At 35.9% G+C, this 72,089-nt stretch overlaps 1 long non-coding RNA gene across 2 annotated transcripts; it reads right to left on the bottom strand.

Moving 5' to 3' along the window:
* Positions 1 to 11,365: 11,365 nt before the first annotated feature.
* On the bottom strand, positions 11,366 to 58,654 carry LOC134761872 (uncharacterized). Of its 2 annotated transcripts, none has more exons than XR_010141029.1 (4): positions 58,521 to 58,654; positions 35,033 to 35,144; positions 32,506 to 32,550; positions 11,366 to 11,528 (listed from the first exon to the last, which is right to left on the bottom strand). It is a non-coding gene; the product is annotated as an uncharacterized LOC134761872 (long non-coding RNA). The 2 variants fall into 2 exon arrangements; XR_010141028.1 differs by lacking the exon at positions 11,366 to 11,528 and adding an exon at positions 32,309 to 32,410.
* Positions 58,655 to 72,089: the final 13,435 nt, after the last annotated feature.

The raw sequence follows: 72,089 nt of genomic DNA on the forward strand, positions 1-72,089 counted from the left end.
GAATACTATTCTGAATACAATTTTAATTACCCTGTTCTTTGAGATGCATTACCAGAGCCTCCCTTACTCCTCCCTCCTCCCAGATAAAATTGATTGCCACATTCTTTCTTTCTTTTTTTTTTTTTTTTTTTTTTTTTTTTTTTTGTGAGACAGTCTTGCTCTGTCATGCAGGCTGGATTGCAGTGGCCCCATCTTGGCTCACTGCAACCTCCGCCTCCTGGGTTGAAGCGATTCTCCTGCCTCAGCCTCCTGAATAGCTGGGACTACAAGCATGCATCACCATGAGTGGGTTTCTCCACGTTGGTCAGGCTGGTCTCAAACTCCTGATATCAGGCAATCCTCCTGCCTCGGCCTCCCAAAGTGCTGGGATTACAGGTGTGAGTCACCATGCCCGTCCGCCACATTCTTTTTGACATTACTTTTTTTTCTCAGAATTTAGCTCCATGCTGGCACATTTGTCTTTAACACAATTAGTTATTTCCATGCTTTGATGCTCACTTCATGAATTACCTCTCTAAGACCTCCTCTCTTCTTTTTCTTCCACTGAGCCTTGAACATTATTTTCTTCATTGTGCCATAATTTTTTCCAGGTCTTTTTCAGTAGCTAATTGTGTTTATAAGGTCCTCTCTTGAGGGTCCTTCCTCAGGAGAGCGTAAACTTCGTCATTCTTCTTTGTACTCTCATTTCTCGCCTAATGCAAAGAACATCAGAATCCGTAAATAAGGGTTAAATAAATTCTCTCAAGTTTTCACAAATCACCTCTAATAAGAGGACTTAAAAACCACATCTACAATATTTTAAAGTTGTATTTAGGTATTTCTATCTGGATGTCATTTTATCTCCAAAAATCCAATATCTTGAAAACTGAATTCATCATCTTTTCTCACCATTATCCTTCTCCCCTGCCAACTTCCTTTATTGAATTTTTATAATATTTAACCATCATTGTTTTGAGTTAGTCCAACTCATTGACTCTGTTTTCTCTTACCTGATATCCTGTCAGTTATCAAGATCTGTTGATGATTTTTTGTCCTAATATTTTCTAAAACCATCCCTTTCTTTCTTCTCTGAAATGGAAAGCCAAATCATAGTTATGCATGTTCTCAAACCTGGCCTATTGCTATAGTTGCCTAACATGGTGACTTATAGACACTCAAAAGATGATTATTAGTGGGGTGACCAGATGTCCACATTTGTAAACTATGTGGTCCCCATACTTTTGGAAATAATGGGAAGTTGTCACAAAGGTGTACATGAAGAGATCCATGGTCCTCATGTGTCAGCTGTGGCATCTGTCAAAAGCTGAAGAACCAGAGCCAGGTGGATTCCCTGGCAATGTTTTTGCCACCAAGCTGGTCTTAAAGGAAATTATATAAGTTCACTGAAAGGGACATTATTAGTAAATCTGGAGATTGTGGTAGTCCTTTTGACCTCATTTATTTACTTGTTTTGCCTTTTCAGGAGCCTCTCTCACCCTTTCCATGTTTGCAGAGTCTTCCCTCTTCTTACGTGCTTCCCTTAAGTTCTCACTATCCTGGAGTATGGTTCAAAGCTCAGAACTTCCCACGTTTCCACTGAGTTCCATCTTCTTAAGTTTGTGATCTTTGTATAAGACAATAACTAGTCAGATTCGTTCATCCATTCATTCTATAAATATTTAATGAGCACCTACTATTACCAGGATTGTTTTAGGCACTGAAAATGAAAAGTAGCCTTGCAAAGACGAAACTAACTACTCTCCCCTACCCCCACAATACTTCAAATTCTTAGAAAGACAGTATATCATAGTTAAGAGCATAATTGGAAGACAGATTGTCTGGGTTCAGATCTTACCTGTACCCCTCTCAGTATGAGAAGTAGTGCAATTACTTAAACTCTCTCTGTTTCATTGCATCATCTATAATAATAATAATAGTATTTACCTCACTCAAAAAGCATAGTGTAAGCATTGCATCAGAAAATATCTCAAACTCTTAAAATAATTCTGGTACTTATTAAGCACTCAATAAATATTGACTATTAAGAGTATGCCATAAATACTCTGTGCATTTCAGGTCTGGAGAGCTGAAGACCATGCTGAAAATATGGTAGTCACAGAAATGTGTGCTGTGACAGTTATAACTTTTTCGCTGCCTATGTATCAAGTAAGCTTGATGAATATTGATTGTTTGATTGATCAGTTAATGGCTTTGGGATTTTGAGAGGGTTTCAGTCATTAATTGATACAGAGGTTGAGCACAACTGACCTTTGGTGTCAGACAAAACTGGGTTCAAATCTTTCTTTGCTGCATATGTGCTATATGATCTTGCAAGAAATTGGGTTAATGATTCTCCTGACCATTTATTCATTTAAGTGATGTTTACTTACTCCCTGCTAGACACTATTTTAGTCCCTAGGGATACAGCAGCGAACCAAATAGATGTGATCTCGGCACCGTGTTGCCTACAGTTTAGTGAGGTAAGGGGGAGAAAATATGCAAACAAATAAGTGAAAGAAATAGTTTTAGACACCTCCTATGGTAATTGTGAGGAGTTGTAAATTCTCCAGGAATGTAATTGCCAGGATAAAAGGAATTCATAGTTTAATGTAAGAACCAATCATACAAATAGATATTTGTCATTCTATAAGGAAAAAACAACAGAAGCATGACTATGGGGACTGAAAGAAAGTGTGATCTAGAGAGTGGAAGATTCTGGACCACAGGCAAGAGTTGTAGAATGGTGATTGGCTTCAGGGAGGAACTGCAGTAAGCTTCTTGAGACCAGTTTTGCTGTCAAAGGCCATTCTTCATTTCCTTTTGGCTTAACATTGCTGCCTGAATTGTTTTCCAAGTGAGTTTGTTTCACCATATTAGACCTCTCCTAAAATATTTCATTTTCATAGCTCACTTTTTCTCAAATGCCCAAGGAAACATTTTTGTAGGTGCATGCTCTTTTCTTTTTCTTTCTGTGTTTCCTTTTCCTTTTTCCTTTCTTTTCATTTCTTTCTTTTGGAGACAGGGTCTTAATCACCCAGGCTGAAATGCAGTGGCACAATCATTGCTCACCGCAGCCTCAAACTCCTAGGCTCAAGCAATTCTCCCACTTCAGCATCCTGAGAAGCTGGGACTACAGGTGTCTGCAACCATGCCAGGCTAGTTTTAAAAAATCTTTCATAGAGACAGGGTCTCACTATGTTGCCCAGGCTGGTCTTGAACTTCTGGGTTCGAGTGGCCCTCCTGCCTTGGCCTCCCAAAGTGCTGAGATTACAGGCTAGATGTTCTTTTCAATCTTTCTGAAATGGTTATTGAATTTGAAAGCCCAAGCCAAAGGAGTTAAGAAGTGCTAATCTGCAGCAAAATTCCATTTTAGTTCTGTCCTCTCATCAGGATAAATCTTTTTGAGGGATGCTGCCTTTTCTTCACATCTTTGTATCTCTTGCATTTTCTGATATCAAGTTCACCTTCGGGAAATTCCACCTGGTGAGAAATTACAGCAATTCCTGACCTAACACTTATGGCAAGAGTCCAATCTCCTAGCAATTGACTGATCACTCTGATCTCTAAGCTGGACAGTGCAGAGGCACCTCAAAGAGCTCTTACAGGAACCCCTGGTGGATATAAACAAAATGAGATCATTGAAATGAGTGGAATGCAAACACCAAAACCCGTATCTGGACTTTAAAAACATGCACTATCAAGTTTTGTGCAAAGCCTCCAGGCCCACATAAAAATTTGAAATGATTTACAGGAAAGGCCTAGAAAATCTATGTGGACGAAAACCTGTGACATTAAGGCTCTTCTTTCTTCTTTAGGATAGGTTGAAGCGTTAAGAGTCTATTTCATGTAGAATTGTAACAATTTGTAATTTGGTAATTAACAAATGGTAAAACTAGCAAGATTTCTTCCAGATATAGATGCCAGGAGACTTTCTCCCATTTTGACCCTCTCATGTTGATTTCAAGGCCTGCATGAATCTGTGGTTGGTTTTTCACCTTTTAACTCCACCCACAACATCAGATGTCAAATTGAACACTGTAGTCAAAGAGTGAGACAAAATTTAGATTGGAATATCTTCAGCTTGCTGAAAAGTTGGTAGTCTGTATGATTGCTTGCATTTTCCATCAACATTTCATATTAACATTATGCAAAGTGCTGCTTTAAGGTTGCAATTATTGTAGACACATGGTCTGGAAAAGTGATGTCAACCAATTCCCATTTAGTTGAGTTTCTTGATTGTGTGCTCATGACACTGATGAGAAAAACAAGTAGATTGAAAGGAATACTTTTGTCTTCTCTCTGTCTTCCCTATCCCTGGGGGATTCTTACTATTGGCTAATGACTCTCAAATCTATGTCATCTGTATCACTGACAGCTCTCTCCCTTGAACTCCAGTCTACACCTGTAGCTGCCACCAGAGGTCCCTAAAACTCATCACATTCAGAACTTGAATCCATTATTTTTCTTACTAAACCTTGCCCATACCCCTTCATGTCTTAGATTAATGCCATGCTATTCAGACAGTTATACTAAACTGAAATCTCTTATTGCTTTCCAGGAATTCTTGAATATGTAACAATGTCCATATTCCAGCATTCATGTAAATAGACAATTGTAGAGGAGTAAAAGTGCATACAGTAGAGAAGACCTAAATATCTAACTTTAAATAAAGTCCTTTGATTTGAGTAGCATTGACACAATTCTCTGCAGGGTTTTGATAGTTTGCTAAAGGGTGTAAATAATTAAGTACAATTATCACCACAATTGAAAAATCAACCTCAAGCACGTTGTCCATTCTCATGGGTTCAGAAATGCATTTTTTAAACAATTAAAAATTTTAACAATTAAATCCAGATTCATTTGAATTTCACTGGCTTTCCCCTTAATAACCTCTGTCTGTTCCAGGAGCCAATCCAGGGACCACATTGCATTTAGTTGTCATGTCATGCTATGTCTTCTGTTCTGTGAGAGTTTATCGGCCTTTTCTTATCTTTAATGACCTTGGTAGCTTGAAAAATACTGGTCAGGCACTTGTACACTGTCTCCCAATTTGGGTTTATCTGCTATTTTTCTCATGCTTATACTGGGGCTTTTCATTTTTGGAAAGAATGTCATGAGGTGAAGTTCCTTCCTCATTATATATTATCAGGGGATACATGCTATCACTTGCTATGTAATATCACCTGGTGAAAGTGGTATTTGCCAGCTTTCTCCACTGGAAATTTACTATTAATATTTTTCCCTTCCCTTACTTTATCAGGAATGTACTTTCATGCTTAAAAGATTCAAGTTTTCTAACAATCTTTTATTTACTTACCTTTCTCTTTGTAATTCTCTAACACATAGCACTGTCTTTCAGATAAAAAGGAAAAAACAAAATTTGAATTTCTTTCTGGACTCTAACATAATTCAAAGTAATCTTTGCAGCAAATATTTTTCAAATATAAAAATTTAACTCAACCTAGTGCTGACTGTTTCATACATAGCATTTACATCAATATCATGACTCATGGTTATAGTGCATTTGAGCTACTCTTGTCATTTATTGACTAGGTTTCCTAGAATTTATAAAAGCTCACTTATATGAATAGTCTTTATGACATTAATCAATCAAGAAAGCACTCAGAATAGCCCACTTTTTATATAGAAAAGCATATGTAATACATTTATGTAAAGTTTTTTAAAGATCTAACAAAAAGATACATATCTGAAATATGAATGATAAATTCGGATTTAATTCAGATGAAAATGTTAATTTAAAAGTATAATTTTATTTAAAACTATGTATAATCCCCAAAACTTCCTCTTGTCAGTGAAAAGATGCTTATACAATAAAACATTTATATCCACCCCCTTCTCCCTAATGGTTGTCTGGCTCAAGGTTTGTCAGCCATGTTCAACTGAGCTATATCTGTGCACTTTCTGAACCTCTAAAGCTGAATAAAATATTTGCAGACATGGCTCACACCTGATAGAAACAAGGTCAAATAACTGGAACATTAAATTTATCCTCATAATACTACACTTGTCACTGACCTAACATTTTGATAAGCTCCTCTGGAAATATATGGACATGTCTTCTTGTATCTGTAGAATATTTGTGTAATTGCTGCAACAACAGATTACATTTTGAAACCTAGAGTACATGTGAAAAGTGTGGAAGATACACCAGCTTAAGACTAAGTGGTATTTACTGCTGGAATTTAAACATGTTGATGATGGACTTCCAGGAATCAATTTCCTTTAAAGTTCTGTTAGACACTGGGGAGCAAGGCAGTGCTTTGATGCGCATGAGACAGTGTTGTATAAAAAAGAACAAGAACATCCTTCCAGCTTTTGTGGGTAATAAAGCATAGCTTCCATCAGATGCGTAGTTCAAGAACAGCGGGTCCACTGGCGCAAAGAAGGTTTCAAGGCATTAGCTGTGGTTGAGGAAGCATTGATAATGCCCAGCCTTGGGAACATCAGCTAGTGGCCAAGATTTTAGCAGTGATGTCCTATATATGCTGCTTTGGGATAAGTGCTGGACTGTCTGTGGATAAAAGAGGCCTCAGCAGTACACAGGAGTTGAAGAAGATGGAGGGAACCAAGTTCATCTGATGCTAAAACTAGTTTTTCTTAATTGCCGTACTATAATGTTGGTTAGTTTGCTCAAAAGGGATCATATAAAACACTTGGCTCACTGTCAAGAAATTGAAAATTGATTATGTCTTTCTAAAAGTACATGCTGACACCAGTAACAAAACTGGGAATAAAGGTAACGTATAGATATGAAGAACTTGATAATCACCCACTGGTAACTTTTATAATAATCTTCAATTTTTAAATAGATAAATGGCATTAAATGATAACTTGCATCTCACAGTATGCATTTATTTTATTGGACTTTTTCCTGTGGCAGGATCATTAGTCTTCAAAAACGTTAAAAGCAGTACATAAAGTGGCCACATGGTGTCAGGAGCGACATACTGTTCTTACCAAGGAACCAGCTTTTCAATCTGGGAAACAACGATATTTTAAAAATGATTTGCCTTACTAATTTTCTCCAATTTTGATGCTTCAATTAATCAACATTTTAATACAATTTCCAAAAATTTGGCTCAAGATGTTTATAATTAAAGCTGTTCTGATTTTATTAACTTTAAGATGACCAATAAATTTCGGTTGCAATTTAATTTTAAAGTTGTGTTGATCTTTTATTGGAGTCTAGCTGCACTAAGTAACCACTCTAGAGATACCTGAGTGTATTTTCTCCTCTTCACTATTATAGGGCTAACTTATAAGGAGCAGGGTATAGTAGAAAGAGAACTAGTTTGGAGTTAAGCATCCTGCCTTAATAGTCCAGCTATTTTCTACATCTATGATCTTAATTATGTAACTTGAGTTTCTGTCTTCTCATTTGCAAAAATTTCTGACTACTGTCCTAGTATATGGGTATAGGGGGATTTGCTGTGATTGGAATTTATTTAGTGATTCCTGTAACAGTTCATTAGTGATGGATTGAGCCAAGCTTGCCCTTCAGTTTCTGACTAGGACAATCTGCCCAGTTAAATTTGAATTTTGGATAAATCATGAGTTTTTGTTAACATAAGTATGTCCCAATTATTGCATGGGACATGCTTATACTAAAAGATTCTTTGCTCTTTATCTGAAATTCAAATTTAATTGGATGTATTGTACCTGGCAACCATACTTAAACATTATATTAATTGTGTTTATATGTTAGTAAGAAATAACTATAGTGGGGTGTATCTGGCTCTTCCTAGAAGCTCCTCTAGCACCTAAGAAGAGGTATATTCATTCACATCAAACAAAGTTACTGGAGATTTGTCTGCCAACAGATTAAGTATCTGGGCAAAGCAAATATGAAATAATGAAAACCTCTTTTATGAGGTTTTACAACAACATTGAGGGAAAATGTCATAAGACATAAATGAAAAATCTAGAGAATTTTTCTTTCTTGGCTTATGATCAATAAACAGAATGTTAAAGCTACCAAAGAAGTATAGCAATAGAATTAATAGGATTGGCTGTTGCCACTAATGTAATGAAGGGTAGGGAAATAGAAGAAAAGTTTGGAATGTTTCTTAAGTTTCTGATTTGGCTGGACAAATAGTACAAAGAACAAGAAGAGAAAGGGGCTGATTTTGAAGGAAATATTGAATTCCAGTTTTAAAATGTCGACGTTGAGAGACGTCCTTTGGTGAACATATGCATATGGAGCCCCGATGAGAATCTACATTAGAGATATAATTGGCAATTGAAGCTGTAGAAATGGGAATAATCATGGAGGTAGAATGATAGACAATGAATAGCAATGGGCCAGTGACAAAGCCCTAGGGAACACACACATTTAAGGGGAAGAAAAAGGAAAAAGAACACACAAAGTAGATCAGAAAGAAAACGTAGACAGAAAACTAAGAGAAATAGTGTCATGAGAAAAAGAGATAAGAGCTTTACAAAGGTGTTCAATAGTGCCAAATCCTGATGAGGTCAAAAAGATGTAACAAAAAAGAAGGTCATTGAATTTGACAAATGAGATGCCATTGAGGATGTGTGCCAAAGTATTTTTATTGAAGCAGTGGGAGCCAAAGCCAGATTGTGGGGAACTGGTGAGTCACAAAAGTAAAGAAGTAGAATAGTGAATGGAAGTCAATCTGTCAAGCAGGTTGGCTGTGGGTTGGAGGAGGCATGGCAGTACTTAAAAGAGACATAGGAATGAAGGAGGGCTTCCTGTTCTTTTTTAAAGGGAACATGGAATTGTGGCCTTTTTTTCTTTAATGGTAAATATTTGATCAATCTTATGAGTTGGTAAAGTCGAAGTTGAAAGTGCAGAAGAGAGGATACACCACCAACAGTGGTCACAGTACTGAAAGTAAAAGAAGGGGTGGGAGACAAAAGCACAGAGTGGGGAGGTTTTAGTCTCAAGATAGAGGTTCCATGTTTCTTGAACTGTGACTAAAAAGAAGCAGATGAAAGTCAGCAAACAGTACAGGTGAAAGGGAGGTCGGAAGAGACAAGTAACTTGGAGAAACTAATCAGGTCGCCCTTTTCAGACTCAACCATAAATGAAGGCATCTTCTCAGGAAAAGATAGTCATGTTAGGAAGTCTTTACTGAAATCTAAAGACAGGGTAGGTCAACCAGAAAGATTCAAGAGGGTGAGAGATACAGAAACAGGCCATGCCCATTCATAGGCCAAGGGAGAGAGTGCTCAGTTAGGTCTACTTGGCAGATATATCACTAGTGAAGTACAACACATGAGATACTAGAGTCTTTAAACATTTCAATATTTTTATGAATTTCCCTCGTTCTTATTTTATTCTAAGAACCTTTTTTGAATATCATTTTCCTGGTATAGATGTTTATTCCGTCTTCAATTAACTTTCTCTTTGCGAATGAGTCAATAGGCATTCTGGTTTTAGTAGTTTAGTCATTTATAAATTAGTGTGAGTCAAGTTTCTTATGCTAAATTAACAACAGCAGCGTGAGCGGATCTGAATTTTGGGCATGCATATCTGACAGCTAGATGCTTGATTATGGTGAATACATTCATCTTGTGAGGCTTCCTAACAATCGGTGCAGCTCTGCTGGAGACATTCTAATCCAGGTGCATAACTTTCCTTCTTCCAATTCTGTTTGGAAAATGGCTTTTAACTCATATATATATATGAATTATATATAACTCTTCCTCTGTGTGGTGTGGCCAGTCTTGCATCAATTAAACTCTTTCTTTACTGCAATGCTATGGTCTCAGTAAAATGATTTTGTCTGCGCAGCAGGTAGGAAGAACCTGATGAGTGATTACGTTAGTGTTAGCTCCACACTTCCCACTATCACAGTGTTATAATATAGTAGACGGTATATATATCCACATATATGTATATATGGATAATATATAGTATATAATATATAGAGTATATAATATATAGTACATATCTATATCTATATATCTATATCTATATCTATATCTATATCTATATCTATATATATGTATAGTAGAGGATAATGGTTAAGTGCATAGGCTTTGAAACCAGACCAACTGAATTAGAATCCAAGCTCTTCTACTTAAGCTGTGTAATCTCAAGCAAGTTAATGCGCTTCTTGCCTCAATCTCCTTATCTTAAAAATGGATATAATGCCGATACTACCTATTAATCTTTTGTTTTTGAAATTAAATGAATTAATGTGTGTAAAGCTCTTAGTACAATTTGTGGCACAAGGCATATACTTAGATAGTATTAACTACTAGTGAAACAGCCTTTGCAAAATTATGATAATAAGAGAAGTCTGACATAGTTGACTCCATCTTGCTTTTAACCTCCAAGCTATCCTTGATCATTCCCACCATACACCAAACTAACTTTGGGAGAAATTTAGTTTGTAGGCTAGACTTAAAGCAAGGATGATAATAGCCCTTCCCAAAACTAAACAACCTTTGTAAAATTTATGAAATTCCATAAGGTTTGAATTATGAGAGGGGCCTGGTTTCTGCTAAGATGTAAGTATAGTTACATGATTATCAGCCTTTGTTCTGGAGGTCACGAGATTTGTAACTTCCTCATTACTCCTGTAGATAACATGACTATTGTAGAATCTAAGATTAGCCCTTTGAGATTTCTTTTCAGACTTTTGCATTTCTGACCACCACTGACTCCACCTGGACTCTTGACTCATGAATCAACCAGTCCTGTGGTCCCCACCCCCAACCCAGTGGTGGACTCAGTACACAAGGACCATGTTCCACTCTCCTGTGATGGCTTCCCCAACCAATCAGCAGCACCTATTTCCTAGTCCCCTGCTCACCAAACTGTCCTTGAAAACCCCTAACCTCCAAGTCTTTAGGGCAACTGATTTTAGTAATAACTCTCTTCTGTATGGCATGGCCAGACTTGAATCAATTAAACTTTCTTTACTGCAATGCTGTGGTCTCAGTAAAATGATTTTGTCTGTGGGGCAGGTAGGAAGAACCTGATGGGTGATTACATTAGTGTTAGTTCCACACTTCCCATTATCACAGCCATGAAAAACTGTGTCCTAAATTATACTTACTATCTTTTTTCTATTTTTTAATGTAACAAATATTTATTGAGTACCTTTTTTTGGTGCTTAACCTCATAGTGCTGGATATAAGCGAAACAACAGTGACTACACAGAAAAAGGCCCTTGCCCCAATACGCTTACTACCTGATAGGATAGAAGGTTGTAAGTAAATAATCAAACACAATAATATATGGTGCCTGTGCCTTAAGGCCATAACAAGCAGCCAACTCAAATAAGAAAACCACATTTTGTGAGTTCCATTCTCTCCCTCATCATCTGTACCCAAATCACTCAATTGCTTTAATTGTGAATGCAGAAGAATGTGACTTAGCATTTTGTTTATATTTGAATCTCTGAGGTATTTTTTATTAACCTGTAGTGTCATCAGGCAGCCAGGATCTTTTCATGTTTTTATCTGCAATCTGCAATGTGTAGACTTTTACCCTTATCCCTATTGCTTCATGGTCACAAGATGGATGCTGCATCTCCAGGTCACATGTCTAGAGTCTGGGAAAAAAGAAGAAAGAAAGAGAAAGGGATGAAAGTTTAAGTGGGCTTTGTTCTTGTGAACAAGAAAGGAAAGTCTTCCACAGCAACTCTATCTGTATTTCTTTGGCCAGTATACTATCACATGATTGCCTGCAGTTAGAAGGAGGCTGAAATATTAACCATGTAACTAACAGTCATGCTGCTGTCTTAAATAAAAAGGGATTCTATTAGGAAGACAGAAGTTTGTGAAAATGTCATGAGGTGACTAGCAATTAATTAGAAAAATTAAAATTGCCTTTTATGTTAATTTTTTGATAAACACTGAATCTTTAAAAGTAATTAACATCTTTGTGTTAAAATTGAAATTTCCACAAAAAACAAAATTAGGGAAATGGGATATTTTAACTAAAAAAGTTTACATTATAACTAAATTAGTTAAAACCTTATAATGCTGTAATTTTCTGAATTCTTATTTTTTTATATAAAGTTTTAAAGTTTTATTTTTTTGAGTTTCTATTGGAGACCATGTAAATCTCATACCAGTACTTTAACAAATTGGTCTTTATAAAATCTACACAGTATTCTGACAACCAAGCTAATGGGACAGACTTGAGTGACTACACATTACAAAATTAGTTTTTAAAGCCACTAAACAGATAACTACAATCCACAATAAGAACCAACAGCAAGCTCTGGGGAAGGGAAATAATCTGTATTTCGGAAGTACTAGATATAATAATCAGAATGCCAGTTTTTAACAAAGAATTATAAGGCATGCAAGAAGAAATGGTAGCATGGCAAACTCAAAGGGAAAAAAATTAATTGACAGGAATCCCACACGTTGGAATTTCTAGACAAATAGTTACATCAAGTGTCTTAACTATGCTCAAAGAGCTAAAGGATAACATGGACAAAGAAAGAAAATCAAGAGAAGGATGCATGAGCAAAAGTACAATAACTGAAAATCAAAAAGTCAAAAAGTCACTGGAGGGATTCTATAGCAAATTTGAGCAGGCAGAAGAAAGAATAACAACACATAAATATAGGTCAGTTGAAATTATGCAGTTTGAGGAACAGAAAAAAAGAATGAAGAAAAATGAACACAGCCTAAGAAATCATGGAACAACATTAAACATAACAACATATGCATAGAGAAAATCACAGAGGCAAAGAGAGAGAAACAGGCATGTTATAGTTTGGATATTTGTTCCCCAAAACCCCATGTTAAAATTTGGTAGCGAGGCTTAATTGGAATTTTGAAGGCGAAGCTTAATTGGAAGTGCTTGGGTCATGGAGGCAGTTTCCTCATTAATGACCTAGTGCAGTCTTCATGGTAATGAGTAGGTTTTCACTCTATCAGTTCCTGTGAGAGCTGATTGTTAAGAATAGCCTGGTACCTCCTTCATCTCTTTCTTGCTTCCTTTCTATATAGTCTGGATACTTGTCCCCACCCAATTCTCGTACTGAAATGTAATCCACAATGTTGGAGGTGGGCCTTTGTGGGAGGTGATTAGATCATGGGGGTGGTTTCTGATGGTTTAGCACCATTCCCTGAGTGGTGTCTCATGATAGAGTTATCACGAGATCTGTTTGTTTGAAGATGTGTGGCACCTCCTCTCTCTCCTGTTCTGCCGTGTGGGGATGGTGCTTGCTTCCCCTTCACTTTCCGCCATGATTGTGTTTATTGAGTCCTCCCATAATGCCTCCTGTACAGCCTGTGTGGCTGTGAGTCAATTAAACCTCTTTTATTCATAAATTACCCAGTCTCAGGTAGTTGTTTATAGCAGTGTGAGAACAGACTAATTCAAATGGTTTATCACCATTCCCTTGGTGTTATCCTTATGATAGTGAGTGAATTCTTGCAAGAAATGGTTGTTTAAAAGTGTATGGCACCTCCCCTCTCTCACTCTCTCTCTCTTGCTCCCATTCTCACCATGTGAGATACCTGCTCCCCCTTCATGTTCTGTCATGATTGTAAGCTTCCTGGGGCCTCCCGAGAAACTGAGAAGATGCCAGTTCTATACTTCCTGTAAAGCCTGCAGAAATGTGAACCAATTAAATTTCTTTCCTTTGTAAATTATCCAGTCTCAAGTATTTCTTTATAGCAATGTAGAAATGGCCTAATACACTTTCTCACCATGTCATCTCTGCACACACCATCTCCACTCCACTTTCCACTATGAGTGGAAGCAGTCTGAGGCCCTCACCAGAAGCAGATGCTGGTAACATGCTTCTTGTACAACCTGGAGAATTGTGAGCCAAATAAACCTCTTTTCTTTATAAATTACCCTACCTCGGGTATTCTTTTATAGCAAATGGACTAAGATGGGACAGAAAATATATTTGAAGAAACAATGGCTAAAAATACATTTAATGAAAGGCATGAATCTACATATTCAAGAAGCTCAACAAATTCCAAATAGGATAAACTCAAAGATAACCAAACTTAGTCCATTTAGGCTGCTAACACAATTTACCATAAACTGGTTGGTTTATATGCAAAAGAAACTTATTTACAGTTCTAGAGATGGAGGAGTTCAATCAAGATTGTCTGATGAGGGCTTGCTCTCTGGTTCATAGATGGTGCCTTCTTGTTGCATCCTCACAAGGTAGAAAAGGACAAATAAAGTCCCTTGGTCCTACTTTATAGCACTAATCCCATTCATGAGGGCTCCACTTTCATATCCTAATCACCTCCCAAAAGTCCCACCATTTAATACCATCACACCGAGGATCAGGTTTTAACACATAAATTTTGGGGGCAGACAAACAATTAGACCATAGCACACACCAAGATACATTATAATTAAACCATCCAAAGCCAAAAGCAGATAAAATCTTGAAAGCAGAAAGAGAGAATGACTTTTCATGCACAAGGGATCCTCAATAAGATAAATAGCTAATTTCTCTTCAGAAATCATGGAGATCAAAAGACAATAAGATGGCATATTTAAAATGTCAAAAGAAAAATAAAACTGCCAATGAAGAAATCTATATCCAGAAAAACTGTCCTTCAAAATTGAAGGAGAAATAAAGACATTTCCAGGTGAAAAAAAGCTGAGAGATTTCACTGTTAGTAGAACTGCCCTATAATAAATTATAAAGGTTTTGGGTTCTATATACTAACAACAAACTGTATGAAAATAAAATTAATAAAACAATTCTATTTATAAAAGCACCAAAAAGAATAAAGTACTTAGCAATAAACTTAACCAAGGAGGTAAAAGACTTATACACTGAAAACTACAATATCTTGATACAAAAATTTTAAAAGACACAAATAAATGCAAAGATATCCTGTGTTCATAGATTAAAAGACTAATATTGTTAAAATGTCTGTACTACCTAAAGTGATCTGTAGATTCAATGCAATTTTCATAAATGTCCCAAATGGCATTTTTTTTACAGACATAGAAAAAAATAATTCTAAAATTCGCCTGGGAAAACAAAAGACCCATAGTAGCCAAAGCAATTTTGATAAAATAAAACAAAGCTGGAGGCATCATACTTCCTGGAGTCAAAATATATTACAAAGCATTAACCTCACATGGTGGCATGTGCTTGTAGTCCTAGCTACTTAGGAGGCTCAGGTGGGAGGATTGCTTGAGCCCAGGAGTTTGAGAGATATGATTGCACCACTGCACTTCAGCCTTGGTAACAGAGTAAGACCCCGTCTTAATTTATATATACATCAAATTTATATATATAACAAATGTATATATATAACAAATTTGTATATATAAATTATATATAACAAAGCTATATAATTTATATTTTATATTATAAATATTAATATTATATTTGTATTTATAATTTATATAAATATAAATTATATTATATATTTATATATTATATTTTTTATATTATATATAAATCATATATAACAAAGTTATAGTAACTGAAATAGTATAGTGCTGGCATAAAAACAGACATATATACCAATGGAACAAAATAGAGAGCCTAAAAATGAAATCATATCTATACAGTCAACTGATCTGACATAGCCACCAAGAATACACAATGGAAAAAAGATAGTCTCTTCAACAAATGGTTTTGGGAAAATAAATATGTATATGCAGATAAATGAATTTGGACCCCTATCTTATACCATATACAAAATCAGCTCAAAATGAATTAAAGACTTAAACATAAGACCAGAAACTATAAAATTACTAGGGGAAACACAAGGAAAAAACTCCATGACATTGGTCTAGGCAATGATTTCATGGATATGAACACCAAGAGCACAGACAAGAAAAGCAAAAATAGGCAAGTGGGTAGCATCAAACTAAAAAGTGGGACTAGGTTCTACACAGCAATGGAAACAGTCAAGAGTGAAAAGGCAACCTATGGAAGGGGAGAAAATATTTGCAAACCATATATCTGATAAGGAGTTAATATACCAAAATATATATGAAGCTCCTATAACTTAATAGCAAAAACCAAAACAAGCATACCTTGTTTTATTGTGCTTTGCTTTATTTTTATTTATTTATTTATTTTTTATTTTTTCAGATGGAGACTTGCTCTGTCACCCAGGCTGGAGTGCAGTGGCGCGATCTTGGCCCACTGCAACCTCTGCCACACAGGTTCAAGTGATTCTCCTGCCTAAGCCTCCCGAGTAGCAGGGATTACAGGCATGTGCCACCATGCCCAGCTAATTTTTGTGTTTTTAGTAGAGACAGGGTTTCAGCATCTTGGCCAGGCTGGTCTTGAACTCCTGACCTTGTGATCCACCCGTGTCGGCCTCCCAAAGTGCTGGGATACAGGCATGAGCCACCACACCCAACCTATTGTGCTTTGCTTTATTGCACTTTGAGATATTGCATTTTTTACAATTTGAAAGTTTGTGGCAACCTTTTCCCAAGTTTAGTCTTGGTGATGCCATTTTTCCAACAGCATCTGCTCACTTTGTGTCTCTGTCTCACAATAATTCAAACTTTTTCATTATTATGATATCTGTTATTGTGATCTGTAATCATGGATCTTTGATGTTACTATTGCAATTGTTTTGGGGTGCTGAGAACCACGTGCATATAAGACGGCAAACTTAATTGATAAACACTGTGTACATTCTAATTGCTTCGCTGGCCATTCTTCCATTTCTTTTTCCCTCCTCAGGCGTCCCTATTCCCTGAGATACAATAATACTGAAATTTCAGCCAATTAATAACCCAGCAATGGCCTCTAAATGTTGAAGTGAAAGGGAGAATTGCATGTCTCTCACTTTAAATCAAAAGCAAGCAATGAGTGAGCTTAGTGATGAAGGCATGTCACAAGCTGAGACAGATTGAAAGCTAGGCCTCTTGCACCTAACAGCCAGGTTATGAATGCAAAAGAAAAGTTCTTGAAGAAAATTAAAGGTGCTATTCCAGTGAACATGTGGATGATAAGAAAGCAAAACAACCTTGTTGTTGATATGGATAAAGTTTTGGTGTTCTCAGTAGAAGATAAAACCAACCATAACATTATCTTAAGCCAAAGACTAATTCAGAGCAAGACCTTACCTCTCTTCAGTTCTACAAAGCCTGAGAGAGATAAGAAAGGTGTAGAAACGTAGTTTGAAGCTAGAAGAGATTGGTTCATGAGGTTTAAGGAAAGAAGCCATTCCCATAAAAATCCCTCTTAAAAATGCAACGGGAAGCAGCAAGTGCTGATGTAGAAGCTGCATCAGGTTATCCAGGAAATCTAGCTAAGATAAGTGACGGCAGTGGCTACACTAAACAACAGATTTTTGAATGTGGACAAAATAGCCTTCTACTGGAAGAAGATGTCATTTAGGACTTTCATAGCTAGATAGGAGAAGTCAATGCCTAGCTTCAAAACTTCAAAGGACGTCTAGGCTTTGTTGTTCTATGTAGCACCCTGGGATTTTTGGAATGGCAAATGAGCGTTGGCTTCCATTTAAAATTAGCAGCTGCATTAGCTTCTAGGAAGGGAATCAGCCTGTCCTTTGAACGCTGAAAATGTATAAAGAAAAATTTGACAGAATGGAAGGCAAAAATAGACAATTCAACAAGAGCTAATACCCCAACACTCCACTTTCAATAATGGGTAAAACAACTAGACAGAAGTTAAGTAAGAAAACAGAGGACTTGAACAACATAGTAAACCAAGCAGATCTAATAGACATATATAGAATAATCCACTCAATAACAGCAGAATACTCATTCTCGTCAAGTACACATGGAAGATTCTCCAGGACAGACCATATGTTAGCCCACAAAACAAGTCTCAACAAATTTTAAAATACTGAAATTATACAGAGTATCTTCTCAGAAAAAAACAGACTGAAATGAGAAATGAGTAACAGAAGGAAAACTAGAAAATTCACAAATACGTGGAAAATAACACTTTTGGTAACTAATGAGTAAAAGAAGAAATAACAAGGGAAATTAGAAGACACTTAAAGATTAATGAAAACTAAAACACAACAAACCAAAATTTAGAGGATGCAGCAAAAGCTGTGTTCAAAAGAAAATTTATAAACATATGCATTAAAAAATAAAGATCTCAAATCAAAACCTAACTTTCCACTTTAGGGAACTAGAACAAAAAGGCAAACTAGGTTTAAATCTAGTAGAGGAAGGAAATAATGAAGATTAGAGTAGAGATATAAAACAATGTAAAACCAATGAGCACTAGAGATTTGAGATTAGGTGAAAAGTATAACGTATGTGTAATTCAAATCCCAGAAAGAGAGGAGAAAGAGAATGGAGAAAAAAACAGCATTTAGAAATAATTACAAGAATTTTTGAAAACTTGTAGATTCAAGAAGCATAAAAAATTCCAATCAGGAAAAATACAAAAGAAAGCACACTTTGTGTTACTCAGTAAACTATACACAGAAAAAAAAAAAGTTAAAAGCATCTACAGGGAAAAAGAACATAAACTTAAAAGGAGTAATAATAATATTGACATTTTATAAGCATGAAATCCAGAAGACGTTGAAGATCTTTAAAGTCTTGAAACAAAATTACTACCAACTCAGAAATTCTATACCGAGTAAAATATCCTTCACAATTAAAGGCAAAATAAAAAACCTTTCGAAGGAAACAAAAACTAATAGCATTTATCCCAGAAGACCTACACTAAAAGAGTTATTAAAATGAATTATTCACATGGCAGTTATGTAATTCCACATGGAAGCACAGAAATGTAGGAGGAAATGAGAAATGATGTAAAGAGTGAGTACAAGAGTAAATTTAAATGAATATTGACTATAGAAACAATTGTAATAATATGTTAGTCATTTTAAAGAACTTGTTTCATTAATGCATGAAAACAATTATAAAATGATGGGAAGATGGTAAATGGAGTTAAGTGTTCCATGGGAAGTATTAAAACTACTCATATATGGGGGGGTTAAAAATTCAAGGATGCGTATTGTAGTCTCCATGGTAACCATCAAAAGAATAGTAAAATATTACATGGCTAACAAGCTTATAGACAAGAAAAACCTAATAGGAATACTAATCAGAAAAACATAACTAACAAGCTAATAAACAGGAAATACAATAATAGAAATATTTAATCATAAAATGGCAAGAAGAGCAAAGGCATGGTAAAATAGATTAGATAGATAATTAATATAGATAACTAACATAGATTTAAAGTAAGTATGTCTATTAGTTTAAACAGGCTAAATTTTTCAATTAAAAGACAAAGATTAATTGATTGGGTTAAAATTTTTAAAAAATAGATACACCAGAAATAGAAGAACAAGAAGAAAATATATACGCCATGTTTTAAATTTTTAATTTGTGTTCATTAATATTGCCCTGCATGCACACACAAGGTTTCTAAAACAGAGATCTCTAGAGTTCTCTCACTATCTAGCCAATCATATAACCTTCCAAACTTGCTTTCACCTCAGGTCCCAAGTTTGAGTAACATTTGCTAAGAAAATCTTAACTACCCAGAATCATAAAAAAAAGTTTCCCTGCAACACTAACCAAAAGAAAGGCACAGGTCGGGCACGGTGGCTAACACCTATAATCCCAGCACTTTGGGAGGCTGAGGCGGGTGGATCACCTGAGGTCAGGAGTTTGAGATCAGCCTGGCCAACATGGTGAAACCTTGTCTCTACTAAAAATACAAAAATTAGCCAGGTGTGGTGGCTCACACCTGTAATCCCAGCTATTCCAGAGGCTGAGACAGGAGAATCGCCTGAACCCAGGAGGTGGAGGTTGCAGTGAGCCGAGATAGCACCACTGCACTTCAGCCTGGGCAACAGAGCGAGACTCTGTTTAAAAACAAAAACAAAAACAAAAACAAAAAAAAGCAGCTGTTCTAAAGCGTACAAATAGCATACAAAAAAGCACACAAATGGGCTTTAAGAAAAACAGCATGTTACAGTTAAAGAGGAAATTTTTATAAAGAGAAAGGTATCAAATTCACATGGAAAATATAACAATGAGCCAATAACATAACTTGAAGATATATAACTCAAAAACTATCAGGACAGGTGTACATCATTTCTCAAATCCTGTTGGTAAGAATTTAGTCGCATACTCCAAAGGAAAATATGGAGAATTGTCTGGATATTTGGCAAGCAATATTGTCTTTTCCATGTCTGCCTTCTGAAACTTGCTCCAATTCATCCTTCACATTTCCAGAGTAATTGAAATGTAAACATCCTTTTATTACTCTAAACATATTATCTGGTTTCCCCCAATGGAATAGAATCCAGATTCCTTAGTCTGTCATTTAAGGCCTTTCACATCCTGGACCCAATGCCTTTTCAGTTTCAACTTCTGCTTCCTCCCCTGGTCACCTAGAAAATGACTTGTTCAGATTTTCTTGTTCATAATGTTTGTTTGTTTTTGTTTGTTTGTTTGTTTTTAACCTACAATGTCCTCCTTTGCCTTTCTGCATGTTGAAATCTTGTATTTCTTTGTAAAACTGAAATGTTTTCTGCATAGTCTTTCTAATCCCCTTTATCAAGATTAATTTGTTCTCACCCCTGGAACCTCACAAGCACTTTGTTTATATTTCAAATGTAGCATCTATTCTAGTCTGACTTGTATAATCATCTCAGCCACCACTCCATTATGCTACACTGTTCAAAGAAAGCTTTGTGACATATTTCTACCTTTCACCGGAAAAACATCAGCTAAGAAGAATTTATTGCTCAGGACAACTTATTAAGCCGAGAATCACAGAAATAAGGGAGAGAAATAATCAAGACTCTAGTAGTCTTGGAGACATAAGCTAGATAAGTAAGGAAGTATAGTTATGGCGAAAGGAGTCTGATAACACCAAAATTATAAACTACTGGGGGAACTGTGTAGATTTAGACTCTATCTAAGACACTATTGGTAACCTATTTGACTTCCTGCATTGTATAGGGAACAGTATACATAAATTCTCCTTGCATTCACAGACACATATATTCTATTATTATATCAAGCCCCAAAATAGAGACCAAATCACATACTGACTGGTATATCATTAATAAGAAAAGAAACTAGGCTTTGAAATGAGATACAGTTGTAAAACTTGTCTCAAGAAGTGGTAATTCTAGAAGAAAAAAGAGAATAAGTGCTAGTCAGGTAAAGTTTCCTCAAGACACCTATCACCATTAAAAATATTTATTAAGTGCCTACTTGTGAGTTATGAACTGATGGCTCTTATACAGGCATTTAATAAAGAAGACGTGCATTTAATTTGGAATCACAGCATTCATTGAATCGTTATAATTAACAAATTATTTCATAGATTTCAGTAGAATTCCAAAGTTATATAATAAAATTTATTATTTGGAAAAAAAACCCCGTATTTTGTTGATTTAGCTATGGCAATCCAGTTCCTGAAATTAAACTGTACTAACTCTGTGAAAATAGCAAAATTTAAATGTAATGACATAAAATTCTTCCTTAGAACTTAGTTTGATTGTTTAGGTGAAGGATATTGCAAAATTGGAGTAAGAGAATCCAAAGGAAATGAAAGCTTTTGAAGGTTAAATTGCAAAGGTTTCATCCTCTTAAATTACCTGGAAATATGTGAGCAAGAAAAACACACATTCCTTTCCTTCTGTGACATTCTTTTAGTTAATTAAATCCCCATATGTTGCTCACTTGAAAGTACAGGTGAGGATCTGATATTAAATTGCACTTTTAGAAGAAAAAAAATGTACCCTAACTCTTGGTTTCTCACATTCAGTGGGGCCATGAAGAATTTAATGAGTAGAAGTCAAATTGGGATGAGAAAGGATGTTTTACTATTCAGTAAGTGATTTGTTGTCTACTTTGGGCCTTGATAGAATAATAGAATCTGCCTGTGGGATCTGTGTAGAATTTTATGTTCTGTACAATTGAGGAAAATAAACACTAAGGATACTATTTTTCTCTTACATAGAGTCTAAACTACACAGTTCTCCTAATAATTTATAACCTGGAGGTTATCATACTCAAACTTTTTTATATCAAACTAGATCTACACTAGAATCTATGGGGTCTGGATAAAAGTAGAAAATATCTCTGGAGATATATTTGGAGGATAAAGCACATGAAAGGTAAAATACACATTATTGTGCAGATTCATTTCCAAAACGTGCGTAGAAAACATCAGTGGTTTAGACAGATTCCTTGGCAAGGGGTTGCCTGATATTTCCTCCCAGTGAGCTAAGAACATTTAGATTCTTTAGCATAGGTTTTTAAAATGTACAAATATTTTATAGCCAATTTCAAAATTAGGACACTGATCTCAATAGAACTCTTAAAAATTAAATTTAAGCTTTATAGCTTAAATGTATATAAAGCTATTCTGCCCATAGCTTTATATGACAGAAACAATGATTAAAATCAAAGAGATGGCCAATTAAGTACTATTTCTATGGAGAATGAAATGCAAAGACTGCTTTTTAGGTAACAGACCACTTAATCAATCAGCCTCTGAGTGTACTATTATGCTTTACAGTTAATGCCAATATTTTATACAAACTGTCAGGGCATTCTATATGCTAGTACTTCAAAATATCTCCAGAAACCAACCACTTCTTACCACCCTCATTGCTCCCAAGACACCATCACCTCTTAGCTGGATTGCTGCAAGGGCCTCCTAACCAGTCTTTCTGCTTCCACTCTTTTCTCTCTTATAGTCTCTTCTCAACACAGGTGCGGGAAGAGCAATTCTAAATATAAGGTAGAACATGTCACTTCTCAAACCCTATAATGACTTCCGTGTCCCAGAATACAAGCCAAAGTCCTTACAATGACTTCCTTTGGGTTTTCTAAACAGAGCCTGTGACGAGGAGTCTTGTAAAAGTGATACAGTGAAGGTGCGATCCCACATGCAACCTGTAAGGGGGAGAGTAAAGCAGGACAAAGAGGGGGAAAGAGTCAAGAAACAAGGTCATCTCAAGTAACGTTGACATTGGCCTGATCCACACAGGAGGGCTCTGGTACATAAATGGATCATAGAGCTATCTCCTCTTGAGGCAAGGAGACCAGCCTTTTAGACCCTCCTATCTGTCAACCATTGGCTGTGGGCAAGAGGTGACTCCCCAGGTTATGTGGCTGCTGTCTGTCCAGCACTCACAGCAGTAGGGAAGCAGTGCATGGACCTGGTGAGAAGATATGGGCAGGCCCTGGAGCAGCTACTGCAGTGACCTATACAGCCTTACACAATGTGGCATCCGGTATCTCTCTGACCTCATTGTCTGTCACTCAAACAAAAAGACTTTCACTATTTCATTCAATAAATGACACAAATAGCAAGCACTGTTCAAGGTTCCAGAGGTTGCAGTAGAATAAGGCAGGTAAGGTCCTTAAAGTCATAGAGATTACATTCTAGTTAGAGAGACAAAATATCTCAAACAATTTGCAAACATCAAAAGATCTGCAGTGATCCAGTCTAGAAAGAGAATTAAAATAGCACAACATGTAATAGTTACTGGGTGGTAGAATTAGATATTACAGAAGGGCTTTTTCCTAAAATATTACCTAACCTTAACTTTTAATAAAAAGAGCCAGCCAGGCTAAAAGCATTCCATGAGAAGGAACAGGTAGTATAAAGAATATAAATTAACAACAACAACAACAGCAACAACAACAAATAGGTCAGTATTTCTAGAAAATAGAGGTAAAGGGGATGATGGTATTAGGTAGGAACAGAAGTATAGATAGCGACTACAAATAATTCCAAGAGTTTTGCTACAAAAATGAGTCAAGAAAAAAGGTTGATTGTTGGAGGATCATTGGAGTGGGGTAGGTTTTTAGTTGTTGTTTGTTTCGCTTTTTCACAGGATGGATGATATTTTAGCAAGTTTGTATGCTGACAGGAGTGAACAGGTAAAGAGGAAGGAATTGGTGGTGTGTGAGAGTAGCGATAATTTCAGGAATGAAGTCTTCAGAAGTCATTTGTGGTGGTGTTAACTTTGATAACAGCAAGAATTGCATATTCACAGGAGGACAAATAGAGAGGTCATTAAATTTAGCTATGGAAATATTCGCTCATGAGCTGAGAGTTAGGGCAAGAAGTGGTTGTTTGAGGTTTGAGGAGAGAAAAAAGGTGTAAAATGGCTATGTAGATTGTGCGAAAGTGAGCAATTACAGAAATGTCAAAACAAGAACCTTCCTGTACTGCTGAAAGTGTAAATAATGTAGCTATTTTGGAAAGCACTTGGTAACATTCAATGAAACAAAGAATGTGTGTATATGCTACTTATCTGCTATTAAATTATTTGCAATATATTCCAGAGAATATTTTAAACAGACACAGAAAGATGTGTGGGCAAAAATTTCCACCCAGCATTATTTCCATAGTAGAAATATGTCCATCAGTTGAGTGATGGATAGATAAACTGTCAAAAATGCATGCAGGAGTCAAAAGAATGGGTAACTTACGGACATATTACAAGGCTGGATATCTAATACATAATGTTCAGTCTAAAAAGGCAGAAGCAAAATGAGAAGCATAATTCAATGTCTTCAAATTAAACACACAAAATGATATTGCATATTATTCTTTTGATACAGATGTTTAAACATTGGTATAGCTGGTGGGAAAAAAAGAACGAGGTCTGAATAAAAGATGATGATAAACATTAAAGTAAAATAAAATGAGGGCTGGCATGAATTAATGATAACAGTTTGCAATAACTCTGATTAGTTTATTGTATATTCAAAGTCCCCCAAACACAACAATAAAAAAATAAGCTGGGAGCAATGGCTCATGCCTGTAATCCCAAAGCTTTGGGAGGCCGAGGTGGGAGGATTGCTGGAGCCTGGGAAGTTGAGACTAGTGATATAGCCTAGAGAGAGCTTGTCTCTAAAAAAAAAAATTAAAAAAACCCCAGAATACTAGATATAGAAAATAAAATAGTGCATATACTGTTTACAAAAAGAACAAATTCATAAGCATCTGCTAGAAATTTCAGAGGAGGGAGATCCTCTAAGTTTTCCAGTGAGCAAGGAAGGATGAGTAGAAATTACAGGACTTCTATAGTACCCATTATTACTCATTTGAGACTTATGAGAGATCACTGATAACAAATTTATTTAGTGTGTCAAGTTTATTGTCCTATTTTAGTTAACTTAAATGTTGATGACGACTTTTCTTAAGCTTCATTCTAACTTTTACTCCTGTCCATATTTTTCACCATAAGATCTGATTACCTCAACAGACATCTACAATGGGTATTTGGAGAAAGCTAAACTCCAGGATTTGGGATGTATAATTATATTACTGTTTTGTTTTCCCCAATTAACTTTGCCTGGTCCCTTCTTGTGTTGAGTGCAGGATCTCCCAAGTGTGTTACTGTTAACATTTTGAGCTGGATAACTCTTTCCTATTGGGGGAATGTCCTGTGTAGTTTAGGATTTTAGCAGCATACCTGATCTGTACTCAACAGGTACCAGTATGACAACCAAAACTGTCTTCAGATATTGCCAGATGTCTTCTGAGAGTTTATCAGAAAGCTAAAGTAAAGGTTAAGTAATTCTTAAGAAGTTGATCAGATTTACTGTATATTCTTCCATAAACTGCCTACTCTCTGCAGAGACTCAGTGCATATCTAATCCCATAAAAAACAATGTATAAGAATATTCAAATAACAGAAATGTATGTCCTGAGTTTCTGTAGGCACACTTGAAAAAAATACTTTAATATTTAGATAGTTAGGTCAAATCAGATGAAATTTTGATATTGAACCAACATGGCAGTTTCATATTGTTCCATCTAATATTTATCAAAAGCTGCTATCCTGCTGTCTATTTCCCCTGTTAGAACTTAGTTTCCCTGAGCATTCATTGCAATATCTCTTACTTCTAATACAGTGTCTAACACAGAGTGTGCACTCTGTAAACATGGATCATAAATGCTAATTAACACATACAAACATAATTATACATTTAACTAGAATAGTTATAGGAATATAAGACATTATTTAATGGCAGAAAACATCTTTTGCTGTAGTGACTTGAAAAAATTTTGACCTCCTCAAGATATTCATTACATAATTTTAGTCATCTCATGCATTTCTTCATCCAATAGTTGTAGTATGAGCTTCAGAGTGGGACATTTCAAAGTTTGAATTCCAGCAGCATTGTATGCCAGCTGTCTGACCTGGTCTGTAAATAAATACGACAATACTTACATCAGTGGATTGTTGTGATGATTAAATGTCACAACATATACAAAACACCCAGCGCAGTGTTAGCTTAGGTCTGGTATGCAATGAATGTTAGGTAATTTTTGCTTTTGTTTTTGTTTTTTTCCCTAGGTACCCATTCCTATTGATTAAAGTTCTTAGAATTTGCCTCCTTTTGGGTTTCTTTTTGTTTTTGACATTTTTCTTCAACTTGGATAATATTTTTCAGCTGAGGATTTATTCAAGCAAAGTAGGAATTCCGGGGCTGTACTATGCCTATTTCATTTCTCAAGCTAAAAATAAATTTCCATTAACTATACATATAGATGTGTATTTAATTGAATTCTGTACTTGGTTGATGAACAGAATTTTATGATTTGCTTATTATTAGAATTTAACATAATGACCTCCCACTATAGTCATACTTCTTAAGGTATTTAACGTTGAAATGCAGTTTATTTAATCTTTGCACATAGGAAGAATAATTATATTGTAATTGCACAATTGTTAAAAGATATCAAGTGCATTTATGCATTTTCCATTTAAGTTAAATTATACACTAAGCATAATAGCTTAAAAAATACTTCTTTTTTACTTAAAATATTTTTCCTTCTAAGAAAGCTTACAAATTAAATCTCACAAAGATAACCTGATATCTTTAAAAGATCACACACGTTGTACGCAGAGCAAATGTCATCATTCCAGAATTTTATTTTTTAAAGGGAGCATTTAGGTAACACAAATCAATTTGCAAAAGTGTTTCATTCCCTTTTTGGTTCCAAAATGAATTGAATTCTTCCGTCTTTATTTGACTCTAATTTATTAGCAGTTTCAATATCTGCTCCTACAAAAATGCCACCCTTTTGCAACCAGAAATACTTTCCAAGAATATAGGATAACTAAATCAGTTTAATAATATACTTCATATAGCAAGCAAAAAACCCTTCAGAAGTTGATTTTAAAACATCATAATAGAAAAGAACAAAAAAATTGTTAATACCAAGAGTTTAAAAATCACACAAAAACCTATCTTCTTTGCAGAAAGGTCTCCAGATACCGACTCTACTTGCTTTGTCTTGCTCTGCAACTCTAGGTGATAATCCTGGCTTATTAAATGCACTCAACTCTAATAATGCACACTTTGGGGATAGATGTAAAACAAAAGGAAGAGTGCATTTCAATATGTTGACACTTCTCTTGTGTACATTTCATTAGCCAAGATGCATTGTGCACACGCACACACACACACATACATTCAGCACTCCAACCATTTCCTTTCCCAGCTTAGAAAAATTGAGTGTGCCATTCTTCCCCTTTCTGACCTTTTTCATGTCCATTGAGATGAAAACCTTCCACATTTTCCCTTGTTTCCTTATTTATCATGATAATATTGTCTTCAAGTCACCTTGCCCCTTGATCCCCTTAAGAAGGTGTCGTTCTTACTCCATGAAGACTCAAGGATTCCCCTTGCTTTATTCTATTATTGATTTGGCAGTTCTGGGCACATTCTAAATGGCAGATACTGGAGAAGCAAAGATGAACAAACTTAGATGAGCTTCATCTGGCTCTAGTCAAACAAATTATTTGTCTTCATCTGTCATGTTATATATATGCCCTGTCCCATTTACTTCACACAAAAGCAAAGATATCATTTTCTCCACTTCAGAGAGAAGAAAACCATTTCATGGAAGTTCAACAATTTCCCCAAGGGCACACAGCTAGTAAGCAGAAGAGCTGAATTCATAACTCACGTTTCTGACCCCAAAGCCTACAGTCTTTCTTCTCGCTGCTGATTGCCCTGACCATCTGACCTCTCCCAGTGATCCCTGACAGCACCGTTGTATCTGCTTGTATGACAGGTCATTAGATCTGTGCCCTAGTACACATCCACTTTATCCCTAGGCTGTGGGGGTTATTGAAGGTCTTGCTTCCACCAGACATAGAATGGAGCAATAATTTCCTCCATGACCAAATCTTAGCTACACATCTTCTCCAATACTTTCTGCTCCCTCCTCCTGAATGAGTTTAACCCATTTGACTTTCTGTAATCCCCTTCCACCCCACCTGCCACACACGGTTATGTGTGTATGAAGTGTTCTTCATGCAGTTTGCACAAGGTGAGGAAAGTTCAACAGTAATTCATTATACATGTGCTGCAATCTCAATTGTTGATTTTAGAGTCTCAAAATTTTGTTGTATAACCAGGACAAAAATGTTACTATACAAGTTTGTTCTCCAGAGGTTTATTAAGGAAGTGGCATACTTTGTTGTCATTAAGCCTAGTTTTTTTCTTGTGCTTACTAAGAGTTGTGAGTAGAAATCTAGAGCTTCTTTATGAACCCCCCCACCCGCCACATCTAACATCCCAACAGAAACCCAGAATTTACAAACTCACTCCCAAAACTTCCAGTTATCTTTACTATATGAATAGATTTCTCCAGGTCCCTAGCAACTGCTGTCAATATGAATTGTTTTGCTATAATTTTTGAGTGACTTTGGAAACCTGAGTTTTCAAGGAAGTTTGGTTTGATTTTAATCAGAAGCAACTACCTATAGTGCTTTCTGACAGCCTGCTAAGTGCTTTGGCTGAAGTCCACTTTTTCTTTTTATTTGCTACCTTGATCTTAAGAGGTATGCACTTGGCATGCAAGCAAAGTTGTAGAAAGGAAAATAAAAGGCAGCTCAGCCAAAATGTCTCAGGACACTTTTTTAACTTCCTATTTATGGTTAGACATATATAAAGGCTTATTGTAAAAGTAAATAAGAAAGAAGCTGAAAATACATAAGCATATATAGAAAAAATGCCCTTATGTCATATTATTGAGGCAAACTACTTCAAAACTTAATATCCTTTCAGCCTGCTACATATTTCAGTGAAAAAGGGAAAAAAATGAACATAAATGGTAAAAGTCATAAGTATGTTGGCTAGTGGTATGCATCTGCCTTGGCAAGTTAAGGCTGCGTTAGAAATTCTTTTCCTAGCAAGAAATATTTAGACAAAAACTGAAAGATTGATTTAATGAAACTAATGGGTACACTAGGAGAATTCCAAGTTTGCCTAGAGCTGGAGAAGCCAGCAGAAGGAAGAGGAAGACGTTTATTTGATGCCTAATAATCCTGGACTCCTACTCCTCACAAAATTCTCAAATATTGTAACTCAAGGTGCTAACTTGGATCACTTTGCCCTCCCAAACCCACATATTAGTAACTTTATCTCCATGGCTTCTCTTGTGTAAAATAACTTTCAAGGAAACTTACAAACTAGTGGATGGGAATCTAAAAATTTACAATAAACATACTGCAAGGCAAAAGTCGGCCGGTATATGAGAGGGACACAAAAAAGTTAATTGCATGTTCAAAGGAGGGAGAGAACACATTCAGTGTTTTTCTTGGGGAATAGGGAAAAAGTGTAGGGATGGTTGATGCAGAAGTGCTTTTGCTCCTGAGGTGGAGAATTGAACAGGAGAAATAATAAAGGAGGAAAAATTTCAAGAAATGTTCAGGATGTTTTTTCTTTCCCTGAAACACAGGTTACAGAGAAGAAACTACTAAAAACAGAGATATAGGAGAAATATTATAAAGCACCTTGAATGCCAAATTAAGACTCTGGTTGCATTTGTTATAAAATATTAGAATATTTCTGAGGACTGTGTAACAAGATCAGACCATACTTTAGAAAAAATATATGGCAATGTCCTCAAGGAATGTAAAATATGAATACAAGGAGGCTTGCATTACAGAAGACGACATTCTTACACAAGTTGCGCTAGAAAATAGAACACAAAAACCTGAAACTTTAAGACAGGCAAACCAGAAATTTTGACATAAAAAGACTCTAATATAGAGGATTGAGTAAGGAGCAGCTACTTAGGCTTCTAAAGGGAAGCTTGCACAGAGACGCTACCTCTCTTGTAGGTGGGCTGGAACTCCCTGCACTCCTGGTCACCCCACCTGTGGGTCCTGCCTTTAATCCTTTTGTGTATAAGTCACCATGGGTTTCTGAGGTTGCATGTGGGTGTGCAGGCAGGGAATGAGTGATTGCAGGTAAGCGTCCCTTGGGCACTGAACATCCCTGTTCAGCAGGGCTCATCACAATGACAATGAAAGTCAACAATAAGAGCCAGTGCAAGATTCTATCAGGCGTCCTCCTGGGCATAGGACCGCTGAGAACCCTCACTCAGCCTGTTAGTAAAAACCTAAAGCTGATGCCCACCTGAGGGAAGCTGCAGTATGTAGTGAGCCTGGCAGTAGCAATCAATGTTTACCTTGAATAGACCTCCTTGAGTCTACCATCTCCAGCAACCCACAAAGTCGGCCATGCAGGCCCTTCTCTTATGGTGAAACCTCCTTGCCAGGCTCCTCATTGGTAACCTCCACATCTGGCTGCCAGAGATGGGACGTGTCTTCCCTCCAGCATTACATAGCATGTAGGAAAACTATCTATAGCTGGGCAGAATGCAAAACGAAGAAAAAAAGAAGGAAAGGAAAAGAAAGGAAAGAAAGGAAAAAAGGAGGGAGAGAAGGAGAAAGAAAGAAATAAAGAGGGAGAGAGAGAACAAAATTTAAAACTACCAATATTAGTTCACTTGGATGGTGAAATGTTGCAGAAGAGGAAACAATTTTGTCTAAATAGAAAAGATATATCAGTTTTCAACATTTTTATTGTCCTGAGAGCCATTCTCCCATAAAAACACATACAACATACATATAATTGGGGTTTGATCAATATTTAAGTAGATAAATAAACATCTACTGAATAATTCATATTTCCAGCATAAAATAGATGGCACACTCATATAAAAAATTGAAAGAGAGTTTGATAAACTCTCTCTAAAGATATGAGCAGAGTTAAAACATTAAAAACAACAACAACAACAACTAATGGCAATATTAAGGAGCTATTGCCACCCCCAGGCTGAAGAAGCAAGAAGCAGTTACTGAAATTTAGAACTTTGTAGTGGATTCCCTGGTGGGAGCTGTGACCTAAGGTGGAGGGATATAGCCAAGATGACTCCAAGGAGGAAAGCTCGTGGAATAATTACCCTGATCGCTCTCTCTTCCAAGCCTATTGATCTACCAGTGCCTCTCACTGGCCAAAATCAACTTGAAACCAAATGGCCAGGGAGCCTCATTGATACAATCATTTCAGGCCAAACCCAGCACAAATTCCTAGACCATTTATTTATTTATTTATTTATTTATTTATTTATTTATTTTCAAATCTATCCAGAGATTTTTTTTTCTTCTAAAGTATGCTTGCTATCTTGTTATCATCTTTCAAATGGTTAATATACATATAATATGTATATTATATATGTCTATTATATAATATATACATAATACGCATATATTATGAATACCTAGGCAGTTTTCCAAGGCCTGGAATGGAACCATAAGCAAAAAAACTAGGTACCCAACCTGAGTGAGCAGACAGTCTAGTGGGAGACAGGAAACATCCCAGAGCTCCACAGATCCCTCTTTGTAAAGAGAAAATCATAGGCTTTAGGATCAAACCAAAATATTGTTTGGTGACTAACCTATTTTTACGGAGCCTCAGTTTTATCTGTTAGAAGGGAATGGTGACACCTATTTCTTAGGGTTAATGTATGATTTAGAGACTATGTATGCAAAACATGTAATATCAGTGCCAGCATACAATGACTAATTTTAACTTTAGAAATGACTCAGAGCCCAGGGCAGCCTGTGGATTGTGGCAGGAGATACCGAGGCATTATAGAGACCTCACTAGTGGGCTTCTGCTTCCTTTCATCTCCTCTTCTTAGGCAGCTCCTGCTCATATCCTCTTCACTTCAGTGCTCAGCCTACAAAGGACTTGGAAGCACTAAGCAAAACTACCTCTGGCACTTGTAAAAGATGATAGCTCTCTCTTCCCTTCGAAATAGACAATTTCTTCTCTATTTTGTATTTAACATGGGAGTAGATGGTTGGCGGTGAGTGTAGCTTCGTGTTTCCAGGGAACCCAGGAATGGAGAGGAGATCTCTATTCTAAGGTGGTTCCAGGTAGACTCAAGCCATGCAATCTGTATGGGGAGAATCTGAAATATGTCCATGTGGAGTGTAGTCGTGGAGGCAGCTGGCTCTTCCTCTGCTGGCTGGACAGGCCTGCACCTTCTCCTGAACTTTTCCGCTATTGGGTTACTTATTAAGTGGATTGCATGCAGAATGACAGCCCAAGGCATTCTGAGTAATAAGCGAATAATCTTTCTTTTATTAGTGGTGCATGACCTTACTTACGATACTTCATATTACAAGTCCCAAGAAAGTTTTAGTTGAAGAATCAGTATAACTGCAACAAAAAATGAAAAATTTCAATTTGCAAGGCAGGAAAAGTAAAAAAAAAAAAAAAAAAAAACCTCAGCAACAACCAACAATATAGGTTACCTTAATGATCCAAACTCCAGGGTGCTTTTCTTTTTTTCAAACACACTGGAGGATAAACAGAAGTTTTATTTTATTATAGTAATTATAAAATATAAATTTTTCCATACTGATACTTTCAACAAGAAATTTAATGTTTCTTTATTAACTTTAAAATACTTTCTTAGGTGTCATAACTACTTATAAGAAAACAGGTCTGCAATCCTCTTGGTTTTTATTGGTTTTCCAGTTATACACTGAGGGTTCCTCCCTACTAAATTTAAACTTAGTGGGATTTCTGACAAATAAAATCAAATTTTCAAAAAATTTTCAGTAATGCCAGTTAGGAATTACATACTGGTTAGCAAATACCCAGCAAACTCAATTTCTACACATCTCTTTTGCACTAAAGAATTCCGTGTGAATTATACTTTTGTTCAAAGTTGGTTGTATATTTTTACCTCCTATAACCTTCTATGAAAGATATTATAAAGACAAGTACTGACACTTGTTATACAGATGACTAAAAAGACCTGTGCTATGTTTGTTGAATACCTGTATGAGTATCCCAGTATACATTTTAAAAAAGTACGCCAGGAAAATAAAATTGCAGCTTCAATCATTTGACAACATCCTTCATCCATTTGTTAATTCACCATTTATTCATTCAGCACTAATGTTTTTCATTTACATGTGCAGAGAATTATGCTAGAAACAGTGAAAGGAAGAGTTATATGCCATGGGGCCTACTTTTAAAGAAGTTCATGTTTCTGCTAAGGTAACTATGGATAACAAAACTCAATCACAGTTCAAGAGCTATGAAAGAAGTCCCACTGTTTCTATTTTATTTAAAGATTCATATTTGTGGTAATGTCACCTGCAACATGAAACCAACTTCAGAGATTAAGAGAATGAGGCACAACATTATCAAGTTCAAGTGTCTTAGGATATCCATGTTTCCTTTCCAACAATTTCTAAAATTATTTGCATTACATATGAAGAAATTAATTATCAGGAAACTATCAACAAATACAAATGCTTTTTTCATTTATATGTATTGTGCGGTGTGACTTTTCCTGGCTATTGCATTACATTGTCAATATTTTATTTTACTCCGAGGCTATGGGCTGTGGATGACCTATTCTTTTTCATTTCCTCCATATCTAATATTCAATATTGTTTGTACAAGTAACACCAAATAACCTTTTCCTTGTCAGGAATATGTGAAAACAGATTGCTTCGTTCTCTTATGCTGTAGTGTTAACAGTTAAACAGCAATTCTGTTTCTACCGAGTACAGCAAACATGGAGGTAATTTAGTGAAGGTGTCTCCCTCCTGGCAATTGCATAGGAGACCAAGCCAGGTCTCTGTCCATACTGCAGCCAGATTAAGCTTTGTAAAATGCAAAGTTGATCTTGTTACCTCACTGTTTGATATCTTTCAACGGTACCCAATTACTGTTAGGATAAAAACCAAATTATTTAACACAGCCACATGTCCTCTTTTCAGGATTGAGAGTAGTCAGGAACAATGTGGCCAGCCGGTAAGTAGTAGGGGCACTACATCATCAAGAAAAGATAAATGAAACAGGTTGGAGAGGTCGGGCGTGGTGGGTCACTCCTGTAATCCCAGCACTTTGGGAGGCCGAGGTGGGCGGATCACGAGGTCAGGAGATTGAGACCATCCTGGCTAACACGGTGAAACCCTGTCTCTACTAAAAATACAAAAAATTAGCCAAGCGTGGTGGCTTGGCCTGTAGTCGCAGCTACTCGGGAGGCTGAGGCAGGAGAATCGCTTGAACCTGGGAGGTGGAGGTTGCAGTGAGCTGAGATCGTGCCGCTGCACTCCAAGTTGGGTGACAGAACAAGACTGTGTCAAGAAAGAAAGAAAAGAAAAGAAAAGAAAAGAAAAGAAAAGAAAAGAAAAGAAAAGAAAAGAAAGAAAAGAGAAAAGAAAAGAAAAGAAAGAGGGAGGGAGGACGGAAGGAAGGAAGGAAAAGAAAAACAGTTTGGAGAGATGGAGAACAATACATTAGAGAACATGTTTGAAGTTTAGAAAGGACATGCACAGCACATTTTTCATGAATGAATGAATAATTATTCTGACAGCGTCCCTGGAACTGAGCAAGGAGAGCCAATCACAAATGGCAGAAGTACAAATGGAAAGTCCTCCCAGACCTTTGTCTGGGTCACAGCAAAACAATAGTCAAGTTGCCAAAGTATTCAAGAACCTCTTTCATAGCTTTCCCACATACGCACATTCTTTATAAGAAAGCCAAAGCACTAGTCTTTCATCAAGAACGTTTCTGATCAATCTGTTTCTTCGTGCTCTGTTCCTGAATGCTCTCTGCATTTATGTTTTCATCTCCTTCACTTTCTTATTCAAGGCAAAAATCAATTCTGGTGAACTCCACATATTTCTTAGGCTATATAGTCACTCTTTCTAAAAAAATGAATTGGTCTAACTATGAATAGCTGTCTGTTACTTCCACATATAAGGTTACCTTTCTTTTCTTTTTCAATGTTAAAACCAGAGTGATTCCATTTATTACCCTTTGTGGAGTTTCAGTCTTTCTGTAATATCCACTGTAGCCAGAAGATGTCAGTCATACAACTCAAACCGACTCTTTGCTCCTCTCCCAGAGTAGCCCAAAAGCAAACAGCCTAAAATTAAGTACAAGGATGAAGACCTTTGAAATCCTCTAAAATCCCAAACAATAGGTATACAATTCTACGCACTTAAATATGCTTTATGACACTTAATTTTGTCTATTTGGGGTTTAAAGAGATGTAATCAGTAAGCAGTTGCTGTTCACAGGTCTTTTCTAAATAGCTGGAACCAAATCAGTGTTGAGACAAAGGAATCACAGAACTGTGAAGTTGGAAGGGCCTTGAAGTTCCTGTAGCTTAATTTGCTACCCTCCTACATAAATTTCTTTTATACTGGAACAGAATAGGGATTTCTTGGTACAACCTAATTTCTGTATTCACACATTCACTTATTCATCAAAATTTTATTGAACATGTTCTGTGAGCTCAGCAATGAGATAATTACTAAAGATACAAAAGTAAAAGTGATGAAGTAGACATAATCCTTGCTGGCTGTTATGGATTGAATTGTGGACCCCTCCTCTGCAAAGATATTTATTTTTTATTTATTTATTTATTTATTTATTTATTTATTTTTTGGGACGGAGTCTTGCTCTGTCACCCAGGCTGGAGTGCAGTGGCACGATCTCAGCTCACTGCAAGCTCCGCCTCTCTACAAAGATATTGAAGTCCCTGGTATCTCAGAACGTGGACTTATTTGGAAATACAATCATTGCAGACATAAAGTTATTTAAGATTATACCGGAGTAGGGTGGGCCCTTATACTGGAGTAGGATGGGCTTATACTGGAGTAGGGTGGGTCCTTAATGCAATATGATTGGCATCTTCATAAGAGAAAGATATACAGGGAGAAGATGGCCAGGTGACGACAGAGGCTGAGACTGAGGTGATGCATCTGTAAACCAACATTAGGAGCTATAATTGGAGAGGCAATGAAAGCTTCTCCCCTATAGTTTTCAGAGTGGGGTATAGCCTTGCTGACATCTTGATTTCAGACTTCTAGTCTTCAGAATTGAAGGAATACATTTCCGTTGTTTTAAGCCAGCCAGTTAGTGATACTTTGTTATGACAGCTCTAGGAAACTAACACAGCCCCAAAAGGATTGCACAAGACAAACAGGCAAATCTAATACAGTGTGATAAGTGCTATTATACATATGGGGTATGATGGGAATATATGATAGAAATGTCCATGGGTGTATATCAGAAGAAAGATGTATGAAGGAAGCAACCTCCATCCCAAAAACAAACAAAAAGAGATGGCAAAGAAATGCCAAGTAAATTATTGGGAAGCAGTAGGATTATTTCCAAATGGAGAATAGCACCTAATTCTCTCGTCTACTTACAGCCTTCATTGCCCAGCTCAAACTCTGGTCAACAATCAAAACATTAGTAGAGATGAATCCCAACCCAGATGTTCTGAGACTTTGATTGTATCAAACTTTATTTGTAATCATTTTTTATTCCTTTTACATCACTAAGAGAAAAAAATAAACTTTTTTTTGAAACCTTTAGTGACTAGAGAAAGCATTTTGTACTAGAACCCTTACAATTCCACTAAGCCTTCATATTAACCCTCCCTTCTTCCTGCCAAACCCTGCCCTATGCCCCTACCCTGTCAGTGCTCTGGGTTTCCTGTATTCTCTTGGCTTTTGCTCTGCATCTGATTTGGCTGAATCTCTGCCAGTCAGCCTCCAGTACTTCCTAATTGAACAGGAGTTTTCTAGAACCTCTCATGTGCTCACCAGAGTTTTGTTCACCATTGCCCTTTTCTTGCTCCAAGATCACCATCTTCTCTCTACGACTCTAAGTCTCTCTGGGGCTTCCCATCACACTTGCTACCCCTGCTGTTCTTATGAAACTCCTCAGAATGCTGAGCTAAGGAAAGCACACAATGTAGGGCTGCCCTGGGCAGGGCTCTCCAGTGCATTTCTCAGAGCTCTTCCCTTCAGCATCTTTCTTAAGCATTGAGGGAGGGAACATGTCCACTAGCTCTCCCTTGGAGTGGGCCACTCAATTCTTTAGGTCACTAACTTTAACGCTTACTATGGTAGACAGTATTGCCCACAGTTGGAGAAATCTGGGTCCAAATGTGATTTGGGTTGGGGAGTTGATTGAAGGTACTTAAATCTTCTTTTGCAGAACTTCTCATAGCATGAAGTGACCCTCAGAGAAACTGGGAAAGTACAAACCAGTCCTGGCTTCCTTGGCCCTGTATAAATGCAGCCACACTAAAATATAGACATCCTGCTGCTGCTTCTCAGCTGACCCAGAAATTGAAAGATGCTGATATAGGACTTGTTACAGGATTTAATTCTAATATTGATAAAACAAGAACAATGGCTAAGTGATCAGTAAACTCAAAGTAATATTAGGCATCCATATGAAAAGTAATCATATGAAGACTTTATAGAAACCTAGAAAATATTTTGCTATAAATATATAAATATAGTTTTATATAAATATAAACATACATTTATATAAATATAGTTTCATATATTTATACAAATATATAAAACTAAAGGAAAAAAGTAGAATACAACATTGGCATACAGCTAAGATAAAAAAAGAGAGTGAAATATTTTGATCATACAAATAGTATAAATCATAGCTTTCACTTTTTAAAAATACCATTGAAAATTATGTATAATCCTTTCCTAAAATTCCTTTTATAATCCTAAAATGAAGCATCAAATATTTTCATTTTTTTCTTGTCATTTTTGGCCCATTATGTACTTGCCAAATTCTCTTTTGCTACTTTGCCTTTAGACACGTTGTTCCATGTCCTTGGAATACATTTTATTATATTCTCTAAGCAGAACATTAATTCATTTAATCATTTGGCATATATATATGCCAAATGGTGTGTGTGTGTGTATATATATATATATACACACACACATATATAGGTATATATATACACATACACATATTATATATAGGTATGTATATTTTTATATAGAATAGGTATATATAGATATAGATATAGATATACACCTATTAGAGGTTCTATAGCATATAAAAGAATATAGGTATAAAATATTTAGAAGAGCATTTACTCCTTCAAGGTCCTCTTATCAAGACAAATTTCAAGGGGAATTCCCTTTGTGATGCTTTCTTAGTCCCCTTTCTTAGTCCCCTTTATATTTAATTTGGCATTTCCTCCTCTGTACACACCACTTTAAAAGCATCTATCAAATTACATTGTTAACAAGTGTTTATTGCATTTCTTCTTAGCTAGACTCAGGATATTGAAAAAAAAACAACACATTGTCTTATTTCTTGTTGTAAGCCTTTAGCCTAAAAATGTACCTAGTTGATGACAGATGTAGGTGACAGAAAATGGACAGACAGAGAAAAGAAGGGCAGAAACGAGATAAGAAGGATGTAAGAGATTGGTGCTAAAAGGAAATAAATGATTTCAACATATGCAGATACAGTCTGATTACAGCACAGGGAAAAGCAGCTTCAGTCATACACAAAACAATGCTACTAGGCTTGCAAGGGGGTGACATCCATGCCCGTGGATTCATTAACTTGCTGCTTGTTAAACTGAACAGCCAACCCTATTGACCTACATTGTCAATTGTATTTATTTTATGATTCGTCTTTAGCCAGAACAATACAAGTAGTGGAGCATCATTATGAGAATTTAATTACCTCTAATGATTAGTAAGAGAGATGTTTTGAAGATAACTTCCACCTCTTAGAATAATAAATTGCAGATTTTTTCCTATTAGTTTGTAGCAGATAGACAAAATGGTGGTTTTTTGCTATGATTTAACAACAAACTCTGATTTTAGTAACTATCGATTTAACAGGATTGCATGCACAGGGAAAAAATACATATACATAATGTCTCTTTCTCTCTTTCCTTCCTTCCCTTTCTGTCCTCTTTCACTCATCCCCCTCTCACATACACACCTTACCTCAGTGTCAGAGGAAAAATTACTCTCTTTTTCAGGCTTCCCAAGAAGTCCATAATGAGAATTCAATATCCCTTCCACAGCAAATGTGCACATATACATTTATATATTCATGATTCACTAAAGGGTTTCTCACAAGTTTACACTAGAGGAAGGTTTACATTGTTTATCCCTTTGTTAAAAGCAGTATTGCTTGGTACTTGCCTATGAGAATGATTTGATTTTAGTAGTAAAAACAGTATTTAGAGACTCTTCTTAGGGAAATTAGACATGTAAAGGTCTCATGATTTTAGTCTTTGAATTTGTGTGGAAGGTCAAGCATTCATTCATCCATCCATTCATTCAATTATTCATGAAACAAACATTTGTTGAATGTCAATGTACATGGCAGGGACTAGGATAGGGCACACAGATGCAAATATTAATGAGATCAGATCACTTGCTCCTAAGAATCTCACAGTTGAGAAGAAAAGACAAGTAAGTAAAATCAGCACATAATTAGAAAAAGAGAAGCACATATAGGATGGCATAGAAGAGGGAACAATGAAGTGTTTAATTCTGCTTTTGGGGATCAAAGAAGGCATTGGTGAAACTTATCTGTTAAATCCAGATCCCAAACATATAATAAATTCATAGTGAGATTCAGCGGGTGCCTCATGAACTGCCTACTTTGACAGTTGGAAGGGCAAAGTTCTATTTATGTGTAAGTGTGTTTAGTGTGGTGACAAATGTGAAAATTGGGCCTAGGTTTCCAGGAAATACCCCAGAGATGAAAAAGTTAAGCCAAGATTTTTTTTCATCTAAATGATACAGAAATAATTTGCAATAAGGATCCAAAAAAAAGTGGAAAATAGTGAAGAAGTATGATCATAGACCCAATGTCTAGAATAGTTTGTGGATGATAATATATGAGTGACGGCCATATATTTTAGTTCAGAAAATCTGAACTAATTTTCTGCAAGCCCATCCTTATATGTATAATTGGAGCAGCCCAGGATGCAGCCTGATCTAGAAACACCATTTCAGGGCCTCATGCAGCTAATCAAGCTTAAGGTAATACCATATAGACTGAATGCCAATGGATCATACAGACTATTGAGGCTGGAACAGGCTCCTCATCAATCACTCTCGATTCCTTCCATCATGCAATAACAACTTCAGAGAAGTGCATTCATACATTTATTACTATGAAACTAGAATAAGATTAGTTCTTCAGATTTCTGGGAGGATCATGCTAAAAGGTACTTAGGCATTCTTAGGGATTATCCTGCAGTGCATTATGAGGAGTGTGTGTGTGTGTGTGTGTGTGTGTGTGTGTGTTTCCAGGAGTCAAGGGAGGAGCCAGCCAAAGAAACTTTCTAGAATTAGCTAAAGTAAAAAGTTGGGGAAGGGGGTGCACATTATAGGGGTACAAAGTAATCTAATAGAATGCAAGGGCAAAAATCTTGCTCAGCCTCATGAAAAGACTAGAACCACCAGAAGATCCCATCATCTCTTCTCATTGTGGCTTTCTCCCAATCTTTTTCATGCTTTATTATCAGTACGGAAACTGGCTTTCTTTTCTTTCCAATCTATTGTCATCAAATTGCTCTCAGCAACTTTTACAAATCCCTGAGGAACAGATTAATTCATTCTAAATTCAGAGGTCCAAACCTGGTACATGGAGCCTACTTCACATGGATTAGGTTATGCAGTGTTGAAAAAAAGAGATTGGATGTAAATGTGGTCATGACCTCTTTATCTTTTCCAAAACTCTCCATACTCTTTTAAACACATGGAATGAATATCAAAAAACTCAACAATGACATTTCTATTATTAATCAGAGAGAAAATTTCTGTTTGTTTCAATCAGGTAATGGAAATGATTTGGAAAGCATCCACAGGTCAAACAAATTTAGTATCACTTTTACTATGGAACTTGGGAACAAACCAATCTCAAAACTGAAAATTTAAAAATATATGTTTACAACCAAAATATGTGTGAGAAAATGTGATTTAACAAGATGATATTGATTCCTGTGATATTGCATACTGCTACAATGATAGATAACTCTAATAACATATTCATTTATGCATGCATGCATTCATCCCCTTCCTATCTATTGAGTCTATTGTTGCATTTCATACCCTCTGCTAAGTGCTAGATATACAGTGAGGAACAAGTTAGAAATCTTGGTCTTATGGTGAAGATGAAGGGAAATCTAATTTATCAGATAACTTTTCTCTAGGAGCTTTAAGGTTTTTCTCTTTATTTTGATATTAATTTTAGCCATTTAAATGGCTGGTAGGGGTATTTCATTTTTGTTTTAATTTGCATTTATCTGATGACTAATGATGTTGTATACAAATGCTCATTGGCCATTTGTACATTTGTGAATTGCCTGCTGTTTTCTTATTAATGGCTTGCAAATGTTTTAAAAGTATAGTCTGTGATTCATTAATCTTCATGAATGTGTGAGGTTCATTTTTTTTCCATATGAATATCCACATGTTCTAGCATCATTTGTTGAAGAACCTATACTTTCTCAATTAAAATAGCCAAACAGTTTTACAAAAAATAAATTGACCATGTATTTTGGGTCTGTATCTAGACTTTCTATTCTATTTCTTTGATCTATAAGTGCATTCTTCTACCAACAGCTCTCTGTTTTAATTACTGTTGCTTTGTAGTATGAGTCCTCTCATTTTTTTTTCTTTTTCAAAATTATCTTGGCTGTGTAGACTCCTTTGCATTTCCAAATGAACTTTAGAATCAGCTTGCCATTTTTGAACTAAAAACGGACTCATGGGATTTTGATTAGAATTGCATTTAATATATAGATTAATTTGGGGAAAATGTATGTTATATCTTCTCATTTATGTAGGTATCCTTTAATTTCACTCAGCAATATTTTGTAGTTTGGAATATCCAGGCTATGCATAGATTTTGTTAAATTTATCTATACTTCATAATAACCTCAATAAAACAAAACACGATAGACAACAAACTAACCATATCCTTCTCTCTACCTAGTTATGGCTAACTTTAGAACAATCTTTACCCTTGTTCTTACTTCTCTTTCTAGTTCTTAACTGACTGAAGCATAATATTCACAAACAAAAATAATTTAAGCTGTATGATTTTTGCTGTTTGACCTTGCACATATGAAAATCTTCAACTGGTCATAGTTAAACAGAACTTGGTCAGACTTGTGCAGAAATGTATAAATGAGTACTTATACAATTATATCTCAGGTCATTTGGACTCTATTTCACTCTCCCATGTATAATTCTATGGGAAACAGCATGGAATCTGGAAGAAATTTTGCACCAAGAAATAAGAGGATCTAATTTCTACCCTTGTATGTTGTTGTTTACTATTCACATAATCTTCAGAAAACTACTTATGCTTTTTAGGCTTTTGTTTCTTCATCCCAAATAAGTAATAATAATATATCTTTTCCACAAAGGCAGGAGACTGTACACAATGACTTCTTGGTGGTATTTTTCAGTTCTACAACTCAGAAGACGATGTCAGTGACTTACAGCAAGGAAATTTTTCAGTTTTTAAAAATTGAAATAAGTCACTCCTTGATATGTTATTTATGCTTATATTTGCAATGTATTATAATTAGTTTGGCTTGTGTTGAGGACTCAGATTAGGTACTTAGTAAATGTTGCTGAATCAGATTGCATTTCTAGGTCATATAAGGCAATGTAAGACTTAGTTTAACAGCCTTTAGGACTGATGATTCAGAAATATAGTTCAATTTTGCTCTTCATCCTTGTGTGACAAACACATTTAGTCCTGGCCATTGGACTGGTAGGAAGTACTTTCAGTGAGGCTGTAAAATTTAAGATCTATTCTGGTGTGATTGCACATTTTATGCCCCATGACCCACCATTTAATAACAGTGTGCTTGATCAAAAACCAGCCTTCTAGTCTGTCTACCCATGTTGCTGTTACTGAGAGATGATTGTGGGTTTTTTGGTCTACACTATGGAGATTATCTATGGAGATATTTTAGTTGTGTCAAAATGAATAAAAATCTGTAAATACCATAAGCATTTGGCTATTTAGTTAATATGATGGAATTGGGGAAAAGCAGACAGTCTGAGATTGTGAGCCATTCAGTCTTGAAAGATGCTTCCTTCCAGAGTGTTTAAGGTCATGACCTAAGTTTGTTGGAATTTCAGAAACCCATAATAATAATTCAGTGGTCTTGTCAGTTCAAAATTTCTAGACAAGTCATTGATTGATACATCCCAGATTTTGGTGAGTCAAGGAGTAGCTTTATGCTACGTTTATTCTTTATTACACCAAGACTTAAGAGTAATGTCCCTTCCCTCAAAATGGATTTTAGGTAGCAGTTGACTTTCCAGCTGTAAACTAAAATTATTTTTCCCCTTCACTTGGTGAATATCTGTCAATAAAGAGAGAATAGTGCTGTTGATTTATGGTCAAGCTCTTCTGGAACGATTTACTCAACAAATAAAGAAATGAAGTATAGACAGTCTAAAGTAGATACAAGTGCCTCAGCACTCAAGTTCTACATAATGTTTTCCTTATTGTCATCAGCAACCAGTTCTTGTGCTTCTGCTCTTTCTTCTCAGGCATTCATTCATTTCATTCAACAAACTTACAAGGTGCCAGGAACCGACTAGGTACTGGACATATAGCTCTGAACAAAAGAGGTTTAGTTTGCCCCATGTTCACTTTGGTTTGTTTTAGTCATGAAAGTCTTCATGTTTGATTCCTTACTCTATTCTTCTAAAGTAAAACCATCCTTTCTCATGATGTGTTTGCCCTGACCATTGAATCCCATGGTTATATACTAGAAGGTTTTATAACCTGCAAATCAGATTCCTGTGTCTTATAGAATCCAGATTCACATTACATTGTTTAACATATTTATTTTAAATTTTTAGATCTTTGGTTTTTGAACATTTGTATTTTGATTATAGTAACTGGCTTTATAGAATATTTTTGAGCTGCTGTGTTTCCCTCATCTTGTATGCCAAAATATCAAGTGCAGTAAGTTTTTATGTTTGGTACATACATTTTAAAATAGTACTTAAAAAGAGATAGTTCTTTTGGTGGGTCTATTCTAATATTCTCTCTCTCTCTCTTTCTGTGTGTATATATACATATGTGTGTGTGTGTGTATACACACATAAACACATACACATATATACACACATAAACACATACATACTTAAACACATGTAAATATGTATATATCTATCTATGTAAATCTATACATGTTTGCATGTCTATCTGATATAAGAGGACATATTGGCTTTGCAATTTACAAATTCTATGCTTTTGTGCAGGTCATTTCACTTCTTGTTTTTCTCATATGCATAAAGAGTGTAGTAGGGTGGTAAAATCTATTTCATAGAGTTAGCTGGACCTTAATATATAGTAGCCATTATTATGTTCATTTTTATTATTATCATCAAGTTTGGCAATCTCTACCTTGGTCAAATATTTTTAAAATGCATCATTACACTTTAGACCAAAGTTCCCACAAATATTCAGTAGAAATTTGAAAAGAATTAACTCCATCCAGAGTCTTTTCCCATCTTTTCCACGACAATCAAACCCATATCTCGGAATTTTGCCTCTATTGTCATTGGCTCATAACCTTCACACAAGTTTAAATATTTTTCTAGAATATGGCTCTCATTTTCACAGTATAAAGCCTAGTCCTGCGTGAAGAACAGACACTGTGCTAAGATTTATACAATTTTGTGGTTCCTCAGAAGAGCCTTCAAGGATATAAGATGGGAATATTGTGTCTGTGAAAGAATGTAGAATTCATACAGATGTTACATATTTAAGTAAGACTGTAACATAGTAAGCAGCAGAGTCAGGAATCTAACCTGTGTTTGTCTGAACTCAAGACCTACTCTCCCCTATATTGTACTACCCATGGAAACCTCCATGTAAAGGCACTCCTACTTGCGTTAAATCTGTTGACTTTAAGGAAAGGTTGGCAATATCCTTGCTTCCTACTGTCTCATTCAAAGCCATTAGATTTTCACATTGGTTCCACCATGCCTACTTCGAAGACCACATATTAACTTTGTTTGTTTGTTTGTTTTTGAGACAGTCTCACTCTTTTGCCCAGGCTAAAATGCGGTGGTGATATCTCGGCTCAGATCCTGGGTTCAAGCAATTCTCCTTCCTCAGCCTCCTGAGTAGCTGCGATTACAGGTGCCCACTACCACACCTGGCTAATTTTTGTAATTTTAGTAGAGATGGGGTTTCACCATGTTGGCCAGGCTGGTCTCAAACTCTTGACGTCAAGTGATCTGCCCACCTCGGCGTCCCAAAATGCTAGGATTACAGGTGTGAACCACCACACTCGGACTTAACTTTTAAAAGTCATAATTCCACCAGTTTCCAGGTGCCTACCCAGTATGCATAAATTATTTATGCCAGGACCACAGTTCTCTTTTCTACTTCATAATTTTCTAGATGCTTAAGTAACTTCATTCTTCAAATGGACAACCGTTTATATACTATGGACTCATAATGCTTTTACCTTCCTTCATTCCACTTTAGCAATGAATCCACAGTTATGTCCTAAAGAATGTCATCACTTTTCATCCGTTTTTCACATCTGATATCTTGAAACTTGAAATGTGTCTCTCTGACTATAATTTTCTTCCACATTTTCTTACTTCTAAGCAATACACATTATACTTCTAATATTTCCATATCTCATTATTCTCTCAAATTATTGAGGCTTTGCTTTCCTCCTTATCCAGGCTGGAATACATGGTTCACTGATTTATCTTTATTTCACAATCCTCTAGGATTTTGTTACACCTCCATATTTTATTATAATCACTTTGTCAATTTCTAGACCTAGACAAATCAACTGCCCATTTTCTCTAGGCCTTTTGTTAAGCTGTGGAATTGTGCCAAATAACATCATATAATTTTCATGATTAGATCCATTACCAATGAATGAAATCCAAATACTGACAAGCCTTTAATATTGCTTTATAAATCCATTTATTCAATCTCACTTAAAGCTTCATTGAGCACTTCTCAAGCTGTCTCCTGCAAGATATTACTATGTGTTCCTCTATATAGAAGCTCTAAAGTAAAATAAATTTGGAAATGCTACATATTATATCTAATTCTTATAGATTCACAATTTTCATTTGCATATTCAAGGCTCTGAGAACTACTACAGCAAACATAAAACTTTGCATAACATAAAACTTCACAAATTTATTTGACTTTGAAATCCTTTATTCATTTATTAATTTGTAGGAATCATAACATCTCAGTCAATACATTTTAGGAAATGCCATACTATATAAAGGGTGAGGTCCTTGCCTGGTTAGCTCACCACTGTATTCTCAACAGCTAGAAAGATGCCCATCTGAGAGTAGGCTCTCACACAGATACAAATATTGGATGAATAAATAAATGAAATAACTAAAGCAGTTTCTGTGACTTTTTCCTGATCTTTTCAATTTTATTAACCACACTACTGCACCCTCATTATCAAGTGAAGCTACTGGACACGACTGTTTGTTTTCCTTTCACCTCAACATCTTTTCAAAACATTGATTATTTTTTCATAATTCTCCTGTCTCAGAAATATGTTTGAGTTTTCATGCTTAATAATAAATATAGATGCTTAGGAGATATAGCTAGATGGCAGTCTCTTTCAGATATTTCATTTAATCTCTTAATCCTGTAAACTAAGTAAAATGTTCTCTTCTATGTAGGTGATAAAATTAAAACTCATACACACCACAGTAAGAATTTGAACCCAGAGCTGTTGATCTCCAAGGCATAGCTTCCTTCCCAGCCCCATTGTTAACCCCCGCTTTCCAAAGATAATTATCTCATTTTGTTAGATTCCATACTAGGTACAGCTTATGTAACAACTAGATCTGCTAGTCCTTCAGCCCCACATGAGATTATAGCCCCAGCTAATACCTTAATTTCAGCCTGGTGAAACCCTGTGCAGAAGACTCAACTAACATATTCCTAAACTTTTTGCTTCCCAAGACTGTGAGATAATAAAAGGGCATTGTCTTAAGATGCTAAGTTTGTGGAAATTTGTTACACAACAATAGAAAACTAATACAGTCTAAAATGACAGATGTGACAAATAGGACACAAATAGCCTGACACATTTAAGCATATCAGTAATTACCTTAAATGTGAAGAGTGTAAATAACTAGAAAACAAGATTGTAAAACTAGATTTTAAAAAGAAAAATATATATGTGATTTATGAGACATAATTTAAAAATAAGATTAAAGAAAAAAAGGCATATAAAAGAACTGAAAAATATATATTATACAAACACTAACCAAAAGAAATATGGCACATATATATTAACATAAGACAAAGAAGACTTTAAAGAAACAAATTTCAAATACAGTGCAGGTTTTTGTCCATAAAGAATTAAATTAGAAGTCAACAACAGATAGAAAAATAGAAATTTTTAAGTGCATGTAAATTAAGACACATGCTTCTAAATAACTCATGAGTAACATAGGAAATCACCATGAAAATTATTTAGTATGGAATTATCATTAAAAATATTTTGTACTAAAATTATAACTTACAAACATCTGTAAGATGTAGTAAAAGTAGTGCCTAGAGGGATTTTATAGCTTTAAATGCATGTATTAGAAAAGAAGTAGAGAATCAGTTATGTAAACACCCAACTCAAGAAGCTAGAAAAAGAAGAGAAAATTATTCCCAAAGAAAGTAAAGGAAGAAAATCTAAAAAAGTAAAAGTAGAAATGAATGAAGTTGAAAATAAACATAGAATAGAGACAATCAATAAAATAAAAGTTATTTTAACATTTATAAAAATAATTAATACCCCAGGAACATTACTCTTTTCAAATCATGAATATTAGAATAAGAAGGTATTATGAAAAGTTGATATCTTTGACAACTGAGATGAAATGAATATGTTTCTTGAGAAATGTCAAATATCCAAACTGACAAAAGAAGAAATAAAAATCTGATAGGCAACTTTGGTTGATAAAGAAATTAAATCTGTAATTAAAAACCTTCCTACTAGAAAAACTGTCCCTGGTGAAATAACATTAGTTTTATAAAAATCCTTTCAAAGAATAAGAAAAGAGAAATACTTCCCAACTTATTTTGTTATTCTTCCCAACTTAGAATAATGCTAATACCAAAATCTAATTAGACATTATAAGAATGAGAAATTATAGACCACTAATTCTCATGAACATAAATAAAAACAAAATATTAGCATATAGGGCCAGGCATGCTGGTTCATACTTATAATCCCAGCACTTTGAGAGGCCAAGGCAGAAGGATTGCCTGAGCCATGGAGTTTGAGACCAGCCTGGGCAACATAGTGAGATACCACACTGATGAAAAATATAAACATTATCCAAGTATGGTGGTGTATGCTAAAGTACCAGTTACTTAGGAGGCTGAGGAGGATGATTGCTTCAGCCTGGGTGTTTAAGGCTGCAGTGAGCCATGATCATACCACAACACTCCAGCCTTGGTAATAGAGCAAGAGATCCTGTCTTAAAAAAAATCTATATCTATATCTATATATATATAATTTTTGGTCCTCACATGTGGCTCAGAATCTCTTGAAATATTTTACAAAGTTTGGCTTTTTTCATCAACACAGTGTTTCACTGATGGTTTTAGTCAAAGCAAGAAAAAGAAATAAATTATGTTAAGATTGGAGAAGAAGAAATTATTTACCAGAATATTCTGTCACTATTTATCAAAAATTACTGGATACAAAGTCAGTATTAAATAATCATTTTTAATATAACAATAATCATTTTTAATATAACAAGTGGAAAATTAAAACTTTAAACTTTCAGTTAAAACAGTATCAAATAATATTAAATATATAAGAATAAATCTAATAAAGGACCTCTGCATTAGAAACTATGAAATATTTCTGTGACAAATATAAAAAAAGACAAAAATAAATGAAGTGGTATCCTGTGTTCATGGAATAGAATATTCTAAATATTTAAAGGTGTCTGTTCCAAACTGACCTGTAGAGTCAATGCTAGTTTGATCATAATCCAAACTGTTGTGTATGTATAAATCAACATTGTAAAATGTATAAGAAATTGTAAGGAATTAAACAAACCAAAACAATCTCAAAGAAGGGGAAAATCTGATAGATTTACTCTACTTATAGAGTGATTATTTTAAACCAAAAGTAATTAATTTAGTGTGGTTGATTGAAGAATGAAGGATGAATTCAGTCTAACCAATACAAGAATAGAGAAAGAGATCAACAGAATGGCATAGAGTCCTGAAACAAATATTCCACGTGTTTAGTAACTGATTTACAACCAAGTTTCCATTACCAATCAGAGGGGAAAGGTGGTCTTTTCAAAATATGGAGCTGAGTCAACTGAATAGCTAAAATATGAAATTTGACCCCTCCCAACACCTTGGATTATAGATCAATACAATCAAAACAGATCAAGATGTAAAAAGTAGAATCGTCAGTCTTCTTGAAATAAAAAGGGGAATATCTTCATGATCTTGGGATAAGCAAATATTTTTTAAATGGGATAAAAAAATCACTATGAAATAAATTTTTTATTGTTTATTGAATTACATTACTTAATATACTAGAGAGGAAAGCTACTGATTGGGAGCAGAGATTTACAATACATATATTTGTCAAAAAGCTTGTATCCAAGATGTATAAATAATGCATACTAAACTATATGAAAAGGAAAAATGTACAGTTTTTTAAAAAAGGCAAGAGACTTAACCAAATACTTCACAAAAGAGGATAATAAAATCAGTGCTATATATATGAAGAAATGCTCAACATCATTGGTAATCAAAGACAAGTTTAAAGCCACAAAAAGGATACAAAGACATACTCAGCACCAGAATAGCTAAAATTAAAAATATAATTTCAAAGTTGCTGAGGTTTTAGACCATCTGGCAGTCTTTTATATTGCTATTAAATGTCTGAATATGCACGTCTACCATTTGCAGTATCTGCTAAAGCTAATCATATGTGTTCCCTTTGACTAAGCAATTATACCCTTGAGTGTGTGTCCAACAAAAGCAGGTGCTTATGTCCACTTAAAGTCATGTAAAAATGTCCACAGCAGGTTTATTTACGATAGCCAAAACCTGGAAAGAACCCAAAGCCCTTCAGCAGGAGAATGAGCAAACAAATTACAAGATATTTATATAATGAATACAATTCTGCAATAAAAAAGAATAAATAACCAAGACAGTAAGAGAAGACCTAAGTAACAAGAATGGAATAAATATTCATGGTTATAATGATGCAAAATTTTAAAGATATCATTTCTCTCCAAATTGATCTATAAATTCAATGCATTTTATTATACAATCCTAAAAGCTTTTCTTTGGATTAAATAGACAAGCTGATCATAAGACTTATATAAAAGAGTATACTGCCAAGAGAAGTAAATGACACTGGCAGGGCCTCAGATTTTAAGTCTAGTAAAGCTAGACTTATAAGTCTTCCATCATATAGTCTTGTACAGGTGAAAGAATAAGCAAATGAAGCAATGGAACAGAATAGGGAACACACAAATGTACCCATAAAAATATGAAAATGTCATGACTGTTGGTGTTACTAATCAAAAAGAAAAAGACACATTAATCATAATGTTAACCACAAATACTATGATGAATGAAAGTATTAATCAAAACACTATGGGTGATGTAGCTTTTCTTTATTGATTAGTAATGCCAACTGTGGTCATGTGGGGTTATCAATATGAAAAAAAATTAAATTAGACATATCTCACATTACAATTAAATTAAATTCCAGATAGATGAATGACCTAATGCTAGATCTTTTTTTTTTTTTGAGACAGAGTCTCACTCTGTCAACAGGCTGGAGTGCAGTGGCACAATCTTGGCTCACTGCAACCTCTGCCTCCCAAGTTCAAGTGATTCTCCTGCCTCAGCCTCCCGAGTAGCTGGGACTACAGGCACGTGCCAACACACCCAGTTAATTTTTGTATTTTTAGTAGAGACGGGGTTTCATGATGTTGGCCAGGATGGGCTGAATCTCTTGACCTCGTGATCTGCCTGCCTCGGCCTCCTAAAGTGCTGGGATTACATGCGTGAGCCACCACGCCCGGCCCTAATGCTTGATCTTTAAAACTTTTTGAAGAACATATTGAAAATATACTTTTGATTTCAGGAAGGAAATGGTGACAAAATAAGACACAAAGAGCAAAATCTATAAGCAAAAAGTTGTTACATTTGCAACATTAAATTTCTGTTCCACAAAAGATCATAAACAAAGATAAAAGACAAACCACAAACTGAAAAATGATATTTGCAACTCAAATCCATTCAATAGAAATATGGGCAAACATTATGACCAAAGCAATTTACAGTAGAGAAACATCAAACTCCAATCAACATATTCAAAGATGCTTTACCTCATTAGTAATCAAAGAAATGGAAATTAAATAAAAAATAGAATACCAGTTCCCTGCTTCCCACTTGCATGTCCTTAACCCCAGATGGGCAAATAAGTAGTCTGTTAATGCAAATAGTATCACAAACATGAAGCAAGATATCTGTGACATCATATAAAAATACTGAGATTTGGAACTGGTATAGACCTTTTGGAGAATGATTTGACAATATCTAGAAAATTTAAATATGTACATAGTTTTCAACCCACAAATTTCACTTCTACATATATATCCTAGAGAAATCCTCACATTTATGCACATGATGATATACACAAGATTAATCACTGCAGCATTGTTCATAATGCTGAAAATTTAGGCAGCAATCTAAATGTTCATTAAAGCATGTATAAAGTTTTTTCTATATTTTATACACTGGAATACCACAAAGAAATTAAAATACACGAACTGTAAGTCTATGTACTATGGATAAATCAAATAAAAATAATGTTGAATGGTGACTATTTTCAGAATGATATATACAGTCTGATAACATATACATAAAATGGCATGAAAAATAATATTGCATAATATTCATAGACACATAACTATGTAGGAATGGTATGAAACATATGTAAGATTTTTAAACATCAGTTTCCAGAAAATGGTTATTTTGGGAGAGGAGACAGTGATTTAAATATTAAACCATGGACATTTATCACTTCCCCAATCAATACTCTTATAATTTCCTATGCCTGTCTTTGCTTTAGTCTCTTAATCCCATCATCTTCATAAGCTGAGGATGTATGTCGCCTCAGGACCCTGTGATGATTGTGTTATCTGCACAAATTGTTTGTAAAACATGTGTGTTTGAACAATATGAAATCTGGGCATCCTAAAAAAACAGGATAACAGCGATTTTCAGGGAACCAGGGAGGTAACCACAAGGTCTGACTGCCTGCGGGGCCAGGCAGAACACAGTCATATTTCTCTTCTTGCAAAAGCGAATAGGAGAAATATCACTGAATTCTTTTTCTCAGCAAGGAACAGCCCTGGGAAAAGAATGCATTCCCAGAGAGTGGTCTCTAAAATGGCCACTCTAGGAGTGTCTGTCTTATGCATTTGTAGATAAGGGATGAAATACACCCTGGTCTTCTGCAGCGCCCCGGGGCTTGCTAGGATTGGGAAATTCCAGCCTGGCGAAATGCTAGTCAGACTGGTTGTCCACTCTCAAACCCTGTTTCCTGTTAAGATGTTTATCGATGACAATGTGTGCACAGTGGGACATGACACCTCATTAACTATTCTAATTTTGCCCTGGCCCTGGCAGCACCCTGGCTCTGCCCCCATTTGCCTTGTGATATTTTATTGCCTTTTGAAGCATGTGATCTCTGTGACCCACACCCTATTCATACACTCCCTCCCCTTTGAAAATCGCTAATAAAAACTTGCTGGCTTTGCAGCTCGGGGGCATCACGGAACCTGCCGACATGTGATGTCACTGCTGGAGACCCAGCTATAAAATTTCTGTCTTTTGTGCTCTTTCTCTTTGTTTCTGAGACTGGTCAACACTTAGGGAAAATAGGAAAGAACCTACGTTGAAATACTGGGGCTAGTTCCCCCGATATTTCTATAGAATAAACTCGTTTATAAGTTTTTTAATAGTGACTTCTTAGTTTCTTTTTGAGAGTTAAGAAATATTCCATTGCTATGAAATACATTCAAATAGAAATGTCACTATTACACAAGTGCATAAAATCCATAACAAAATTGAAACTAAATTCTCTGTACTCTCAGGCCAGTTATCTTTCCACTGAATCAAAATTGCCTTTTATTAAAAAAAACTTTACATATGAAATATGGGAAAGAGAACAAAAATTCATAATAATATTTTCTTTTGTGGTCAGCATTATGAATTATAATAATATGAGACATTTACTGAGCTCTACAATTTGTTCAAAACCCTACCAACGTTACAACATTATCTCGTCTAATCATGAAGCACTGCTAAAGATTGAAAGTTTAGGTAATTTGGGTCCATTACTTCCCTTCATTTTCTCTCCTGCTGCTTCTTTTTTTACTGATTGCTGTATGACAAGAAAGAAAAAAATAAAACCAAAATTGGTGAACTAGAAGTTGTATGAAAAACTTGGTTTCACAAGAGATTGTCTAAAAATGAACATTTTAATAATATGTGCCAAATCTTGCTTTTACTACCAAGGTTTATGTGGTTTCCAGTAGAGATTTCAAAATATGAGAGGACATGAAACAATATGAGGAATTTCAATTTTTGTTTTAAATAAAAGGGAAAAAATGTTTTGCCAGGCTGTCTGAACATCCTGATTCAGTCACAGGAACATCTCCAGGGATACTGTCTGAAGCTAGCATAGAGAAAAACCTATTTAGTTCCCTTTTTGGTTCTCAACTTGGACATAAAAGTTTTCTAGCCTGAGCTAGGATGGAAGTGAGCACTCCCACTGATGAAATTGACTCAGAGGTAGTCAAGAAACTGGGCAAATTGATAACAAAAGCTCTCTTTCTCTCTCTCTTCTATTTTTCCCTTTAATATTATTCCCTGAAAGGGATTTATTTTATGTTTCTCTCTTGCACAAATCCTGGACTCACAGATCATTTATTCTTTGTAACAGCTATAGTTTCCACACCACAGCATAACTCAGGACATTAAAGGTACTATAGACAACTCAATGTATGCAAACCACAATGACTAACCCTGGAACCCCGGAAAGAATGTACACAGTAGCAGGAGCCTACAGAAGACTGCAAGAAGATGGGGAAATGCAAAAATGAAATATAAAATGAAACAAAGTAAAATCTAAAAGGATACCTGAGATGAGTAATGAAATTTTCATTTCCATTTTTGGATTTACTCTCCTAACTAATCTCCAAGGTAATGCAAACTAAGTTAGAAAAAAGCTTTTCTGAGTCAATCGGTGTCCCAAGAAGCAAACTGAAGGCCCACTGTGTGTAGGCACTGGTTTTCTGCACCACACCCTGGCTAACTGCCTTCTCCAAGCCCTCCAAAGACTGTTGGTGTAGGCATCTAGGAGAAAACATTTCAGAGACTTTTATGTCCCAACATCATGCTATTTGAAATATCACTTTTCTCAGAAAAGTCTTGGAAGGAAATCTGATTTAACCAGATAGGTACTGGGTTAGTAACACAATATGTAGTGTTACTTCTTCCAATGAAGAAGAAATGTGTCTGGTGTTCAGAATACACACTTAGGCTAATATTCAGGCTCTGCCACATGCTAGCTTTGTGGAGATTGTGGTTACTAATATGTGTATCGTAACCCATACACAGTACAATGACAAATTCCTTAATCTCTCTGTACAAAATGTTTATATGCTGTCACTGCATAAATTAGTATGAAACAGCCTCCAATAAACATTTCCCATCTGAGGGCTCTCTGATTTTTGGCTCAGGATCATAGGCCATTATTCTATTAATACCTGGATAATTTCTAGAGTTTCATAACTCAAAAAAAAGAAAAGAAAAGGAAAAAACAAAATTTCAAAGCAAGATAGGATATTTTGCAAATAAGCAGACATCTTACATCATTCTCTTTGCTTCTGTATTCCTTGATGAATAAGATAATTGTTAATTTGTTGGTATATAGCCTTAAGTTACCTGCTTTCTCTACTTAGCAGGAAGATTGCATTTAGTGGAACTTTCTGAAGAATTTCATACTTTCAAATAGTTCATTTTTCTTGATTTTTCTCCACCCTAATATTCTTAACTTTCTTAATATTCTTATGTCTCTGTTTATCTCCTTGCAAATTCTAAGTCTCCATCATGATTTCTTTTTGTTCTCTCACTTCTTTAAAAAAATTAGCTTCCTTCATTGGTCATCCTCAAGGTTTATCATCAACCATTTTCCCTTCTCACTCTACCAGATTCCTGTCAATCTTTTTGAGTCATGAGCCTCTTTCAAAAATCTGTTGAAATGATGAACTCTTTCTGTGAGGACTGGGGGAGTAGGGGGCATATTCACAAATTTTACATATCATTTCGAGGGACTTATTGATCTCCCTGCTTTATGACTGCTGATAGACAAACACCTCCTCTCCAACTTCAGTATCTAATCTGTGTTGATTGTCCCAAGTCTTCATTTTTAATTCCCAGTCTCTATCCAGTACTCAAGACCCATATGTACAACTAACTAGTAAATGTGTCCATTTGGAAATTCCATAAGCACCTCAAACTCAACATGCCTAAACTAAACATATCTTCTTGCCATCTAAATCTTGTATTCTCTGCCTTGTGGTCTGACACAGTAAATATCACCATCCACTGAAGTATCTAAGGTTAAAACCTTGGTCACCCTAGACTTTTCCTTCTCCCTCATTTTCACTAAGTTCTACAAATCTGAAAATTTTTTTTTGCAATTGTCATTGATCAGATCCCAATAACTTCTTGCCCATATTAGTGACATAGACTACTAAAATCATGTTTAATTACATAATTAATAAGCAAATACTTTCTCCCTGTAAAAAATCCAAATAATATAAAAGTACAAATGGTGAATTTTCTCTTTCCATAGCACATCCTAATTCTCTCCTTGCACATATATATCCACTGTTAAGCATTTGGTGTATATCCCTTTCATTCTTGTTCCTTTATATTTGCATACATGTATATGTATGGATGAGAAGACATAAGTTTTGAGTATTTCTTTACACAAATGGGAACATGCTGTATTAGTTTGTTTTCACACTGCTGATAAAGACATTGCCAAGACTGGGCAATTTACAAAAGAAAGAGATTTATTGGACTTACAGTTCCACTTGGCTGGGGAGGCCTCACAATCATGGTGGAAGGCAAGGAGGAGCAAGTCACATCTTTCATAGATGCCAGCAGGCAAAGAGAGAGCTTGTTCAGTTAAACTCCTGTTTTTAAAACCATCATATCTCATGAGACCCATTCACTATCACAAGTACAGCACAGGAAAGACCTGCCCCCATGATTCAATCATCTCCCACCCAGTCCCTGCCACAACATGTGGGAATTATGGGAGCTATAAGACGAGATTTGGGTGGGGACACAGAGTCAAACCATATTACATGCTTTACATAATAGTCTCTCACTTAATCTTTTTCACTTAATAAAAGATTTGGAGACATTTCTATTTAAGTATGTGAATATATGTTATATTTTTAATGGCTACTTAGTATTTCGTTATAAAGATGTATACTATATGATTTAACCATTGCCTTTTGATGAGAATGTAGCTTGTTTCCTGTTTTTATTATGCCCCACTATCATCCTCGTGCACGTGTGAGTATACTTTCAAAGGTGAGATTCCTAACAGTGGATACCAGAGACTCCTATCTGCCCTCCCTACCTCTAGTCTCAATCCTCTTCAATCCTCCTTCACTTATTCACCAACACTCAACAACTATCTGAGCATCTACTGTTATCAGGCCCTATGCTGGGCATTTGGTAATAAAGAAACTAGTTGACACAGCTCTTGCTTCCAGGGAGTTCAAAATAAAATGGAAGAGAGACAAACAGATGCATTATAATAGTGCAGTATTTTACATATATATATATATGTATATCTAATATATCTATATCTATATCTATATAGGTATATTTATATACCTATAATGTATAATATATATAATATATAGAGTACAGTATAAAGTGCAGTATAATAAGGTTGAAATAGAAATGTGTACAAGGTACTCTCTCAGAGAACAATTTTTAGAAATCACCTCAGTCGGGCACGGTGGCTCACACCTGTAATCCCAGCACTTTGGGAGTCAGAGGCAGGTGGAACTCCTGAGGTCGGGAGTTCGAGACCAGCCTGACCAACATGGAGAAATCCTGTCTCTACTAAAAATACAAAATTAGCCGGGTGGGTGGTGCATGCCTGCAATCCCAGCTACTCATGAGGCTGAGGCAGGAGAACCACTTGAACCCAGGGGGCGGAGGTTGCAGTGAGCCAAGATTGCGCCATTGCACTCCAGCCTGGGCAACAAGAGCAAAACTCCGTCTCAAAAAAAAAAAAAAAAAAAAAAAAAAAAAATTACCTCATTCTGAGAGCAATGAGGAAGTAAGAGAGATGAATGGAAAGATTCCTAGACACCTCTTGAAGGTTGGAATTGGCTTGGTGCAGAAATGATGGGACTTTCCAACAGAAGGAAAAGACTATGATTTATTGATTGGGTATCAATGTGTGTCATGCTGTGTTCTAGGCACAGAATTACAGGCATGAACAACACAGAAAAGGCCCCACTTTCATGCAGCTTTCTTTCTACTGGGGGAAGGAGATTAATTCAAACACAAACAAGAAAGTGTATGATACAAATTCAAATTATGATAAGTTGTTAGGGGAAAACTATTAAGAGACAGAGTCAATAAAGGCTTTTTTTAGAAGGTTACGTTTGCCTTGAGACCTGAGTTGTAAGGAGCATCACAACAAAATCTTGGAGAAGAGGGGCTAAGTGGAGGGAACAACATGTACAAAGAGGCTGAAGAAGGAATGGGCCAGACATATTACAGTAATGAGAAGAAGGCCAGTTATAGAGTTAACAGGGAGATTGGTGGCTGTGGACTAAATGTTTATGTCCCTTCAAAATTCATATGTAGAAACCAAATCTCCAGTGTGACGGTGTGTAAAGATGGGATTTTTGCAAGTTAATTAGATCACAAGGGTGGAACCTCCATGATGGGATTAGTGTTCTTATAATAAAAGACACAGGAGACAGCATGCTTTCTCTCCCTAGCCCATGTTAGAATATGGGCAACCATCTGTGAACCAACAGGAGGACACTCACTGACAATCTGACCATGCTAGCACCATGATGTCAAAATTCCAGCCTGCAGAATTGTGAGAAATAAATATTTGTTGTTTAAGCCACCCAGTCTATGGTATTTGATTATAGCATCCCAGACTAAGATAGTGCTACATTCAGGAACTGCAAGCATTTATGTGTGGCTAGAACCACAGCCTGGCAGAGCGAACCCTCCATGAACCTGTTTCCACCCTGGCTCCACCTCTGCCCACTCTTCCCATGATCCTTAAGCTCCAAACACACAGCATATTTTTAGTTACCTAAAACACTACCTTTTCTCTTGCCTTTGCTCATTCTGTTTCCACTGCCTGGAATGACCTTCCTTGCCTTGCTGACTCCAATTTTCCCTCCCTGGCTCAGCTCAGGCAGCTGGAATCCTTCCCCAGTCCTCCCTGGCTGTGTTAGTAAGCAACCCCCTCTACAGCAGAGTAGCTTGTGCATAAATAACTCTTGTGGTTAATTGTGTTTCCCTGAAGGTAGGGCTTGTTTAACTTGCACTTGTGTCCATAGATTTGGCACAGAACCTGACACTCAGTGGATGAGTCTGCTGATTGGGGTTGACACCTGGCCTATATCCCAATGGCTTTACTTCCTCTAGTTCATCTGAGTTATGAGTCCTATCTCACAATCCTTCCTGTAGATATCCAAGGAGTCTCTTTATTTTTCCTGTCTCTGATCATAGCAACACTTTAGCAGGAGTTCTTTGAGTGTGTCTCAGCACACATTATGCTTTGAGAATTCTATGTATATATTATAGGATTAATGCCTTCTGAATATGCAACTTCTCTAAGCTTGCAAGCCTTAGTTTTTGTATTTCTTTTCTTTTTCTTTCATTTTGCACTTTTAAGAAAGATAATAAAAACAACTTTGTTTTTAAAATTTTTGAATGACAATAATTGCATATATTTATAGGGTACAATGTGTTTTTATACATGTACACATTTTGGGATAATTAAATCAAGCTAAGTGACATAGACATCACCTCACATACTTATCATTTTTTTTGTAGTGACTACATTTAAAATGTACTCCCTTGGCAATTTTTCAGCATACAATACATTATTGTTAACTACAGTCACCATGCCACACAGTAGATCTCAAATACTTATCCTCCCGTCTACGTGACCAACATCCCTCCATTCCCCACTACCCTCCAGCCCAAATAATCTTCCTTGTGTTTTCATGTATTATGTGCCAGCCCACTGGCTAAGTCTTTGCCTGTTACCTTATTGAATCCTCAAAGCACCACTAAGAAGTAGTTGTCTCCAAACTATAAGTAGGAACCTGAGGTTCAAACAAATAAAAAAGCTAAGTTACAATTGGGACCTAGGTCAGTCTGATTGCCTCCTGCAGTGACAAAACAAGGATCTATGTCTGAAGTCAGAAAGTCTCTTTATTTTTGTTTTTAAAAAAATTCTTAATTTAGAACGTGTAAAATGAGAACATTAACACAAATAATAAACACAATCTTGATGTAAAATTTTCCAAGATTGAATCATTGAAAAACTAGGGAGATTTGGAAAAGAATAGAATTGACATTATGTAAAAGCAAATTAATTTTCCTATCTCAAAATTTTATCTGTAAATACAAACCAGAGCTAAATGCCAAACTGAGCAAGAAATCATTACAGACTAAAAGAATATTTTTTTTCCTATAACTCACAATAAAATGTAAACATGACTATAAATACTGCTCATCATGAGTGCTTACGGATTCTTTATTACATGTGGGAGGAGCAGTCATCTTGATAAATGTCTAGAGTTAGATTCCACTTGAGAAATACTTCTTGTTCCAGAAAAAAAATCTTCACTTGTTACTATTTTTTGATCCTAAGTAACACTGTAAAGAGAGTATCTTACAATTTGTTCCATTCAAAATCTCCTCTGACAGATTTTGAGCAACACGTCATTGCTCAAGAATTTCAACATTACTTAAAGTATCCATGGAGGATTTTTCATTTTGCAAAATGCATTTCAATTTCACAAATCTTTTTGAAGTATACAAAGCCTGTCTCAAACAAAGTCAAGCAAACCATGACCTCTGTTCTCCAACTAGACTCTAGAAACTTAAAGTTTTATTAAAGATCACTACCAAAGGAGCTGAATATGATTTGAATATTCTGTATAAAATGTGGCCACATATTTATTATAAGTTGTTTCTTTTATAGGGCCATTTTTCTGAGGCCCTTAAGGAAAAATATTTGGCACTTATGAAATAAGACCAAGTTGCTATAAAGACAATATCCCAAGACTATTTGGCAGTTTAGTTTCAACTATTTATCACATTATGTTTTTTTTTCTCTCAGGCTAAAGGAATATAATATATTGTATGATCTCAATTACTTAAATACATTCAGTTATGTGTTTGAAAAATAATTGAAATACCTCCCAAATACTACCAAAGTTATTTATTTGTACTGATACTACAGACTTTTTTTTTTTTTTCAGATGGAGTTTGCCCAGGCTGTAGTGCAGTGGTGCAATTTTGGCTCAACACAATCTCTGCCTCCCAGGTTCAAGTGATTGTCCTGCCTAGCCTCCCAAGTAGCTGGAGTTACAGGCATGCACCACCACTCCCGGCTAATTTTGTATTTTTAGTAGAGGCAAGGTTTCTCCATTTTGGTCAGGCTGGTCTCGAACTCCTGACCTCAGGTGATCCGCCTGCCTTGGCCTCCCAAAGTGCTGGGATTACAAGCATGAGCCACCACGCCCCACCTGATACTACAGACTTTTTAAAAATATATTTTTTGTATTCCAGCTTCATAATCAGATAATAACAAACATTAATAGTAAGATTAAGAATCTGTCTTCCAAAATATGGCATAATAATTAAAAGCTAAGACTTTAGAGACAGGCAAACCGAAGTTTTAATTCTGTCTTTGCAAATTAATAGTTGTGTGATTTTCAGCAATTTACTTCACTTTTCTAACCTTCATTTTTGTTGTATTTTATTTTATTATTTTTATTACTTTGGTTTTTGAAGACAAGGTCTCACTCTGTTGCCCAGTCTGGAGTACAGTGGCATGATCTCGGCTCACTACAACCTCTGCCTCCCAGGCTCAAGTGAGTTTCCTGCCTCAGCCTTCCTAGTAGCTGGAATTATGGTCACCCGTGACCATGCCTGGCTAATTTTTGTATTTTTAGTAGAGACGGGGTTTCACCATGTTGTCCAGGCTGGTCTCAAACTCCTCACCTCAAATGATCCACTCACCTTGGCCTCCCAAAGTGCTGAGATTACAGGTGTGAGCCACTAGTCTGGCTGTTTTTGTTGTATTTTAATAGAGTAAATAATATCTAGAGTAGGGTTATTATGAAAGTTAAATGAGTTTATCTGGGTGACATGCTAAGAGATATTGAATGGAAATTATTAAAATTCTCCCATTCTTTCCCATTCAAAATGTCTGAGTTCTAAGGAAGATCTTTTGGATTTGTTGATCACTGTCACAAAGACATAAATTATATTCCAAACAGGACAGTTTTGAGAATAAAACAGGACACTAAGATCAATAAAATTATACAATTTTAAATATATATAGACTGGCAAATGGGTTTAAATACAACTATGTTGTAGGCTAGTAAGAATAATAAACCAAATTTCAAAAATAAAGTTCTTTCTAAAATAAAATACTATGTAAGATAATAAAAATTTTTTTAAAAATTGTAGTTGATTATCTAATGGAATACAAGCAGAATAATTATTTTGCATAGATGCTCATTCACTTTAATCAGTTTCTTAGCTGTATCCATTTTTAATATTGCTTCTGTTATTCTTCTGAAAATTATATTTTTATCCCTATTATAGAATTGTGTTAGTTTTAATTGCCTTCAATCTTCTTTAAACTTGCATTTTAGGATTAATAAATTTGATATTCTGATGGCTTCAATTGGCTCATCTCTGTAAAACATGAAGTTTTGACTGAGGAAAAAAAATAAACTTCCTCTCAGTGCTCTGCTACCTACTAAGCTCAGAAAAATTCTGCTTAATAGGGAAAATGATCTGTTCTATATTTTTAATGTGTAATACTTTAGCCAAAATATTTCCATAGATACTATCTTTTTGCCTTTATTTAGAGTATCTTATTCAATAAAAATTCATAGAGGATAAAACTTGTCAAGTAATTTGTCACTATTTACAATACTTTTGAACATTTCATAAAACTTATATGATGTAAAATCATAGACCTTCTCAATTTCATTCTATTTATGCAAAATATACATATATCCAATTAAAAGAGAAGCTCTATCAAAAGATTATTTCCATAAATTGTGATGCTTGAAAGTATAGGTTTTGAATTTCAAAAAATAAATCTCTTACATTGAGCTCAAAAAATTTATTCAGGTCCTCTCTTGCTATGGAAGAATAAATTTCAATGTTTCCCTGCTTGCAAGTTTTGTTTTCAATGATTACAAAATGCTGAAAGCTTCAAACACGGGAATTTTTGGCAGTCCATTTGTGAACATATTGATTTAAATTTTCTAATTTTGAACACAATGCAAAGTTTAGAGGAGTCATTCAAAGTAAGTTCAATATCACTGTAGAACACTTAAGTTAATTTGCAAAGTAGCTATTCAGTGATTCAAACACTTATGAAATGTGATTGATATCGAGTACAAAGGGAGACTACTACAAGTGGTGCTATTATAATAGTGCTTGTAGTGGATATGTTTCTCTTTTTAACTGCAATTTCAACACAGCTTATTTGGATGCTGAAGAATTGGGGCAGACTTTGGCAAATATAGTCCTCTGGCTAAATCTGAAACGTTCCCTGTTTTAGTAAATAGTTTTACTGGAACACAGCCATGCTCTTTTGTTTATGGATTGTCTATGGCTGCTATTGCACCAAACAGTAGTTGCAACAAAGACCATATGCCCAGCAAAGCCTGAAACATTTTCTATCTGGACCCTTAGAAGACACAAATTTGCCAACTTCTGAATTAAGAATACACTACAAAAAATTCCAAGTATATTTCTGTGTCATGCATTTTTTATTATAATGGAGTGATAATATCATTTTTGCAATGATACTGTGATCCACCAACATTTACATTCATATTTCTCCATTGAAACAAATAACGTTATCTTTAATGGGGAATTTCTTAACTGAATTTGCACTAGCATTCACAACTTAATGGAATAAACTCTCAAAAGTTTTACTTTGATTCCATGAAATGAATGAAAAAGGATAACCAGTTATTGGAACTAATTGATTTTCCACTTAGTAAAGCAGTTGATAACTGTTCATGGAAGCAGACTCAGGCAATTTCAATGAGTGGAATGTTTACTAAAGAGTATTCTTGAAATCAACTCCTGTGGAAGAGAAAAAGAAGCAGGATTGGACAGATGGAGAAGTCAAGCTGTCCCAAAGACAACCATTCCCAACTCCATCAGACTTATTCTGCCTTGGGCCAACATGGCTGAAACTTTCAACTTCTGCTTGATTAGTCATTCCCGAAAGAGTGTGACCTTGCCCAGGCAGCTCTCTGCAGCTGAGGCAATCCCTGAAGGGACTGACAGGTGTAAGCTGTCTGCCAGCAGCCCTTTTAGTAACTGAATCAACAAGTCCTTCCTTGAAGTGGGACCCAGAAGGCACATCACCATGTCTACTGCAGTCCACCTCTAGCACCATGCTGATTCACTTCTTCATATATGTTTAGGGAGCAACTCCTTCAAGATTCAGGTGGGCCTCTCTTCCTAAGGGAAACTTAGAAGTGGAAGGTTAATGATATGAACTTTAATTCTTCCAGCTGAAGCTGATCTAAGTTTCTTTGTCTTCCTTCTCTTATTCATTCCAAATTCCTCTCACCCTCAGCACCTCTGTCGATCCTGGCTGGTCACAATGTTTCTTTACAGGCTGAGATTGCCTAAGAATTGTGAATTTTCTATCAAAATTGGGCAAAGGGGGTCCAAGCAGTGCCCAAACAGGTCATCGAGGTGTTAATAATATTCCACCATTGTTTAACAGCAGCCCTTCCTCCTGTTGATCAGAATCAATTATCCTCACCAACACGGTGACTTTTCTCCTTGTTTCATGACCCCTGGGTACAAAGGAACCTGAAATTCCCCGATGTTAATTATAGCTTTTCTTTGTTATCTGGAAGAAGCATTCTCCCTTAAGGGACCAGGACATATAGACATAAAGAGCTCAGAGTTCTGGGGGCAGAAGGCACAAATTCTCCAAGATGTTCACTGTAGTAGTAAGTAAGGCTACTCCTGCTTCTACCCCTAGATTCATGGACCGATATTTTTTTTTTTTTTTTTTTTTAGTTGAAGACATAATTCCATGTAAAGGTCTTTGATTCAAGCTATATATAGTGACCTGTAGGATGGTGTTCCATCCTCATAAAATTATCACCTCCGAGCTGGTACTTAAGCTATGCTTCTAAAATACTGTTTCCAAAACTCTTATCAGGTGGCAGTTTCTGGCTGCCATGGTATGTGATATGACCAGTGAATTCCGTGATCATGGGCCTAATTCCACATATCCTTTTCTCTGAAATGAGTCCCTATTCTGATGAGATCCTGTGCTGGTGAAATCAGACATGCCATACACCTCCAGAGAGTAGTGTCGGCTGAAGTTCTGTGGGTTGAATTGGCAAACCTATACAGACAGAGTATGTCTATCTTTTCTTGAATAAATTACTGGCCCTTCCAAGGTGGAAAGAGCTCAACATAGTCCCCTTGCCACCAAGTGGCCAGTTGGACTACTTGAGGGATAATGCCATATGATATGGTTTATCTCTGTTGCCAGCAGGTTAGAAATACAGCAGTAGTAACCAGATGGGCCTTGATAAGTGAGATTCCGTGTTGTTCGGCTGACTGATAGCCAACATGACTAATCCATTTCTGTAGTCAGTGACAGAGCCTGACTGACATCCACGGACTAGATGAGACAAGCAAGGTGCCTAGGGCACAAACTTTAAGGAAGTACTCACTCTAGGGTTGTGCACATGCAGGGTCGGCACCTAAGAGTGAGAGCCTCCTTAAATTTTTACACCCTAAGTGCTTCACTTGTCCTAATGCTAGTTTCAGCCCTGCCTAAGTCATTTTGTTTACTTGGTTGTTAAGTGCATTTTTCATGCTAGTTACTCCCTGTGATAAAAACCATTAATTCATTTTGTGTCCATTCCTGTATGCCTAGCCACATGCCTCTATTCTAGACCTTCTTGTGTTTGGTCCTCTAATCTTTATTTTCATGATCAACCAGCTATGCCATTCTCCACTCTTCATGATTCACTATCTGTAGATCTCCTAAGTGTGAGTAAATTCTCTGTCCGACAAAGTGGATAACCTGTGCACTATCCATGAGAAGGATTATCATTTCAACTCTGTCTCTCAAGGCTGCCTTGATTAAGCCTTTAATACTGTCACTGTCTGTTTTATGCCTGCATCTAAATGCCAACCTAATTCATCTTTGAAAGACCCAAACTTTCCCTCCTCCATTAGCTGGTCATATATGACCTTAGGTGTGACCTAAAAGAGGGGTACCAGTACAACCATGTTGGATAACTTGGGAGTCTGGGACTACCTGCTCATGCAGCCTATTTTTACCCCCTCAGCCTAATCATGTTCAATCCTGATGTAACACTTCTGTTTAACAGTAAATTGTTGCTGGGCCTGCTTGACCTAATGACTTAGGATGATATCCTCTACGTAGTTGATAAGTGATGTTTTGTGGCATGGACCCATGCTCCTCATGGATGGCTGCCAGTTTTGAGTGGAGCCCCTAGGAAGGTGTTCAACAGCAGGTTCATGTTGAGGTATAAAAAATCCTGCCACTTGTGCCATGCAAACCTGACTATATTAGAAAATTGTAGAAATGATCACAAGGTACATGTGTGGTCCCAGTGGACTGACGTAAAATCTACCTTAGAAGGATCACATTTATTACATGGCCCTTACGCTTCCACTATAACCAGAGGGTTGGAAGGGAACGTGATGATGCTTTGGGTCTTCTGGTATTAATGTGTGTTTAACAGCCCTCAAAATGTTTGGTAGTTTTCCTTTCTCTGGTGTATAGTTACTGAGTAAATGGCCGTAAGTCCCTCTGGAGGAAGAATTGGGTTGATCTTTATCAAATGTACTTGCTGTAGTTCCTTCTTTTTAGAAACCCAACCTCTTTTCAGTCAAGACATTCTGAAACAAAAAAAAAAAAAAAAAAAAAATTGCCCAAGGTCTAGAAACTGGGCAGGAGATGATTACTGTTTTTTGAGACAACTCCCCTTAGATTCCTAATTATCCAGCCTGATTTTCTTTGGATGGTATAAGTTGATTTCCAGCTAAGAAAATTGAAAAGAAAACCATGGACTGGGGGAAAATATGTACAATATTTCTAATCAAAAAAGGAATTTTAAATATCTAGACTGTATAGAGAACTCCTGCAAGTCAATAAGAAAAAGATGAAAAAGAATAAAGATGCTTGAACAAGCACTTCAATGAAATGATACATATGTAGCCAATAAGCATATGAAAAGGTGCTAAGCATAGAGAGACTGCTGCTTTTGCACATACTGGAATAACTAGTATTAGACTACCAAGCTGCCACAAACAACTTTAAAACTGGACAAAATGTATAAAAAATGGCTTTTGGACATTAGATGACAGATAGAAAAGTGCTGTAATCCCTTAGAGAAGAGAAACTAACAAGGTTACCCTTACAATTGCCCTCACTTTCCTTTTCAAGGCAATTTCTGGACAGAGGCCCAGAAAGGAATCCCCAGTAGAGAACAAGAATCTCTTAGAGCTACGGAGACAGCATTTAAAGTTTTGGGCTGCTGCATAGGCTAAGATCTACAGGGCAGGTTATAAGACATAGAGAATGGTTTTGAGGAGGTGGTGCAAAGGGGTCCCCTTGAGTCTGGCTGAATACTAAGCTGATCATGAACAGGGTATGTACAACACTGAGAAAAGGAAACAACTAGGGAAAGAACTACCACGAAAGAGCTGTAAGCCAAACAACAACTGGAACTCATACAGAGCTGTGAGATATAAGAGTTAGAGTTGGAAACCCTGATTGAATACCATCATTTTTAATAGAAAACCTAGAAAAATCCAGGCCTGAGGAGTGGAGCTTATCTAGTCTTGAATAAAGGCTATTATAGACTCAATTAACTTAAAGACGGGTCTCAAAAGTATCAATTTAATCTGTAAGCAAATTAATGCCTGCAGAGAAAAGTAATATTCTGTTAAAGAAAATTTTTAAAAATCCACTCAACAAATTAGAAACTATAATGTCTAACATACAATAAAAATTACTAAAAATGCAAAGAGGCAAGAAAATGTGGATAATAACATAAAAAAAGTCAGTCAGACAGTTATATACAGAATGGCTGAGAGAGATGATCAAATTAGCAAATGATGACTTTAAAACAGCTATTATAAATATGTTTAAGGCCGGGTGCAGTGGCTTACACCTGTAATCCCAGCACTTTGGGAGGCTGAGGCAGGTGGATCACAAATTCAAGAGATGGAGACCATCCTGGCCAACATGGTGAAACCCTGTCTCTGCTAAAAATACAAAAATTAGCTGGGTGTGGTGGTGTGCACCTGTAGTCCCAGCTACTCAGGAGGCTGAGGCAGGAGAATTGCTTGAACTCAGGAGTTGGAGGTTGCAGTGAGCCGAGATTATGCCACTGTACTCCAACCTGGTGACAGAGCAAGACTCTGTTTCAAAAAAATAAAAATAAATAAATAAATAAATAAATACATACATATGTTTAAGGCTATAAAGAAAAGCATGAACATAATGAGAAAACAAATAGAAAATTTTGATAGAGATATTATAAAAACAAATAAAATGTGAAGTCTAGAACTGAAAAACACAATAACTAAAATGAAAAATTCATTGGATGGCTTACCAACAGGTTAGACACTGATGAAGAAAAGATCAGTGAATATGAAAACAGTACACAGAATCTATACAAATTGAAGCACAGACAGGTGAAAAGTCTTGTCAAATAAATTACAATGAGATAGCACTACAAACTTACCAAAATCACTAAAATTAAAAGATTTACCAAGAAGAGTTGCTGAGGATATGGACAATAAAAACATTGCTGGTGTGAGTACAAAATGTTTCCACATGGGGAAAGCGTTTGGACATTTTTTAACTTTTTAATAAAGTTAAATATATGCTTAACACATAACCCAATAATTCCAGTCCTGCGTAAATCCCCAAAAGAAACAAATGCACGTGTCCACACATGTGCATGCACACACACACACACACACACACAACTTGTATAAGCATGTTCAGAGTATTTATTTGTAATAGCCTTCAGTTAGAAACAACCCAAGTGTCCAGCTAGCAAATGGATAGGCGATGTGTGGTATATCTTTTTAACGGTATAAATGAAAAAAAAAAAGAGCTACTGATACACAAAACAACATTAGTAAATTTCAGGGACATTATGCTTAGTGAAAGAAAACAGAGAAAAAGCACTATATGTTCTTCATAAAGCAGTGAAGCTAATCTATGATAATAGAAGTCAGAGTGGTTTCCTCTTAAGTGAGTATTCACTGAAAGGCCTGAGGGAACTTTCTGGGGTTTTGAAAAATTTCTCAGTTTCTTTCTAGGTGATGATGACAAGGATGTGTACATATGTAAAGCTTCATCAAGCCACATTCAAAATTTTTGCATTTTACAAAGACATGAATTCTCCTAGAAGAATCTTAGATGAAATAAAAAGACCCAGGCGTGAAAAAAAGTAGAGAAAGGGTATGTGAGAAATTATTATCTGCAGAGGTGCATTTTTCAAAAGAAGAGATAACTGTAAAGGATTTTTTGGAGGTGTTGCTTTGTATGTGCTACATAATACCCTCCTTACAGTCTTTAAGAAAATATTAGTAAGGACTTTTGTGTGTGTGCATATAGGAGGGTAAGAGAGAGTAAGATTTACATTTTTTGGACATGGTATTATGCTGAGAAGCTTTAATATATTCTTATTAAGTTCCATATGTCAAGTCCTCAGCACCATTTCTGGTACATATGTGATGTTCAAAAATTATTTTAAATTATTGCTATTGTAATAGTGTTTATTAACCCATTTCTAGGTAAGGGTTGGTATCCTGTCCTATTCCCTTATCATCTTTTGCATAAATATTCATATAGCCAGTCAACATACAACTGAAACCTTATATTCAGACCTATAACTTGCTTAATTTGAAGAAATGTTCAGACTTGAGTATGACCAGACCATTCTAGTAATTGTGCTAAGTCACAAATCTTTACCATATTTTTGATGATGGTTCCTCTAGGCTATGTTTTTGTTGGGGATGGGATATCTCTTTCCTTTAATTCAAAGAATTTGGGCAGTTTGTAAAAACAAATGTGATAATTTGGCTCCAAATAATCTATGCCAAGCATTTAGTTAGGCATCTGCCTATTTTTTCAACCATATTTCCAATTAAGAATATGAGACTATTTGTGCCAAATTGTCAACTAACTCTGCCCTTTCCCTGCATAGAGATGAAAATTCTTAGTAAGAGTGCAGGTATCTCCATAGAAAGATAATTCTCACCCTTTTCTGGAGACACATGTATTTGGAGGCATATCCTGACTTTCCAATCTTACATAGTATTCTAGTCACATTCTACATACCACCTAGTTTTATTTTCACTTTAGCACTTTTTACTAAAATTATCTTCCATATTTACTTGGGATTTTCTGGCTTATTTATTTGTTTTTTTGTTCAATGGCTGTCTCTCATATCTTCCTTGATTAGGGCTCCCCTCATCTTTCAACTACAGTTACATTTATAGTCCCTACAACCTTAATTAACTGTTATCTTCTTTTTATATTGAAGTGGTATCATTGTCTGGGGTAATTGAAGTGGTATCATTGTCCGAGGTTCATGATCTCACACCAGAGAAATCAAGGACGCAAACACACAAGAAGTGAGTTTAAGAGTGGAGGTTTAATAGGCAAAAGAAAGAGAAGAGAGTGGCTCTCTCTCTTGCAGATATAAAGGGGCTCCCAAATGGGCCTTCTGGTTTCATGATGAAATACACAGGTTTCTATAGAGCAGCTTGAGGAGGCAGTGTCTGATTTACATAGGGCCCAAGAGATTGCTCAGACCAGGTGTGATGTTTGCATAGCCCACAAAGAAGCCGGCCATCCCACTATAATCTTTTATTATGCAGATTGTTCTCTACCTGGCCACCACCATGTTGTCTGTTCCTTACTATACACGTGGTTGACAAAGAAAAGGGAGGATGGAGGCACCATGCTGAATATGTCTGGCCCACAGGTAGTCTTTTCCTATTGGCACAGCTGCCAGCATTTACCTATGCAAGTTTTAAGTAGCTTATCTATGTCTGCAGCTCGATTTTACAGGCTGTTCTTTGTTAGAAAAAGAAACGATTTGGGGGCTGCTTTTTATTAAAGGAGAAGCCTTACCGAGGGCTCTTTTTCCCTCACTGTCTAAATAATTTCTTTTTAGCTCCTATATCCATATTATTTCTGGTTTCTTTATGTGTGTTATTTACTGTCATCCTCCCATCTGGACTCTAAGTTCCTTGATACTCTTGTATGCTCCAAAAGACCTATCTAGCACAGTGCTGAATATATAGTACGAAGATTTCACAAGCTCAGATTTCTAAAAGGATTCCTATGATTCCTCAAAGAATATTTACATAAGGCTTTTATTTAAAGGCAAATGCTACATCCAGTAAGAGAAAAGAACATCAGTCAGCATTGGGAATCCAAAAAACAACAAGATGTTAGTTTATTAGGGTTCTTTTTCATGCAGTAATTTGCTTCATCTCTGGATTGAACTGCCAAGTTTCGTATGATGAATCTTAATTCAGGTGAAGTCAAGTTCCCAGCAGGGTGTTCCCCTGGTCACAAAGTGAATCCCAACTGTCTAACTGGTTGAAACAGCTAAAAATGAACAGTAAACAAACCAGTCTTAGCTGTCCTCAGGGGAGTTTTGGACTTTAAATAGCACATTATAAGTCTCATTTCCCTTTTCTTGGTCAAGAGTCAAAGTCAGACATCCAGATATCCTCAGAATCAGGGCAGTCTCAGTTCTCCATATACAGGTTCTCAGCAAATGCTTCTTGGTTTATTAACAAGTTCACATACTGAAAAATATAATTTGGTCATATTTCTAATCTGTTTTCACCTATATAAAGCTATAAAAAGATATTTTGTGTTTTTTTTTCATAAACTCTTAAAATACTGTTTCCTCGGGTAGGGAGAAAATAATTGATTTCTCATCCCAAATCTTGAATTATTTCTCTCTTGGCTCTCTTCTTAGAAAAGAATGAATTTTTAATATTGTTACATATATTCCAGTTCACAAGACATGATTGTCTGTGTGTCTGTGAATGCTTCATTTTAATTCAATAGATTCTTTTTAAAGTCTTAGATTATTAAAGACATAATAAGGGAATGGCCAGCATGCCAGCGGCAAAGTGCCTTCACTTAGAAGCATGAAATTAATTAAAATTGTCTTTTGTTTGAAGATGGTACTACTACTAAGAACATGCCACAGAGTATATATTTAACAGTGACTGTAAATCCAGACGCCTCATTGCTATAACTATATCAACCTGGCAAATGCATGGCTATTTGAGAGTTTGGTGGCCAAGCTGATCTAGTGTGATACCTTGGTGTGGAGCAGTATTTTCTGAAACTGGGGAAGTAATTTTAGCTAGTTGGGTCCAGGAAAAGCATGCCCTAGAATCACATGTAGGTCAATAGACTAGAATATCTGTGAGGATAGAAGCCTCTGTCTCCTTTATGGTTGTACCTTTGGTGCTTAGCATAGTGATGGCACATAGTAGATAGTCAGTGTAGAGAGTCAATGTATACTTGTTGAATGAGTGAAGGATAAACAAC

Source organism: Pongo abelii, chromosome 7 (genome assembly GCF_028885655.2).
Source record: "Pongo abelii isolate AG06213 chromosome 7, NHGRI_mPonAbe1-v2.0_pri, whole genome shotgun sequence".
NCBI classification, from domain to species: domain Eukaryota; kingdom Metazoa; phylum Chordata; class Mammalia; order Primates; family Hominidae; genus Pongo; species Pongo abelii.